General features: G+C 37.8%; 3 protein-coding genes across 4 annotated transcripts in view; 1 reads left to right on the top strand and 2 right to left on the bottom strand.

The window, feature by feature from the left end:
* Positions 1 to 4,671: 4,671 nt before the first annotated feature.
* Positions 4,672 to 14,978, bottom strand: LOC128509371 (zinc finger protein 135-like). Its single transcript, XM_053481084.1, has 2 exons — positions 14,753 to 14,978; positions 4,672 to 11,093 (listed from the first exon to the last, which is right to left on the bottom strand). Exon 2 carries the CDS (start codon positions 11,059 to 11,061, stop codon positions 9,760 to 9,762), a length of 1,302 nt encoding a protein of 433 aa, XP_053337059.1. The 5' UTR covers positions 11,062 to 11,093; positions 14,753 to 14,978; the 3' UTR covers positions 4,672 to 9,759.
* Positions 14,979 to 22,240: 7,262 nt separating this feature from the next.
* On the top strand, positions 22,241 to 44,022 carry LOC128509370 (zinc finger protein 709-like). Of its 2 annotated transcripts, XM_053481082.1 has the most exons (4): positions 22,241 to 22,303; positions 22,421 to 22,530; positions 26,873 to 26,912; positions 41,679 to 44,022. In XM_053481082.1, the coding sequence occupies exon 4, from the start codon at positions 41,713 to 41,715 to the stop codon at positions 43,180 to 43,182; it is 1,470 nt and encodes a 489-aa protein (XP_053337057.1). In that variant the 5' UTR covers positions 22,241 to 22,303; positions 22,421 to 22,530; positions 26,873 to 26,912; positions 41,679 to 41,712; the 3' UTR covers positions 43,183 to 44,022. The 2 variants fall into 2 exon arrangements, with proteins under 2 accessions (XP_053337057.1, XP_053337058.1); XM_053481083.1 differs by lacking the exon at positions 22,241 to 22,303 and having other exon boundaries at positions 22,325 to 22,530.
* A 22,013-nt stretch (positions 44,023 to 66,035) lies between these two features.
* LOC128509375 (zinc finger protein 239-like) overlaps positions 66,036 to 72,089 on the bottom strand; it is a 14,734-nt gene continuing 8,680 nt past the window's right edge. Inside the window, exon 2 of the mRNA XM_053481091.1 lies at positions 66,036 to 67,958. Within this exon, the coding sequence (XP_053337066.1) occupies positions 66,788 to 67,924 (1,137 nt within the window). The 5' untranslated portion in view covers positions 67,925 to 67,958 and the 3' untranslated portion in view covers positions 66,036 to 66,787. The remainder of the gene's footprint in view (positions 67,959 to 72,089) is intronic.

Consider the following 72,089-nt stretch of genomic DNA (forward strand, 5'->3'; position numbering starts at 1 on the left):
AATTTTTTTTAAAGAAATATCAAATTGAATTAATGAATTATAATTATTAAAAATTAATCAATAAACCTTTATATGTTGAGATTTAAAATGAATTCTTATATGAAAAAAATAAATTCTAATTACATTTTCAGCAAGTATTCATTTTGTTGTCTAATTTGAAAGTATTATTTTCCTGATCGATCAACACTGAAAAAAATAAATCTGAGATGTTGTAAATGTAGCATTATTAAATTTGTGTAATCAACAATAAATAATCAAGTTTGTACGTTTACATAAATATATCTAAGTTAGAAAATAATTTGCATTTGTTAAGAACACAAGACAATGAGCATTTTTTACTTAACATATTTTGTTTTACGTTATCCCTGACAATCTTTTTAAGTGGACACACACAACAAGCAATAATCTTGTTCATTTTACTCTGTTTAAATAAAACTGCCTCCCCATGGAAAAAGCATGGGAAACCCCATATCAAATTATCAAAAGCCTCACTGTGGTAGGAAACAACTCTTTGGAGCATTCTGTTCACCTCGTGTGCAAAAAGACGACCTGGGGATTCAGGACCAAGTGCACTTTGAAAGAACTGTGGATGTTCAGGAGTGTATGCACGGGTTGTTTTTTCTACCCAAGCGCTCGGTTGCCTCTGTTGGGTCATTTTTCTGGGTTATTTACAGAGAGTTGGGTAGGTTTTTGTGTAACCCAGTTGCTGGGTTAAAGTTCGCTTGGCCCCTCCCCCAAAGTTCACCGGTGTATTCAGCGGCTATCAGCTTTGTGTCTCTCTTGAGCCCCCCACACTGCTGATAACGGTTCATCCTCCTCTGGCATTTAAGGGAAAATGGCATTAAATACAAGGTCTGTATACACGTTTACTCACCTAAGTCACATATGACTGAAAAATTATTACTATATGTAACATTTATTACTGTGTTTAGGTTACACACAAACTTTCAGGCTGGTCTAAGGTGGGATAATTTAGCTGACAATAGCTGCTAGTTAGCCAAAGAACCCCACCTGTGTATGAAAGAAATGGCTAAGATGTCTGAGCTTTTTAGCTTTCTTTGTAAAATGCAGGATGACGAAGATGGTGAAATGATGAATGAACGCTAAACTGTTAATTGTAGTGCTAGCATGACACAGGCATTTAGTTAGGTTGCTAGTGTTAGCAACCACATTAACATTAGAACTTTATTAATCTCACTGCTTGAGACAATAAAATACTGATCTCACAAATATACACATCTGCTAACCTCCCGTTTTTCACTAGCTAGTAATTTACTCCGCGGTCAAATTTCTCCCCCTTTCTCCCGAGTTATAAGAATATTTTATACCTTTCCCCCTTTGGCAAGTATGCAAATGTATCAAGTGTCATGGCCGTACCCCTACATCCTGACGTTGGGAGATAATGACCAGTGCTGCTCTCAGGCATTCGTCATTCTGGTGGGACAGGCTCTGGAGCAATGCACACTACTTGGGGCAGTTGATGTGTGCTTCAAGGCGTTTGATATTTTTGACATTAACTATCCAAAGCAGTGTGCTCCTGTATAGGACTTTTTTGTAATGTTGCTGTGAAATAGCGATGCCTACTTGAAAAGTCATAGACAGTGTTTGTACGTTAAAATGAGACCAAGGCTGCATAGTTTTGTTCTGCAGAAAAGATATCTGAGGTCACAGAGATCCTGCTCTGTAGAAGCTGCCTCAGCCTATTTGTGTTATTACTCCATTCTGCCCTTATGAGTAATAGTATAGTAATGATGTTGCTGTTGATTATCTGTTCTTGTGCTTTTGAAAAATAAATATTTTTTCTAAGAACATTTAATAGGATGTTGTTTATTGCATATATGTATGGTTTGCAAAACCCAAGTTTTTTTGTAATAGACCAGTATATCAAAGTAATTTAACTGTTTAATAGACATGTTTTTTTATTTTTTATTTTTATACAGATTCACTATAAATAAATAACCCATTTTGCTGGGTAAAATTAACCCAGCATTATAGTTAAATATGACCTAGCATTTGGGTTCAATAGTCCAATATTTACCCAGCAGCTGGGTTAAAAACAACACAGACTGGGTTGTTTTTAACCCAGTGTTTTTTAGGGTGATTCTTACTTCAAGTTTTGTGCTGGATGAAGTTGCATGTCAAAGTACAAAATTACAGAACTGGTATTTTAACTATAATATATAAGAAATGCCTAACTAGATAATGTGAGTATATGTAACTTCAAGTTCAAGTTCAAGTAGGCTTTATTGTCACTTCAACCAAATACAGTTAGTACACAGTGAAACGAAACAACGTTCCTCCATGACCAAGGTGCTACATGCAACATAAAATTCTAAAATTCTACATCTAACATAAAATTGCAACATAAATTAACAGAAAAACTAAACTAGCTAACTAAGCGGCCTAGTTAGCTGGCTAGCAGAGACAAGACAGATTGATCTAACATAAATTACAACATAAATTAACAAAAACTAACTAACTAAGGGAGACTATCTACAGGGTTTGCAAATGTGCAAACAAAAGCAACAGTGCGACAACATAACATAATAATAAGGTGTTGAGGTGATGAGTTGAGGTAGTGACAAGAATTAAGAAGTTAGTGCAAAAAGTAGTCCAGTAATGAATATTGTGCAAAAGAGCATTTACAGATTGGTGTGTACGATAGTTTGGTGGTGTAGGTCAGTGTGTTTGTGCTTTGTGTTGATTAGTGAGTCCAGTCTCAATGTTTTGAGGTAGTTAAGCTGACTGATAATGTTTGTGTGTGTGCGTGTGTGTTTCTCAGTCCAGTCCCTTTTTGTTAAGGAGACGGATGGATTGTGGAAAAAAGCTGTTGCACAGTCTGGATGTGTGTGCCTGAATGCTTCGATACCTTTTTCCAGATGGCAGGAGTGAAGTGTGTGAGAGGGGTGTGTCCGATCAGCCACAAGGCTGGTGGCTTTGCGGATGCAGCGTATGGTGTAGTTGTCCTTAATAGAGGGGAGAGAGACCCCGATGATCTTCTCTGCTGTTCTCACTATCCGCTGTAGGGTCTTGCGGATATGGCACAATTCCCAAACCAGACAGTGATGCAGCTGCTCAGGATGCTCGCGATAGTTCCTCTATAGAAGGTGGTCAGGATCAGTGGTGGAAGCTGGGCCTTCCTCAGTCTTATAAGAAAGAAGAGACGCTGTTGGGCTTTCTTGTGTAGGGAGCTGGTGTTGAGGGACCAGCTGAGGTCCTCCTCTAGGTGGACACCCAGGAATTTGGTGCTTTCGATGAGCTCCACAGAGGAGCTGTTGATGCTCAGCGGAGAATGGTCGCCTTGTGTCCTCCTAAAATCAACAACCATCTCTTTTGTCTTGTCAACATTCAAAGACAGGTTGTTGTTTTTACACCATTCCGTTAGCCTCTGCACTTTCTCTCTGTACGCTGACTCGTCGTTCATGCTAATGAGACCCACCACGGTCATGTCATCAGCGAACCTAATGATGTGATTCGAACTGTGTGTTGCTACACAGTCGTGAGTCAGCAGTGTGAACAGCAGGGGACTGAGCACACAGCCTTGTGGGGCTCCAGTGCTCAGTGTGGTGGTGCTGGAGGTGCAGTTCCCGATCCGTAGTGACTGAGGCCTTCTGGTCAGAAACTCCAGGATCCAGTTGCAGAGGGAGGTGTTCAGGCCCAACAGGCTCAGCTTCCCGATCAGTTGTTGGGGGATGATAGTGTTGAATGCTGAGCTGAAATCTATGTACAGCATTCAAACGTATGTGTCCTTCTTGTCCAAGTGTGTGAGGGCAAGATGGAGTGTATTGGAGATGGAGTCGTCCGTTGAGCGGTTAGGACGGTACGGAAATTGCAGTGGGTCCAGTGAGGGAGGCAGCAGGGTCTTGATTTGTCTCATGACGAGCCGCTCGAAGCACTTCATGCTGGTGGGTAAAAGTGCAACGGGACGGTTGTCTTTGAGACAGGACACAGAAGACTTCTTGGGCATGGGTACGATGGTGGTGGCCTTGAAGCACATGGGAACAACAGCGCTGCTCAGAGAGATGTTGAAGATGTCGGTAAGAACGGTGGTCCGAGTAGCAAGGAAAACAAAGAGACAGCAGTCTCTAACCTCACGCTGTGTATCCTGCTGGAGTCGGATGTAGTCCAGTTTATTGTCCAGGAAGCAGACGTTGGATAAGATGATGGATGGGAGAGCCAGCCAGCCAGCTAGGGTTTGTTTTTAGCCTAGCACAGACTCCTGCCCGCTTGCCGCGCTTCCGCTTCCTCGCGCACCACTTCCGATGTCCCCTTCTCCGGCCCCCAGCATCAGGCAACGCAGAGGCTTCGAGGCCTGGTTCATGCAGCATACCGAGGTCGTGTAGCTTTTCCCGCAGCTCATCGTGGATGTCGTTAACCGGGTTATTTAGGTACAAAAATGTCTGGTGCTTGTATGTACGGGCACCAGTCACGAAGATATCCATACACAGAGTAAAATAAACGCGCTACACACCGTAAACAACGTAGCACCATTTTGGCTACTGCCGCGTTTTTTACTTTAAAATGAGACTACGACATTTAATAAAACAAAGTAGGCCCCACTCCAAGTAATATGGAAACTTAAAAAAAAAGGTTAAATTTTTATTAAAAATACATATTTGAAACTCTTAAAGTTAAGTAGAGCATGGACACAAAAGAATGACTAGGGAAATTATAAAATTAAGTAGGGTTTAGTTGCGAAATTAAATAGACTTTACTAGCAAAAAATATTTTTTACATAAAGAAATGCAAGTAGTAAATACAAAGAAGAGGTTTTGCTTGAACTACATAATAATCTGATGCAAAAAGTTACCTTAATTTTTTTAAGTAGATCAGGATGGATATTTTTATCAGTGTAGCAACTTAATCTTTTCCCACCACGTAAAAAACAATGACAGTTTTGTTTCAAAACCTTTAATCAAGATCCTCCATCAACAGCAGGTGTCCGCACATTAAAAGGTCAAAGTTGAAATGCCACATAAAATGTAGCAAATTGATGTCACCAAGCTGAAACACTGCATTTTAGTATTTTGAAGTTTTAAAAATATTATAGTTTACACAACTTCCTGAACAGGTTTATGGTAAGTCGCTAGGCAACAATGCAAAGATTATTCTGCAATATATAAAATATAGCCAAACAAAATAGTACATATAGTAGATCCCCATTGTTGTGCCCTCTGTGGCCTTCAGTGTGTTGATATCAGTCAGGCCCTGATAAAATAAAAATGATTAATTTAGGAGCAGGTTATATTTTTTCGCTTTTTATTATGCAGCTGTGTAGGAATGTTTGTATAACTTAGCCCAAATCCTGATTAACTTAGCCAAGTCTAGTTTTTACATAAAAAAACAAAACCAATTTATTATTATCTTTTTTTTCATCTAGCACATCTTACTTTGTATCTACCTCAACAAGGATCTTGATGATCTATTGCAGGAGTATGTGGTGAGTTTGAGTCCTTTAATGACACATTTCATAATAGCATCTATGACATCCCCAAGCAGTACAACAAAGAAAAGAACAAGTGAAATTTTCAGTAGCAGGAGGGAAAAAAGTAAGCAAAAGACAAAATAAACCCAAAACTGTTCTATAACAGTTAACTTCTGAGGTTGGCGTCTACAAAAACAATCTGAAACCCATATAAAATGTATCTCCTCTCTGTTCACCAATGGAAAACTGATAGAAAAAAAAAAGAACCATGTTTGCTCTAATCAAAACTTAAAACACAATACTGTTGTTGCCTTATGTGACTGTAAAACCAATTGCCTCATTAATTTACACTTGATTTGTCCATTGCTGAGTAACAATGAACAGAACAGATCATGATCGGATCATTTTGTTCACCTGCTGAGTCCAAATGAAATTAATGGAATTTTCATTTCATTACTTTTTGGATAACGGTGCATCTTAAATAATGCAATAATGGAATTATCCTGTGCTAGAATATAATAGATAGATAGATAGATAAAGGACTCAGAGATGCTTATTTATTATTAAGTAATTTCCATACACAATGCTAATCAAAGTTACTCATGATTAACTTAACCTGTAAGTAAATTACATGTGACTTACAGAAGCATATATAAAACGACCAAAACATTACCTAGCAGGCGTATAAAAAATATCGTTTACCTTTTCAATTAAGGTAAAGTTATGTTAACAGTATTTCCTGAATTCCCCAAGGAATTCTGAAAACCGTTTGAATTCTTACAAACCGAGCTAAAAAAAGAAATCTGCCTGAAATACAAAATTAGTATTTTTAGAGAAACAAGTTTTTTTCTCTTCATGCTCCAGTCAAAAGTTTTTATTTTTATCCAGGTTCGCGAGAATAGTCTAATAGGTTCAGTTAATTTACTTTATATACCTTTAGCAAACCAAACTGCTGGATTAAAAAAAAAAAGTATGCTAACGTATTTTTTTTCAAATTAGAGATAATTTTATGACCCGAACATACTTTACCCAACACCCAGGCATACCTGTTTATTAACAACTAAATTATAAATATGGCAAACTGCAAGTTATTAGTACTTAGTGCTCTTACATTAATTACGGCTCTACAGCCAATCAGGGGGTCTGTGAGCTCACGGAAGCGGAAGGAGCGGATAGCGCTGTTCTCCAAGTGTGTTACACCGCACCTAATGGTGAATGAGCAAGCAGTTTGAAAAAGATGAGGTCGGCTGGCATCACGTGGTTCAGAGAAAACGTGATAGCCATCCGGAGTGAGTGGTAATAGTAGCCATAAAGTGGGAGCTGCCTAGTGACGGGGAGGAATTGGACACGACTAAATTAGGTAGAAAATCGGGGAAAAATTGAAAAAACAAAAAGGAAAACTGAGGTAAAACGGTTTAAGAAAGCATCTTGGTCTGTGAGAAGATGACAGAGATGGGTTTGAGGCACATGTCTGTCAGGACTGAGGTCAGAGATTTTACTGTCATGGACAAAACTGGTAATTCAACACTAAAAAAAAAAGAACACGCAATACAAATCCTAAATGGAAACAATAGGATTTCTGTTTTCGCAGCTGTGACAACTTAAAACAACTAAACATATTTAACATTACTGGAAAAAGGTTAAGAAATTATCAATACTTGGATGAATAGTGCAGAACCATTAACTTTGTTGAGGAAATGTCGGGAAATTCATGAATGGTGTACTGTCTTCCCTTCACGTCCTGTTTTCACCTTTATGAAGTTTGACAGCAAGCTAAACTCCATCCACTACAAAGTTGAAAGATGTTCAAAGTTTCAAGTCCAGCATTTATTAAAACTTGATTGAACTATACAATGAAAGAGTATCGAGATCAGAGTGAAACTAAAGGAAAACAAATACAGTGGAACCTTGGATTATGAGCACAATTTGTTCCAAAAGCAGGCTCGTATTTCAAAACACTAATAAATCAAATTTTCTCATAAGAAATAATGGAAACTCAAATTATTTGTTACACAGCCCAAATAAATAAATACATAAAATAATTAATACAAAATATAAAGTAAAAACAAAAATTAACCTGCACTTTACCTTTTAAAAAAAACAGACAGATAAGTGTTTCCGTTTGTTCGTGCACACACTGTGTATGTAAAGCTAAAGTAAGAGGAGAAGGAGGAATCAGCCCCTCCCCTCTTCTCATCTCACACAGTAACACTTCCTTCTCTATTATTTTACACAAACATTGATTCTGTTAGCAAGAAACACTGCTAACAGAATCACTATTGTAAAGTTAAAATAAAAAACAAATTAACCTGCACTTTAACTTTGAAAAGAATCGCGACAGAGCAGTGTTTCTGTGTAGAGCAGAGTGTGTGTGTGTGTGTGAAGGGGCACACGCGCAGACATAACGGCATACTGACCTAGGGTGAGAAAGTAAAGGAATCTTTAACCTCTCTAATGAGACTTTCTAATGCTTTACATGCGCGCTTTACACACACGCATACAAACACAAAATAAAAGATGATGTACGCGCACACATGTGGGCAGTGTTATAGTAAACAGTACACACGTGCACAGGTGTCGATTATACCAATGAGAGATGCGCACTAAGACCGAGAAGGGGAGAAACCAAGACTTGTTCTTAAATAAAAAAAAAAAAACATTTTTAAATAAACTCGAATTCTGATTAATAATTTAGGTTACAAGACTGCTGCAGAACATGAATCAGTCTGTGGCAGATTATGAATCTGAAATTTTCACTGAAGTCACAGATGAGTAAATGCCACTCTATAGTGCTTTTTGAAGTTTGCAAAGATTGCTAAATTTTGCCAATGGTAATTTACTCTTTGCAACATAGTACGCTGTTCTAAACTGCTTTTTCAGGACTTCGTTGTGCTTGGTTTTCTATTAGTATGTGTTTGTTCTGGGAAGATGCTGCAGACTGAGTACCAATGCATGTCTTGTGATGCAGAGATTTTTCATGGAATCTGATGGGGTCTTTCTTAAAAAAATTTTTTGTAACAAAGGTGCTTGTCGAGTCAGAAATCAAGGGAAACTCACGACACACCCGGCAGAACATTATGTTATTTAGCTTGTCATATTCCAGCCACAGAAACGTTTTTGTCCATGAAACCAAAAAGACGCGCTCTCTTCTTGCCTCATGTCTGATTTGTCATAACTTTTCGGCTTTGTGATGGGCTTTTCTTTTTCTGTCCCTTTTTCACCCTGACCTGTCTTATTTTTTTCAGCAGAACTCAAATACCTATGTAATTTTTTTACACACACACACACACACACACACACTTAATGGTCAGCGATTTTTTTAAAGTTCTCTGCGCAATCAACCTCTATCACATGTTTAAGCTTGCAGCGGGAGATTGCACATTTAAAAAGTAAGCTAACGAATGTCAGAGGAATTGGTGCGCTATTAATCAGTGACTGACCAATCAGTACTGCCGCTCTCTATACAGTATACACAGTTTGCGCGATCGCAAAGTGAAAGTAACAAACAAGCGCGAATTCAAACGCGATTTTAATATTTCACATATTGACAAGGGCTCATCGATGCCCGAAAATGACAATTACCCAGCTACATTTGCGAAAGAATGCAAAAGCATTGACATACATGTTTCCTTCCCATGATAGCTCGATGGGCAGGCCTGAGATATATTTTGGTAGCCCGACTGGAAGACACAATAGCCCCGGGACGCCGGGCTAGCAATTTTGTGAGGCCTGCACACACACGTCCATAAATTTTCTTTACATTTTTGTGAAACTGCTTTGAGACAATGACTATTGTTAAAACGCTATATAAATAAAATTTTATTAAATTTACATGATTCCTCACTTATAGGCTCAATCTGGAATTATCAGGCCACATGACCTTTTTCCATTGCTTCAATGTCAAATCTTAATGATCCCCAGCAAATTCAAGACTTTCTGATGGTTCTCAATATAAAGTGGTTTTCTTATAGACACACAGCTGTTTAGTCCCAATCCTGTGGGTTGTCATCACATTGTGTGTGTGTGTGTGTAAGGAAATGCTTTCTTTCCTTCCACTACTAAACATGCCTTTTTTTTGTTGTTGTTGAATTTTTTCCATGTAACTTTATAAAAGTGTTTGTAGTCTCAATTCATGATATTTTCTGATATTTCTTCCAAAAAGTTGATGGTTCAGCACTATCCTTCCAAGTATTTATATTTCTTAATCCTTTCCCAGTAATTTCAGATCTCTTTCTTAGCTTGATGCAGCCCAATAAATTGACCCTTCTAATAAAATGTTGACAGGCAGTATATTTAAAAGTGATGGCAGTGCATACAACACGTCCCATATTGTGTTATGGATTCTCTCCTGTGTGAAAGCACTGGTGTCTTCTAAATTGACCTGCATGTCTAAAACTCCTCCCACACTGTGAGCAGTGATACGGCTTCTCTCCTGTGTGAATGCGCTGGTGTTTTTGAAAATTAGTAGCTGCAGTAAAACTCTTCCCACACTGTAAGCAGTGATACGGCTTCTCTCCTGTGTGAATGCGCTGGTGTATTTGGAGAGAACTAGCTGCAGTAAAACTCTTTCCACACTGTGAGCAGTAATACGGCTTCTCTCCTGTGTGACTGCGCTGGTGTGTTCGGAGAGAACTAGCTGCAGTAAAACTCTTCCCACACTGTGTGCAGTGATACGGCTTCTCTCCTGTGTGACTGCGCTGGTGTGTTTGGAGAGAACTAGCTGCAGTAAAACTCTTCCCACACTGTGTGCAGTGATACGGCTTCTCTCCAGTGTGAATGCGCTGGTGTGTTTGCAGAGAACCAGAAGTAGAAAAACTCTTCCCACACTGTGTGCAGTGATATGGCTTCTCTCCTGTGTGAATGCGCTCGTGTCTTTGTAGGTCATCAGCCCTTGTAAAACTCGTTCCACACTGTGAGCAGTGATACGGCTTCTCTCCTGTGTGAATACGCTGGTGTTTTCGTAGGTCACCAGCCCATGTAAAACTCTTCCCACACTGTGAGCAGTAATACGGCTTCTCTCCTGTGTGAATGCGCTGGTGTGCTTGTAAACTAGTAGCTGCGGTAAAACCCTTTCCACACCGTAAGCACTGATACGGCTTCTCTCCAGTGTGAATGTGCTGGTGTGTTTGCAGGTGAGATGCCTGCGTAAAACCCTTCCCACACTGTGTGCAGTGATACGGCTTAACTCCGGTGTGAATGCGCTGGTGTGTTTGTAGGTGACATGCCTGTGTAAAACCCTTCCCACACTGTGTGCAGTGATACGGCTTCTCTCCAGTGTGAATGCGCTGGTGTTTTCGTAGGTCATCAGCCCTTGTAAAACTCGTTCCACACTGTGTGCAGTGATACGGCTTCTCTCCTGTGTGAATGTGCTGGTGTTTTCGTAGGTCATCAGCCCTTGTAAAACTCATTCCACACTGTGTGCAGTGATACGGCTTCTCTCCTGTGTGAATGCGCTGATGTCTTTTCAGACAACTTGGGTAACTAAATCTTTTCCCACAACCTGAGCACTGGTAATTTTGGTTCTTCATTTCTTCATGATATTCTTCACGATGACCAGATAATGTTTTCTTAGTACTTCCTTTAAAGGCCATATCTTGAAGTGTTTTTGGAGGAAAATCTAAGTGCAGTGAACCCATCAGGGGCAAGAGAAGACTTGGGAAAATGTGTTCTGTGGAGAAAAAAGAAATGATTATTTTCACAAGGGCAGTACCTAAGAATATTAATTTTTTTATTTTGAGTAAAACCTTTTTTTTATTATTAATTATTCATTAACAAGGTCAGGAATGTTGTGTTACAAATCTGTTTCTTAGGCTGACTGTCTATGATGTTATGTGAAAGTGGCTCTGTTCAGACTAATGTTGGAAACTTTTTTTTTTCCTTTGTCGAAGCAGAGACCAGGAGACATTGGGATATCTTTGAAGCAGAAGTTACTCTTTATTAAGAACTCGCCGTACGTCGCTGTAGTCATCCAAGTCTGACTAAAAACTCAGCTCTGGACAGTATATACTTTTCAAAAAGAAGGGATACAAAGAGGTGGAGACAATCTAAACAAAGCATAGTGTAGTAGAGGAATCAGCCTGGTAAAGGAAGTTCCCCAGCCCTGATCTCATCAGCATTGCCTTTCAAATGCGAATGTGCTAATCTAATCAGTAAGGCTGGGCGATTCTTTAGATTTATTCGATTAATTAAATGTACATTTTTAGACTATTTTTTTTCTTAAAATCAACGTATCGTGATTCTTTAGAAAAATATTAGATACATTGTAATTGCATCAATGGTAGAATAATTAGGAGGCAATATTGTCCGACCACATGATAGTGCGCCTAATTAACCGCTCACTTGTGAGAGTAAAGCACTCTATGAAGGAACGTAATAGGCTACAGAAATATAGAGATGGACAGCGGCTCTTCACGTCAGGATGACCTTGTGCTAAAGAAAAGTAGTAACATTTCATCTGTGGTTTGGAAATGGTTCAGATTTGAGAAGTCAGACGTTAAACAAACTTTTGTCAAATGCTAAATACAGTGAATCCTCGGACTGTGAGTAACGCGGTTTGCGAGTGTTCTGACAAGCAAAGATTTTTAATAAATTGACAACTGAGCCAACGTTTTTTTTTCTATTGCGCTGTGGAATTGCAGGTAAACGCCTGCTCGGTCAGTGCCTGTCTCTTACTGGTATAATCAACATCTGTGCACGCGTGTACTGTTTACATAACACTGTGACCACGTGTGTGTGCGTAAAACCTTTAATTTTGTGTTTGAAAGAGAATGTGTACAGCACGCGTGTACTGTTTCTTATAACACGTGTGTGTGCATGTGTTAAGCAAAAGAAAGTGTTAGACGTTAAAAATCCATTGCAACCGTCAGTGGCAGCACCACTAATTTATTCCAACATTTGCGACAAAGGCACCAAGCTGAATGGGAAGAATGCTCAAAGTTAAGAGATGAAGACAAGCTAAGTCCAAGTGAAAAAGGTCCCCCTAAAGTTGCAAAACGCCAGATGTTATTCGTGGTATAGTTTTCCAGTTTCCATACGACAAAAAGGCGTTTCATATCGCTAAGGACATGGTTCCCATATACAATCGAAAAGCCAGGGTTCATAAAAATGCTACATGCTGCTGATCCAAGATACAAGTTGACGAGCCTCAAATATTTCAGAGACTACATTTCATAGCTATTCCCCGAATGTACACTGAAACACGGGAAAAAGTAGCAGAGCAGCTTGAAAAGGCATCTTTTTTTCTACAACGACTGACCTGTGGAGTAGTCATACTCTTCAGCCTTACATGAGCCTTACAGCCCATTATGTTGATGCAGAATGGAAACTACAAAGTTTCCTTGTGGAGGATCGATAGGTGTGCATGACCACTGACAGTGGAACATAATCAAAGCAATGAAGACGAACGACTGGACTCATCTTTAGTGTTCATAACACCATTGGTAAGTATGGGTAATAATTCAAGCAATAAAATCGCAGTTATTCAGATGTTATTTAATTAATAGCTGAAATTATTATGATGTTTTGCTTTTGTAATAAGAGTACCAGTCACCTAATATGAGGTTATAGATTCATATTCAAGTTATGAAGGAGTAAGCTCTTCACAATACTTTTCAAACTTCAATGAACTGCTATTTCAAATCTATTTTCTGATATTTACTTTTAGATTTCTTTCAAATCTTCTGCAAAGATATTTAACTCGAGAATTTGTTTTACATTTATTTATACCTCGTTGACCGATTTATGCATGGAATGGCCATTAAAAATACAATGTTCCTTAACCAGATGGTTTTTCAAGTTACTTAAAAAGAGAATGTTACTTCAGTCATGTTATAATGTTTTAAGTTGACTAGTTACACACACACAAAAAAATCTGAAATTGTGAATTGGCCAAACTTTATGAAATAAACGTACATAGATGTTTTTTTTTTTTTGCCATATCACCCAGCCCTACTAATCACCCTTACGATATCACCTAGACCTTCATATTATCATAGAGACAAAGGCACAGCCTGGCCTTGAGCTTAGCATTCACATTTACTTTGGGACACTACCCAGTGGTCAGGAAGTCCATAAAGACAAAAGGTTAATGTCTCAGACACCTGGGCTACCAGACTTGATCATCTTAGAATGTCACCATCTTTACCTCCAAATGTAAAACCCAATGTACATAGTTTACATATTATTATGTTGGAAGCTAGATTAAGCATTTTATAAATTTGTAATCCTACACTAGCAGCCCAAATCTGACACAATGTTGACCTATCTGCATTGGTTGCAGGGGTAATGATACCATAGGCTCGCATGCAGCACAATGTTTCTGTAAATTTCCTTCGCGCTTTACTTGTGCTGATGGATCTCACAAAAAGTGTTAAACATTTCAGTGTTCTCTGTACACAAAGTACTGTGCTCCAATTTCATACTGTTAAGACTCTGGAAAGGCAGTAGCGCTGCACGTGGTAGGAAATTTTAATAGACTATGTGTGTCTTACAAAAACTTTGCATAATCAGTTAGTTTATGAAACTGTAAACAGTAATAAATAAAACAAAGTCAGGATTTGGTATATTTTCCCTTTTTACCCCTCAGGTAAAATTTAAACAGTTTTAAAATGAAATTAGCATTTACTGAGTGTCCTGCAGTTCTTCTAAGGACTGACTTTCACAATCTTATTTTTAATTCAAAGAATTTAGCTTGCCAAAAATTGTCACAGGTTTGCCAGTGTTTTCTACTAGCAACACATTTTCAACAACCTTCTGGCAATAATAAAAAGTCAGCTACTCCTAGTAAACATGTTCACCACTGGTTTGCACAAGTTTGCCAGTAGGAGCAAAATCCCAGCCATCTGGTAAGTTTGCTGTTAAAGGGAAACACTGGCCTAAAGTTTGCATTCAGCGACCAAAACCTCACACCAACAAGGCAAAACTAAAGCATAATTTCAATATTATTACATACAAGTTGTGTTCTTATACTCATTGTTGTGCCCGGATTTGTGAATCAAGGTTTAATGTTTAGGAAAAACGCTTAAATGAAAGAGCAAGTTAGAGAATTAGCTTGTAGTTTTGCAAACATGTTAAAATAATTTTGGGAGATGTTAATTTGCATTTGTAAATAGGACCTTGCCTCAAATTTCCCACAGCTGTTTGTCAAAAGCTTAATTTGTTTGTAAAGATGTTGCATGAAAAAACCCTTTCATTTGGTTTATTATCTGCAAAGTGGCATCTTACATAATAAACTGCTGTTTGGAAAATGTTTGGAATGTTTAAATGATTGTGTACTGAACCATTAACTAAACAACAATTAGGTAACCCCCCGTTTTCAGCTGAACTTACCTCAGACACAACAAGCTTGGAGTTTTAATTCATCTCATCAAACAGTCTCTGTAAAAATCCGTCAGTAACATCTCAGTGTGGAGGCGATTATCGACATCACACAGCAAAACCTGAGGGGTATATATATATAACGCTGACGTTAATTATTAATGCTGAGGTAAAATATCAAAGTAAAATGTTGAAGCGAATGAACAGCGTGAGTCAGGAAACATATAAACTGTCCGCTTATTTTTCTTCTTTGATTTAACTGGCGGGTCGCAAACCGATGTGTTCAGGTGCATACCGCCACCTACTGTCCGGGAGTGTATAACAGTAGGGGTTAGGTATTTGTACGTTCCCATAACTTTTCCTTAACGATTTCTTAACCTCTCCTCCAGTGGCGGCCGGTCAATAGGAGCGCTGAGGCGCAGGTGTTCCGGGAAATTTAGTTTCCCTATGTTTCCCCGGTCGCGCGCAGTGCGCGCGCAGATTCAAATCATGACGTCACTCGCTACCAAACGCTGAGAAGGCGAACGAGGATTTTAACAAGGTTTCTCTCGTTTTAAAGTGTTTTTACGAACTTTGTGAATTAAACAGATAACCTATGCAAAATAATCGATTGTCTTTTGTATATTTGAAGATAATTTAGACGTTTTAAGCCGCTGCAAAAGGCTGGTTTGCTGGGCAAGTACTGACATCACGACTACTTTTATTACACGTACATTAGCTGTGTAATGATAGATGTGATACTGATTGATTCTAAATATATTTAAGGTTATACTTTGTAATTTATTATAGCATGTAACACAATATGCACAAAATGTTTAAAAAACACTGTCTTTTCAATTAAAGTATGGGAAACATATTTTCCTGGGCATCCGGAAAATCGGTTTCCCTCTTCCTACTGGCCGTAGAAGTATCAGGGATGTCTGAAATTGCCTCAGAGACATGTGTACATGGGGCACAGGTAAGACAATGCACACAATATAAAAAAAACACTGTCTTTTAATTGAAGTATGGAAAACATATTTTCCTGATCATCAGGAAAATCGGTTTCCCCCTCCCTACTAGCTGTGGAAGTATCAGGGATGTCTGAAATTGCCTCAAAGACATGTATACATGGGGCACAGGTAACACAATATGCACAAAATGTTTAAAAAACACTGTCTTTCAATTTAGGCATGGGAAACGTATTTTCCTGGGCATCAGAAAAATCGGTTTCCCTCCTCCTACTGGCCGTAGAAGTATCAGGGATGTCTGAAATTGCCTCAGAGACATGTGTGCTTAGGTAATACAGTGAGATGATGTTTTTTTTTTAAAAACACTATTTTTAACAAGAGACTCCTGGAAATCAATTCACCCAGTTAACATTTGTAATGAACTTCAAGTTTTCATATTTTGTGAAATTAAAGAAAAATAACCAATTCAGATACATTATTTAATGTAAAAATGCTATTATAATAAGTGCTGTGCCAATTATGTAAGTCTGTTTTATCATGAATATCCATACAGTATATCATGGATTTCAGGATATCATGTTTCCCCATCATATGTGGGTGCTGAGATTGTTTGAGAGTGTAAAAAAAGAGTATGGTGGTTATCACGAGTAGACACTCTACCCTTGAGTTACATGCTATAATAAATTACAAAGTATAACCTTAAATATATTTAGAATCAATCAGTATCACATCTATCATCACACAGCTAATGTACGTGTAATAAAAGTAGTCGTGATGTCAGTACTTGCCCAGCAAACTAGCCTTTTGCAGCGGCTTAAAACGTCTGAATTATCTTCAAATATACAAAAAAAGCGAAAAGACACTTGATTATTTTGCATAGGTTATCTGTTTAATTCACAACGTTCGTAAAAACACTTTAAAACGAGAGAAACCCTGTTAAAATCCTCGTTCGCCTTCTCAGCGTTTGGTAGCGAGTGACGTCATGATTTGAATCGCGACCGGGGAAACATAGAGAAACTGGGGGGGACGGCCAAGATGGCGTCGTAGCAAGATGGGTTTGCTGGAGCTCTTACAAACTTTGCTCAGATCCGGGTTCTCTAAAACAGTTTCTGTTCAGAACTAACTGGAAGATGCCATTTTTTAGTTAAGTAGCATTTTTTTATTTTTTGTTCTCTTTTTCATATTTTCTTAATTGAAATCTACTGCTTAAGATTTTGCTAGCTAGTTGCTAATAATATTTCACGTGCTTTTGCTACGAGTTGCTGTGTTGATTTGTTAATATGGACGAAAAAAAAGAAACTGTCCTTGCTATGCACAGCTATGCAAGAAGAACTCTAAATGCTGAATTGGATGCAGTTGTTGGACGTTCTGAGTTCGCACCTTTACCTGATACACCTGAACCAAACCCTGCAAAAAAAAGCAAACCGAGTTATGACAGTCCTTCAGTGAGTGATGCTATGCTAATGAGATTCATGCAGAGAATGGAGGCCATGCACGAAGAAACTTTGCGTCGAATTTAAGGAGTTGAAAAACGGTACTTGAAAACTCAAACTCTATTAAACAGATAATCAACTCGCTTGAATTCCACGGTGAAGAGGTGAAGCATTTGAATGAAAAAACTGAGGAACTGGAAAAGAAAATGGTAAGATTGGAGAAAGAAAACGTCGATCTTCGTGTTAAGTACAGTGATCTGGAGGCTTATAAGAGAAGATGGAACCTTCGCGTCGCTGGTATTCCGGAGAAAGCAGGAGAGGATGTAAAGCAGATGATCATCGACCTCTTCAGCCAGGTTTCCCCGAGCATCGCTGCAGATCTGCCTGTGGAGTTAATATCACTCATAGGCTGGGACCTCGTTCTGCTGCAGAAAAATCCTCTCGTCGAATAATTGTCCTATTTTCTTCCCGGTCCCTGCGGGATAGAGTTTGGAAAAATGCCAAAACAGCCGTCCTTCTCAGGGAAAAGAAGATCAAGATCTTCAAGGATCTTTCGCAGAGAGAAAAGGATGCAAGGTCTCTCCTGTGGCTGACGGTAGAGAAGGCGAGATGGGAAGGAAAGCGAGCTGGCTTTCACGGTCAATTTGCTGTGATTGAGGGTAAAAGAGTGACCGCTAAAGATGTAGCAAACACTTGAAATGTTGCCTATGCCTATTCAACTAGCAGCTGTTTCTTCTAAGTGATTAGTTTGATATAAAGTGCATTTTGTATTTTTTTTTTTATATATATATATATTTTATTTATTTTTTTATTATTTAATTATTATTATTTTATTATTATTATTATTAAGGAAAAAGTGGGAATTAATAAATATGCATAATTCAGTTATTATTTATATATATATTTTTTATTTTATTATTTATTTTTATTAGTATTGTTTTATTTTTACCAGTTTATGTTCTTTTGGTTTTAAATCTATATTCGAAAGATAATTTAAGTGTAGTCTTTGTTATTATCTGAACTGAAATTTGAACAGCATATTCCCGGTTGAGCTGTTGTTGTGGTTTGCTCTTTTTGGTGGATAGTGATTGAATAGTGTACTTCTCTGGTGCACTTATTTACTTAAACTTAGTTCTGTTCTTGTTTATTTTGTTCGTGGTTCATGTCATTGTCATTAATATCCTTTAATGCCAGGGGCCTCAGAAATAGTGTGAAACGAAAAGCTCTTTTTTTTGTTTGGCAAAAAGCAGAAATCAGATTTATGTTTTCTTCAGGAATGTCATTCAACTATTGATGATTACAAATGTTGGAAATCTTAGTGGGGTAATGATATTTGGAGTTCACCTGGCACTGAACACTCAGCTGGTGTAAGCATATTGAGAAACAAATTTGGTGGGGAGATATTAGGGTCAGATTCAGATAGTTTGGGTCATTTTCATTTATTAGTAATCTCACTTAATCAACAACTATTGTAACTATTGTAAATATATATGGGTACAATAATTCTTTGGATAATGTTTCTTTTTTTAACAAATTAGATGAAAAGCTTACATATTGGTCTAATAAATTTCCTAATGCATTTTTTATTCTAGGAGGAGACTTTAATGTGTCATTTAATAATTCTTTGGACAGATATCCTCCAAAAAATACAGGTTGTTCTAGCCCTGCACTTTTAGACCTAATAGACAAGTTTGAGTTGGTGGACATTTGGAGAGAGAGATTCCCTAACAACTTTGAATTTACCTGGGCCAATAAAAGTGGATCAAGAAAATCTTGTATTGACTATTGGCTTATATCAAAAAGTATGTCAAATTTTGATCTGAATGACTATTTTCATTAATACCCCTTTAATGGCAGATTATGTAACAGCTCAATGTAGAGCTTTCTTGTGGAAACTTAACAGTTCACTGCTAGAATTACCAGATGTAAAAAATAAAATTAAAGAATTAATTGCTAGCCATTGGAAAGCAGCCACGATTCAAAATTCTTTTGGTATAAATTGGGAGCTTTTTAAGTTTGAGACAGGGGTTTATTTAAGAAAAGTTGGAACACGTTTAGCCAAAAAAAGAAGGGTTCTTGAAGACAACCTAATCATGAAATTATCTCAGTTTAATAATTTTGATTGTTTATCTCTGCAGGAAAAATCTGAAATTGCAGATTTGCAAATGAAATTGGATGAATTATACGTATCAAAAGCTAGGGGCGCTTATATAAGATCCAGGAAAAAATGGCTCGAAGAGGGAGAACTCAGCATATTTTTTTAAGCTGGAAAAATGTAGTTTTGCCCTCTCAACAATTGAACAACTATGCGTCGATGACAAAATTGTTAAAGATCCAAAGGGAATAGCAAATTACAGTGCCAGTTTTTATAAGAATCTTTATACCTCAAAGTGTTCAGAGCAAGCGACGTCCTCATTTCTAGACTCAGTTAATTATGTTAAAATTATATCTGAAAGTGATAGATTTTTTTGTGATGGCATAGTTACTCCTGAAGAAGTACAAAAAGCAATCAAAAATTTGAAAAACAATAAATCTCCAGGGTGTGATGGACTTACAGCCGAGCTTTACAAAGTATTGGTTGATGAAATTACTCCTTTTTTAACTCAGGTTTTTAAAGAAAGTATTGAAAAAGAAGCTTTACCTCCTACATTGACGCAAGGTATCATAACTTTAATTCCTAAACCTAAGAAAGATCTTGCCAATTTAGACAATTGGCGACCCATCATACTCCTTAATAATGACTATAAAATTTTTGCTATAATTTTTGCTAAAAGAATTAAGGATTGTCTGGACACTGTTATAGATGAGACTCAGTCTGGTTTTATGCAGGACCGTCACATAATAAATAATATTAGATTAGTTTTAGACGTATTAGATTATAATGATTTGCTTGAACATAATAGTTTCATTCTTTTCCTGGACTTTTATAAAGCTTTTGATTCTGTTGAACATAAATTTATATTTAAATCAGTGGAAAAATTTGGTTTTGGAGAATATTTTTGTAAGGCAGTGAGAACTCTGTATTACAACTGTAGTAGCACAATTAAATTAAAATATGGTACATCAACTAGATTTTGCTTGTCACGTGGTATTAGACCAGTTTCCCAGATATTCGCTTCTTATATTTCTAATAGTGGTCTTCATGGTATCTCTATTGCTGACAAACAAATACTTATCAGTCAACTGGCTGATGATACCACACTTTTTTTGCAAGATGCTAAACAGGTTCCTTTAGCACTGAAGTATATTCAGCAATTCTCCAAAGCATCAGGGATGTTCTTGAACCTCTCAAAGTGTGAATTGATGTCCACCAAAGAATGTAATTTGGCAGAAATTTGTAATATTCAAATCAAAGATCAGATTTCTTATTTAGGTGTTCTTATAACTAAAAATTAATTAGAAAGATGCTCCTTAAATTTTAATCCTTTAATTGAAAGCACTAAGAAAAAATTTAATATGTGGCTCCAACGTGATCTCTCATTGAAGGGAAGAATCTTACTAGCCAAAGCTGAAGGTTTGTCAAGATTAACTTAACAAGATTAATTAACAAGATTGTCAAGATTAATTAACAAGATTAACTGCTGCTCTCTCTCTCTGAATGTTGACACTGCCATTCTTAAAAAAATCGATACAATGCTTCTCAACTTTGTTTGGAAGAATAAAACTCATTTTATTAGAAAATCTGTACTGATGAACACCATTGAGAAAGGGGGATTGAACTTTCTTGATTTTTCCACTTTGAACAACAACTTTAAAATAAATTGGACAAAAAACTTTATCAATAAGCGCTCATCTATATGGAATCTGATCCCTAATGCTATTTTTTCTAAACCAGGTGGTTTAAATTTTTTATTAATCTGTAACTATAATATCATGAAAATCCCTGTAAAATTATCTCTTTTTCATAGACAAATGTTATTAGCTTGGTCCCTCATTTTTAAACATAATTTTACACCTCACTCGTATCTAATCTGGAACAATAAGAATCTACTGTATAAACATAAATCTTTTTTTTTTTAATTGGTTTAAAAATGGTATTATGTTTGTGTCTCAACTTTTCAATCAGAATGGTTTGCTTTGTAATTATTCAGAATTTTTAGTTAAGCATGGAATTCCTGTTAGTCCGAAAGAGTTTGCCATTGTTGCTGATGCAGTGCCACATGGAGTTGTCATGCTTTTTAGAGGTCTTTCTTTTTCAATTTTATGTCACTCAGTGGATCTTTGTAATACTTATGTTGGAAAACAGTGCCTTTTATCGTCCAAATAAAAAACAATAAGAAAATTAGAGTGTTATTTCAGATGGAGTCTATTTCTGTGCCTTATGTACTCTCTTATTGGAATGGTTTAGTTAGTGATATTCCCTGGAAGAAAGTTTGGTCATTACCTCACAAATATTTAATTACTAACAAAATGAGAGAAATAGCGTTTAAGTTGATTCATAGAGTTTATCCGGATAAGTGCTTTCTTAAAAGACTGAAGAAGGATATTGACACCAACTGTTGTTTCTGTTTAGATAACTTTGAAACTTCTCTACATTTCTTCTGGAATTGCTCTTATACAACATCATTTTGGTGTGACATTCTTGAATTTGTCAAATGTTATGTGAATCCTAATTTTGAGTTTACTTACAGAAATGTACTTTTTGGTTTTCACGAATGTGAAAAAAATGGTGATACTTATCTCATGAACCTTATTTTCTTGTTTGCTAAATATCATATTCATAAATGTAAATTTTCTAAATGCAAACCTCTTTTTTTAAGATTTAAACTTGAGTTGAAAATGTATTTTGAATCAATTGAGTTATCAAAGAACTTAAAAGCAATAAGAACGATGGCTTTGCTAAAGGACTTTGGACTTCCCTTGGACTGAGACCCTGGACAGTTGTTGTATTGATACGGTTAATGATGGCATTTGTTATTGTTTGCTTTTCACAAACTAAATAAAAAAATAAAAAAACATAGGGAAACTGAATTTCCCGGAACACCGGCCGCCACTGGAGGAGAGGTTAAGAGATCGTTAAGGAAACGTTATGGGAACGTACAAATACCTAACTCCTACTGTTATACACTCCCGGACAGTAGGTGGCGGTATGTACCTGAACACATCTGTTTGCGACCCGCCGGTTAAATCAAAGAAGAAAAATATGAAGTTGTTTAAAGAAGAAGCAGACTTTGTAGACGGTTTGTATTTTCATTGCGTTATCTGCTGACTCACGCTGTTCATTCGCATCAACATTTTGCTTTGATATTTTACCTCAGCATTAATAATTAACGTCAGCGTTATATATTTTTCCTCAGGTTTTGCTGCGTGATGTCGATAATCGCCTCCACACTGAGATGTTACTGACGGATTTTTACAGAGACTGTTTGATGAGATGAATTAAAACTCCAAGCTTGTTGTGTCTGAGGTAAGTTCAGCTGAAAACGGGGGGTTACCTACTTGTTTTTTTTAATTAATGGTTCAGCTCACAATTATTTAAAATTTCCAAACATTAGTTTTTCCAGCACAGTGTAAAATGTTAGATATAATGTGTGTATGTGAGTAAGGACAGCAGTTTATTACAGTGGTGTGAAAAACTATTTGCCCCCTTCCTGATTTCTTATTCTTTTGCATGTTTACATTTAACTATTAGTCAAAGATAACACAAGTAAACACAAAATGCAGTTTTTAAGTGATGGTTTTTATTATTTAGGGAGAAAAAAAATCCAAACCTACATGGCCCTGTGTGAAAAAGTAATTGCCCCCTGAACCTAATAACTGGTTGGGCCACCCTTAGCAGCAGTAACTGCAATCAAGCGTTTGCGATAACTTGCAACGAGTCTTCTACAGCGCTCTGGAGGAATTTTGGCCCACTCATCTTTGCAGAATTGTTGTATTTCAGCTTTATTTGAGGGTTTTCTAGCATGAACCGCCTTTTTAAGGTCATGCCACAACATCTCAATAGAATTCAGGTCAGGACTTCGACTAGGCCGCTCCAAAGTCTTCATTTTGTTTTTCTTCAGCCATTCAGAGGTGGATTTGCTGGTGTGTTTTGGGTCATTGTCCTGCTGCAGCACACAAGATCGCTTTAGCTTGAGTTGACGGACAGATGGCCGGACATTCTCCTTCAGGATTTTTTGGTAGCCAGTAGAATTAATGGTTCCATCTATCACAGCAAGCCTTCCAGGTCCTGAAGCAGCAAAACAACCCCAGACCATCACACTACCACCACCATATTTTACTGTTGGTATGATGTTCTTTTTCTGAAATGCTGTGTTACTTTTACGCCAGATGTAACGGGACACGCACCTTCCAAAAAGTTCAACTTTTGTCTCGTCGGTCCACAAGGTATTTTCCCAAAAGTCTTGGCAATCATTGAGATGTTTTTTAGCAAAATTGAGATGAGCCTTAATGTTCTTTTTGCCTAAAAGTGGTTTGCGCCTTGGAAATCTGCCATGCAGGCCGTTTTTGCCCAGTCTCTTTCTTATGCTGGAGTCGTGAACACTGACCTTAATTGAGGCAAGTGAGGCCTGCAGTTCTTTAGATGTTGTCCTGGGGTCTTTTGTGGCCTCTCGGATGAGTTGTCTCTGCGCTCTTGGGGTAATTTTGGTCGGCCGGCCACTCCTGGGAAGGTTCACCACTGTTCCATGTTTTTGCCATTTGTGGATAATGGCTCTCACTGTGGTTCGCTGGAGTCCCAAAGCTTTAGAAATGGCTTTATAACTTTTACCAGACTGATAGATCTCAATTACTTTTGTTCTCATTGTTCCTGAATTTCTTTGGATCTTGGCATGATGTCTAGCTTTTGAGGTGCTTTTGGTCTACTTCTCTGTGTCAGGTAGCTCCTATTTAAGTGATTTCTTGATTGAAACAGGTGTGGCAGTAATCAGGCCTGGGGGTGACTACAGAAATTGAACTCAGAGGTGATAAACCACAGTTAAGTTTTTTTTTTTTTTAACAAGGGGGACCATCACTTTTTCACCCAGGGCCATGTAGATTTGGAGTTTTTTTTTCTCCCTTAATAACATAAACCTTCATTTAAAAACTGCATTTTGTATTCAATTATGTTATCTTTGACTAATAGTTAACGGTTTTTGATGAGCAGAAACTTTTAAGTGTGACAAACATGCAAAAGAATAAGAAATCAGGAAGGGCGCAAATAGTTTTTCACACCACTGTATGTAAGATACCACTTTGCAGACAATAAACAAAATGAAAGGAAACATCTTTACAAACAAATTAAGCTTTTGATAAACAGCTGTGGGAAATTTGAGGCAAGGTCCTATTTACAAATGCAAATTAACATCTCCCAAAATTATTCCAACATATCTGTGAAACTACAAGCTAATTCTTTAACTTGTACGTTTGTTTAAAAGTTTTTCCAAAACATTAAATCTTGATTCACAAACTCGGGCACAACAATCAGAATAAGAACACAACTTGTATGTAATAATATTGAAATTATGCTTTAGTTTTGCCTTGTTGGTGTGAGGTTTTGGTCGTTGAATGCAAACTTTAGGCCAGTGTTTCCCTTTAACATCAAACTTACCAGATGGCTGGGATTTTGCTGCTACTGGCAAACTTGTGCAAACCAGTGGTGAACATGTTTACTAGGAGTAGCTGACTTTTCATTATTGCCAGAAGGTTTTTGGAAATGTGTTGCTAGTAGAAAACACTGGCAAACCTGTAACTGAATTATTTGCCAAAAATCAGCTGAAAGCTTGTTGCAAACCTTTCATGTTTGTAATGGAGAAAACAAAAAGAAGATTGTGAAAGTGCGAGTCCTTAGAAGAACTGCAGGACACTCAGTAAATGCTAATTTCATTTTAAAACTGTGCAAATTTTACCTGAGGAGTAAAAAGGTACAATATACCACATCCTGACTTTGTTTCATTTATTACTGTTTACAGTAATATAATAAAAAAAAATTAAATATTTTGTTTGTGAGGTTTAGGCTGCATTTTTAAAATCTTTGATAAAATACAAATTCTACAAAATAATTAAATGGTTTGAGATTTGTCATTGTACTTGAACTTGAGTTTTTGAAGAGCAATTAGGATGATCTATTAAAGCGACTATATTTGTAGATTTTGTTTGAGTGTAGAGTGTAACTTAAACTACAAATGAAAACCCAACCATGACCCAGTTTACAGTGAATATGAATATGAAAATGAAGATGATGCAATCACCAAGTTCCTTGAGTGCGAGGTCAATAATGGAGTTGGTAGGAGATAATTTAACTTTCTGATCAGTATGAACCTGAATGGTTCAGTTACAGGATACTGTTTGACAGTGATACATGTATCTTACATGTACCACCATAAAATGACACATTTACTGGTAGATAAGGCCTATTGTGTAGATCCATGTACATTCTCTGTATATAAAATGTGTATCAAATCGTAAAACATTTGCAAAACCTGGACAATAAATTTTTGATGATTTCGATAAAACAGGGCATAACACACCCCTGGTTTTTATTTATTTTCAAAATAAGGTGATGTGAAGTAACCCCTATTTTTTTGATTAACATATATACATGCAGACCTTGGGTTCTGGGGGGTCGAAAAGGGGTACCCCAAAAAAATGGTTTTTCAGAAATATCTCCATAACCACAGCAGATAGCCAAATTCCAATTGCAGAATCTGAATCTACATAAAAACTTAAATAAATATATATATCCATATGACATATAGCAAGTGAGTTATCAAGGAAAAGAGGATTTCAAAAAGGGGCGTGGCATGTCTTGAAGCACTTTGAGGCCAAATATTGAGATGGCTGCCATTTTTAACGAGTGGGAGTTGGGACAAAAAAATTGGGTTTTTTTATTTTCATGGCAATATCAACAATTGGTGAAAAAATCAGCAAAATCTGTGATCATGTGGTGGAACCCTCTGGTTGATTTGAGATGGAATCACCCTGTTTTATCATTGCCATAACACTATGAACACTATTAACTCTAATATTTTGGCAAAGGGTAAATGATTTTGTTTCCACCAAAACCATATAAATGATTTTGGGACAGAAGATGGTATTTCTCCGGTGGTGGTGAACAGTATTTGGATGTTCTACATTTTTGTGGTGTTCTGGATATTTTTTAGTAACCTAGATAATGTTTTTTATTAGATTTAAGATTTTGTGGGTTTTTGAGACCTCCTGCTGACTGACAAATGAACCATTTTCTGGTCTGTGATGCCCACGATGTCCTATGAGTTAAATGTAGGACAGGAGCTTACAGTTTAGTGAAAGGGCTAGATGCTCTGTTTACTGTGCTGTAGTGATCAAATGTCTGGAATTGATTGTCTAATGTTCCTGATCTTTTGTTTGTTGTAATGGAGACACAAGTCCATGCAGAACTGATTGTTCATACAGACACCCAGTTACACTACAGTTCATGGAAAACATGTTCCAAAATTATAAACCTGTTAGCAGACCAGTGGCTAGTTAATGTTTGTTAGCTTCACGTGTCCACAGGGGAGAAGTGAGCTGTTTCAATGTTCAGTGCTGGATTGTTTGTACACATTGCTTCTCTTCTCATATCTGTGAAAACAGTTATCAGGTGGTCAGTCTTAATGAAACAGTTACAGATATTCCCTGTGACTTGTGTATGGTGAGATACACTCACTGCTTTAAGGTCTCAGCTCCATGCTGTTGGGATTAAATTCTCCCTCTGTCCAGATGCTGCTACCTCTTCACTACTTTTTTTTTTATTCCAAGACCTAGTCTCTTAGGTTTTGCAGTTTACAAATAATCTATTTATCTGTTTGCAGGTTTCGAAAGTTACCTTAGACGTGGGCTGCTCCTGATCAGGTAAACATAAGTGTGAATGTGAAAACTTATTCCATTTGAAAAACATTACTAAAACATGTCCTCAGTGTGAAAAAGGTATTTGTTTTACTGGATGCATTACCCTACGTAGCTGTGCTGGCATCTGTGCTCTGTCTGTATCAGACTTGCTCATTAGTCTTGGCACCATTGACAGTACTATGTTTACTCTCAGTAAACGAAGACTTTTACGTTTTTTCAAAGTCAAAATGTATTAAAAATCTTTGCTTGTCTTGTGAAACACTCGCAAACCGCGTTAATCGCAATCCGAGGTTTCACTGTACTGGTAATGTTATCTACACTGAACTTCAAATGAAAAACTAGAATCTATAATCATATCAACATCTTTTACTGATGCATTTGATGAAACAGAATGGCGATACAAAGTTAATGTGTTCAAAAAGCTTGCTTCAAGCTGCATGTGGACCTATGACTATAACTTCGGGAATAAGTAGAAGGAAGTTAACATCCTTCACACATTGCTCAAATTTATTAAGGTACTTTTTCTCATTTGCTGAGACATAACTGTGTGTCTCTGAACCCGGTTGGAAAACCAAACTTGAGAACAGGCAGAATTATCACGATTTAAATCTACAAAATGATGAGTCAAATAGGATCTGAGCCAGGAGAGGGACGTTTCCTTAATATTCTTCTTCAGAGGTTGGAAAATGTAGTAGAAATGATGATTAGTGGTGTCAAAAGCTGCACTGAGGTCAAGCAACACAAGCAATGAGATGCAACCCTGATCAGAGGCCAGTAGGAGGTCATTTATTACTAAGTTCTGTGATGAGGCCTAAATCCTAACTGATACAGTTTGTGCATGCTATTCCCATAAACATAACTGCTTGTAGTGGAAATTAGATTAATAACTCTGGACACTTTGAACTGTATCACAACAAGAGTAGGTTTTATTTAAACAGCTCTGGACATCTGTTACACACACTGCAAAACGTCTGCAAGAGAGAGGTAATACCCCATCTTCACAGTGCCTTGTATCTAGGGCTGCAACAACTAATCGATAAAATCGATAATTATCGATAATGAAATTCGTTGTCAACGAATGCCGTTATCGATTAGTTGGGCTACTCACGTCACTGAGGAGCGCAACCCCAAGATGCACAAATACACAGCCACTCGCGCAATGGAGGTTACAAAAGCGCTGGCAGGAAAAAGCGCGCGCACCGAGTCCTCCAAGGTATGGGAGTGATTTACATTAAACGCCTCTAAGAAGACGGTAACCTGCACGCTATGCAAGACCGAGCTTTCATGGCGTGTCATGCACTTAAAAAGAAAACATGTTGGTGTTAAGGATGGCGAAACGTCAGCAGGGTCGGTAAAAACTGTATCTCTTCATCCTGTAAAAGCTGTATAGTTTAAGTGCTTTTGTTTAAACTTCAGGACAGTCACGCTAGATCTGTTCACGTGCTACTCGCTAGCATCACATTGCGCAATCACCTCATGAGCAATAGTGATTAGTTAAATGGCTCTACTTTAGATTAGCTTAATTTACACGGTGCGAATAACAGTAGAATCTTACATTTAGTGATGGTTGTGGTTTTCAGCGAAAGCAAATAACAGTATTTTTGACTATTGGCTTTTTGCATTTCTACAGTTTTTTTTATAGTCCACTACAAAGTTAACTTGCAATTTACTGTGGTTTTACTTATGCATACATAGTTTTATTATACAAAATTACATTATTTTAGCTGTTTATATCTTATCAACTGAATAGATCAGTGTATTTTTAAAACTAATATATATATATATACTGTATATACAGTAATATGTACTACATTTCATTTAAGGTTTAAAATGTCAAAATTAAAGATTATTAAACTCTATATGTGGCTTTTGCATTTTTAAAAGTTTATTTTTATACATAAATAATACCCTGATTTATATATATTTTTTTTAATAGTTATAAGCAAAATATCAAATTAAAGAAGCGGTTAGGTTTTATCCGATTAATCGATTAATCGAAAACATAATCGCCTAACTAATTGATTATCAAAATAATCGTTAGTTGCAGCCCTACTTGTATCCCATATTCATCATTACAACTCATAAACACAATGTGACAAGCAATGGCAGAGCTGGCCTGTGGTGTGCTGGTGTGTGAGCGAGTTACATCTTCTGGGACCGAATCATGGGATAGATCAAGGCTATTAATCTCTGCGCATCATCTTCTATTTTGAACGTACACACATTCCTACAGTGGTTAATCAATCGGAATGTAGGTCCTACCGTCGCCGCGCTCGGCGGTACCGTTTGGCTTTGTGCGTTTGCTGGCTTTTACCGCTGAGTGGCGCTATATAACTACAGGCTGACGCCTCATGCCTTAGTTCATTCTCTGCTGGATTAATGAGACACGGAGTTTTAGAACTGCACGTAGTAGCGGATAAAATCAAGTAAAACCTTGTAGTTAAACAAATTTATAATCACAGAACTAAAATGACGATACAAATGTAGGATTTTAATTAAATTAAATCTTATTAGGATCAAATTTAAACAAAATAAATGTTAACACAGTGAGCCTTTAAATTTTATCACGTGTAATTAGAAAAGACGCGTGTAGGGTTTTGTGTTGTCTTATATCTTGTGTCCTTTAAATTTATAGTAGATTTATTAATTAAAATAAATGACCATAAAAATTATAACATTGTCAGGACGTTCTACTGCGTCAGCTGATGTTGGTCATTCAGCCCCGCTTGTGTTTGTGCGTTATTATAAGAATGAAATGCAGTAGACTGTTATGATCTGTAACGGATTCGACCCATGTTGCACGGGCGGCACCATAAAGCACGGACACGAGGAGAGGTCTTACAGGAAAAGGGTAATTTATTTACGTAGCATGGGGAAGGAAAGTGTTGAAGGAGGGAGAATGGAAAAAATGGGATAAAGGTTGTGCATGTGCAGTTCCGGGGGCTGTGCCACACTGGCATGCGGGCACACAGCTGACGATAAGTGTTGGTGCGAGTGGCAGAACTAAGCACGCGGAGGCAGCGCTCCTGCACGCTCGCTCGTGACGGCGCTTCTCCCGCTGTCGATGGCCGGCGCGAGTTCTCGCTGACGCAAAAACCTAACCACACTTTTCCTCTTCGGCAGCGGGGCTGCGAGGGCGGGCATGGTGCGGGAGTGTAGATGCCGCGGGAGCTCGCGCAGCTCTTTCTAGCGCTGTCCTCAGCGCGGAGATCAAAGGGCGGAATTCTAGTGTCCTTGTTTAAAGTCCCTGGGGCGCGTCACATCTCCCCACTGACATGCTTTTTTTTATATTCTCCATTACATCACGTACTTCCCAGACCTCAGACAAAACTCCGCGCCTTGCTTTTTTTTTTTTTTATAATGCGGAGCAAGCCCGAGATCATATTAACATTAATTATTGCCAGCCGGCACAAATAGGCGGCCCGTCCCTTTGCCGCCTATTCAGGGAGCCTACGGAGTGAGGGAGTAGTTATAGTAGATTTGGGCGTACACCCATCACACGCGCACGCCGTGGCAGATCATCATAATTGTCCTAAACTTGTATTTCATAAGGTTTTCCGAGCGGTGGTACAGCGCAACGGGGGTCATTATTAGTGATGGGCCGATCCACGATTTTCCAGTTCCGATCCGATTCCGATACACGACTGTCGATACCGATTCCGATATAATACATCTTTTTACTTTAATAATAGCATTATTTTTGTTGAAATTGTGCTGTTTGTAAGGTTACATCACAGAATAAATAAACTATTAAGCACTTGTTAGAAGAGCAAAACATATACACAACTACATTGAATTTAAAGGCATTCCAAAGGAATTTATTTCACACTTCACAAAAAGGTAGCAGCAACAGCTGTAAAATTTTGTAAATATCAAAAACACAACAATCTTGGTTGAAATAAGTTCAAGTATTATGTCCATTTTAGGAGCAACAACTGTGTAAAAAATAAAAGTGCAAAACTAATACATTTTAAATAAATATCTTAACTATCAAAAAAGTAAGTTAAAAACAATAAGCCCAAACGCATCTATTTGACAGGTCAAGCAACAGACCAACAACAGCACCAACTGAATAAGGCTTTAAAATAAAGCTGCAAAGAAATAAACATCTTCAGAGTAAAAAAAAAAAAAGTCAGTTAAAAAAACCCGAAACAATGTGGCTACCTCCAAAATCTGGGAAAAAAAAAAACAAGAAGTCAAATGTGGAAGTCAATTTGTGCACTAAATCTAGGGCATTAAACACTTTTATCAAGAAACCTTGGCAGGTTTTTCTTGAGGAAAATAATCATTTCTGCTCTCTCTGCAGTTAATCGATTTCTTTTTTCATCCACTATGTTAGAAGCAGTGCTAAACAGTCTTTCACTTTCCACACTGGTTGATGGGGCACTAAGGAACTTTTCTGCAATGGCAGCAAGGATTGAAAAGCGGGCATGATTGTTCTCCCAGTACTGAAAAGGACTATCAGTACGAAGAATTGTTAGTTCCTTTAAATATGTCTGAAATTGGATAATGGCACTCTTGGTACTCCCTGATCCAGGTTCATCATGCTCCTCAAGAATGTTGTCATAGAGACTTGTCAAGCTGCTCTGGCCTCTTCTTGGACCGGATGCTTCCATGCAAGGCACCTTTTCTGCTGGCCCTGTTGCCAGTGATGCAGATTCTTTATCTGAAGCCCTTTGCAGTGTTTCCTCTATATTTTCCATTTCTTGTATCAGGGCAGCTTTGGCATGCTTGGCAGTGTCTTCACCTGTGAAGTATCTGACAGAAAAAAAGGTTGAGAATAAGATGTTCCAGCACCAATCAATTTGTGTTAAAATTAACATTACTTAATGTTACAAATAGATAAAATAATAGATACATGTCTCAAAAAATTATTGATAATTATTTGATACAAGTGTGGTTATCCATATCCTGTATACTAAATAACATTTCCACCATAACTGTAATAACACAATTAAAAGTATTAAGTAAAATATAAAAAATAAACAAGGGCAACCCCTAGATTAGAGGCAAAGACACACACACAAATGATTGCAAATTTACACATCTCCACTTTTAGATTAGATAACACATGAAGCTTTGGTTTTATACGATGTACACGTTGCCAACATTACATATAGTGTATATGTAATGTTGGCAACATGTACATTGAATAAAACCAAAAAATATTGCCAAAAGTATTCTCTCACCTGCCTTTACACGCATATGAACTTAAGTGACATCCCATTCTTAATCCATAAGAATAGCCATGGAAGTGATTGGAACACCTGAATTTAATTATTTCGATGGGTGAGTGAATACTTTCGGCAATATAGTGTACATATACAGGTCGATACATATGTATTATTTATATTGTTTTTATTAAAAAAACTGTCTCACCTGTCTTTGTATCGGGGATCCAGTAAAGTGGCAACTGAATAGAGGGGATCACTTTCTATGCTGCTGAAACGTCTGTCGACAGCTTGCAGGAGTGTACTCTTCATTGTTTTGATACCACTGTCCGTACTACTCTCTTTGGAAAGCAGACGTTTTAAGACTGTGATGGCTGGAATCACATCTGCTGTAGTGGAGGTTGCTGAGCTTCCGGGTTAACTCCTCAAAAGGCTCCAGCACTGTCACGTTTTTTTCCAATAATGCCCACTCGTTGGCTGACAGAGTTACAGGCAAGTTGTGATCGGCAGCATAGGCGCAAAGGGCTCGCTTCTGTTCAAGAAGGCTTTGAATCATGTAAAACAAACTGTTCCACCTTGTCTGAACGTCTTGACGTAGACGATTTGTGGGCAATTTTAATTCAGTCTGAATGTCTTCCAAACGAGACTGTGCAATTTGCGAGAGTTTAAAATGTCCCACGATTTTTCTCGCATTTGCTATGGCATCGCTAACACTGCGTTGTGAAATAAGCCCCTCGTGCACAACGAGCTGCAGCGTGTGAGCAAAACAACCTATGCTCGGAACTGCAATTTCTTCCATAGCCTTCTTCATATTACTCGCATTGTCTCGCACAATCAAATGCACTTTAGCGAGTTGGATCTTCCAGTCTTTAAGCATTTCTGTAATGGAGGCTGCAATTGTACTGCTGGTATGTGACCCTCTGCACTTTTTTACCTGAAGCACCGCACTCTGTAGCGCATATGACTCCGAGTTTACCCAGTGTACAGTGAGACTTATGAGGGACATTGGGCTCACATCTGAGGTCCAAATATCAGTTGTGAAGCTCATTGATTTAACATATTCCAATTGCGCCGCTAACCGTGATGACACTCGGTTGTATAGTTCGGGTATAGCAGTTTCTGAAATGTATTTTCTAGACGGCAGATTGTACCTGGGCTCTAAGTGCTCCAACAGGCTACTAAATCCGACATTTTCCACCACAGATAGCGGTTGGTCATCAAGTATAATGAAGTTGAGCAACTTCTCTGTTATTGCTTTCGCTTTTGGGTTGTCTGCTGTAAATTTGTTGCGTTTTTGGAAAACGTCAACGAGCGTCTGCTGCCTGGTCTTTTTTTCCCTGTTTGCTAGCATAAACTCCTGGTACTCTTTCCCGTGAAATCTTTGCAGGTGCTTGATTAAATTAGTTGTATTGTACGATGCAACCGTACTTCCACCCCTCGGCACACTGGCTTTACACACATTGCAAGTAGCCATCTTGCTTTTCGGCGTTTCCAAACTAAAGTATCTCCAAACGAGCGACATTTTGTTCACAACAACGGCTAATGTTATTCGCTTGCTCAGATCGAAGTTGCCGCAGGTTTATGATATGGAATAAGGAGCAGTGCATTGCGTCGAGTTTAAGGTCCAGTGCAAGCTGCGAACTGGAATATATAGATCGGGCCTGTCCGACCGATATCCGATGACGGACTTACGGCTATATCGGACCCGATACCGATATCATATCGGATCGGGCCCATCTCTAGTCATTATTTACTATTAAACATTAAACGAATTTACAAAACTTAATGCGTGCGATTAAGCGCTGATTCTACGTAGGAAAGTAAAGAAGAGGATCCTGATGCTCAACATTCCGGAGACCAAACCCCATTTAAATTAAATTAACAAATATTGCATGTAAATAACAATAGCCCACGTTTAAAAAAGCATTTTTATTTAGATTTTAAAAAAATAATCCTGCATCTGTTTTAGGTGTTCCAGCTGCCACTGTTCTAAAATTTAAATTAAATCAAATCTTATTAGGATCAAATTTAAGCACAATAAATGTTAACACAGTGAGCCTTTTGATTTTATCACTTGTAATTAGAAAAAAAGCGTGTATGGATTTGTGTCATCTTATTTCTTGTGTTCTTTAAATTTATAGTAGATTTATTAACTGAAATAAATTACCATAAAATTAAAACAGTGTTAGGACGTTCTACTGCGTCAGCAGATGTCAGTCTTTCAGCCCCGCTTGTGTTTTTGCGTTATTATAAGAATGAAATGCAGTAGACTGTTATGATTAGTAACGGGTTCGACCCATGTTACTCAAACAACTCAGTTCAGGTGTAAGTAAATGGATAGAAAGTAAATGTCTGTGCTGTTTTGGGGAGGGACGTGCTAATGATTTGGTCGGCTGTGTGTGTGTGTGTGTGTGTGTGTGTGTGTGTGTGTGTGTGTGTGTGTGTGTGTGTGTGTGAGAGAGAGAGAGAGGGGTGTCGCGGTCGTTTTCAGTGAAACAAAGGCTCAGCTGAAAAATGTTAGGCACATCAGTCACTTAACCCCCAATAAAAGGTATTTGAGTGTTATGATAGTTGTAATATAACAGATGCGCACTGAATACTAAACCTAAACCAGGCACGGAGATTATTGAACCAAGATAGCCCCCATACCCGTTTAAAAAAAAAAAAAAATACCAAAGAATATTATTGTGTATAGACTGATTAAAAACAATGCAATTTATGCTATCATAAGGAAAATAAGTTCTTCCATTCCAATGATTAAAAAAGGTAACAATGTCAACTTTAGAATCTAGAATCCAGGAGATTAAAATTACACAAATTGAAATCAATGAAAGTCTCCAGAAGAGCCTCAGATTCAAGAGGTTTTTAAAGTGGGGAGAAGTGCATTTCAGTTCCTCTGAATGTATAGGTGAGAACAGCCGATTCACACCTGGGGAGGGTGCATAATTTGTATTTGAATGTTGTCTGGCATTGTAAAGCACTATAGTGACACTAAAAGAACAACCCAGGATTAATAGGAATTCTTATACTGCATAAACATTATTTAGCACAAAAAAATTCCTCACGCTTGGGAAAACTATGCGTGCGGTTGAGCGCTGGTTAGACTATAGGAAATTAAATCGAAGGGGTTTTTATTTAGACTATTAAAAAAATAACCTGCGTCTATTTTTAGGCGTGCCAGCTGCCACTTTTTAGTTAGAAGTTTTCAATACAAAGCTTATAATGCCGACATGACATGACGGAATAAGGCACGGCTGGTGATGATTGGGGTTTGTTGGGTTACAGTGGATTTTACTACGCGGTGTGAGTGCAATGGCCATCCGTCTGCTCGCGCTGACTCTGCTCTCCGCGGATGGCCGTACCGCCCCCCTCCCACCTCTCGCTCCTTTGAAGTCCCCGGGGCGCGTTCCATTTGCCCTGCTTGCATGCCGCACTTCCGCGTTGTTGCACGCGCGTAGTAAAATCCACTGTAGCCCAACAAACCCCGAGTATTTTATAGCGCGGGGTGCAAGCCCGGGCAACGATAGCTCACCAGTCATGTGTAATTCTGCGGTCCCGCTGCTTCGCATGTCTGAAGGGGAGGCGGCCTAACTAGTGAGCGAGGAGCGATATTGATTTGGGTGCACGCCGTGACAGGCTGAAAAAACTGTCAGATTAATGTGCAAAAACTATATAATAAAACTATATAAGACTACATGCCTTTATAAGACTCAACTTTTATTTAAGCGCACTCACAATAACGAAAAAACGTTGTGATTTTGTAAGTGTTGTGATTTTGTAAGTGTTGTAAGCTGCGCTGTTCTGTATTGTTTTTGGTGAACTTGAGCGCGTCAGAAAATGAACGCAAACGTTTTTTTAAATGGTCAGAGTCAGTCTGCTTGCTGTTTTCCCGGCGCGTTCATAATCATTAGTCTACTTCTGCCGGTGCGCTCTGGAAAACATCATGCATGCGGCTGAGCGCTGATTAAAACTAGTAAATTAAAGAGGAGAATCACGATGCCGAGTCGAAGTCCTGAGCCCAAACCTCATTTAAATTAAATTAACAAATATTATAATAAAAAAACAATAGCCCATGTTTAGAAACCGTTTATAAATTCTTTCCGACATGAGTTGGCCCGGTGTTATGCGCAGAGCGCCGGGAGATTTCCTGAAGCTCAAAAATCACTGGGCATGTTTTCTAAATAGCCGCTAACTTTAATAACTGATGGAGGTTTTGAGCTGTATACACACGCATTCCTGCCTAAACAACTCTAAAAACTACACCTTTAACACAATAAACAGTAATATTTCAAACATTCTGCAGGCTGATATTTGGAGAAAGGAAAGAATAATGAATAAACCAGTTGTTGGGTCAAAATAACCCAACCAGGTGTTCATTTGTAAACTACATCTCATATGAGCCAACATGAGCAACCCAACAATGTGTTTAAAGTACCTGAAATAATCCAGAACTTAAATAACAATAAACCGATACAGAGATACGCTGTATAACGGTCACTGTTGTATTTACGGCAACGAGCAAAAATGTCACTTTGCGCCACCTGGCGGCCATTTTACGAATGACTTTGAAATGCAACTGATTTATTTTGGCCGCTGACGTTTTTTACGCGGCGGTGAGCGCGACGGTAATAACCATTCCAATTGATCAACTACTGTAGTTCCGCGATTCTAACTGATTGTTTTATTAAGACACACATAGTCGATTAAAATTTTCTACCATGTGCAGCGCTACTGCCTTTCCAGAGTCTTAACAGTATAAAATTGGAGCACAGTACTCCATGGACAGAGGACGGTCAAATGTCTAATAACACTTTGGGTGAAATCCATCAGCACAAGTAAAGAGTCTCTGGTATCATTACCACCGCAACCAATGCAGATAGGTCAACATTGTCAGATTTGGGCTGCTAGTGAACAATATGACTGAAGTAACATTCTCTTTTTAAGTAACTTGAAAAAACATCTGGTTAAGGAACATTGTATTTTTAATGGCCATTCCATACATAAATTGGTCAACAAGGTATAAATAAATGTAAAACAAATTCTCGAGTTAAATATCTTTGCAGAAGATTTGAATAAAATCTAAAAGTAAATATTAAATTGATTTGAAATAGCAGTTCATTGTATTTTAACAGAAATATTGTAAAGAGCTTACTCCTTCATAACTTAAATATGAACAGAATATGAATCTAGAACCTCATATTAAGTGACTGGCACTGTTATCACAAAAGCAAAACATAATCATCACAATTTCAGCTATTAATGAAATAACATCTGAATAACTGATTTTATAACTTGAATTATTAATCATACTTACCAATGGCATTGTAAGGACGATGTCCAAAGCACTAAAGATGGGTCCAGTCGTTCATCTTCATTCCTCTTATGCAGCATGGCTAAAAAGATACACCAAAGTGCTGCAGGTTTGGTGTCTGTGAGCTTTTCCTATAATCAGAGTTACACTGGGGAGTTCATTTCTGTTCTCTTCATCCTAGCTTAATTTCATCTGAAGAAATAATAGTAAGTTTTGGAAAGTCTGAGTTCATCTTCCCAGCCAGTGTTGTATATGGGCAGGGTAGCATCATGGCAGGATTGGTGTAATTTGTATTATCTTTTTAGCCGTGCTGCATGAGAGAAGAGTAGTGACAAATTCGTTACTTTCGTTACTAGACATGTTCTATTTTGGCCGCAAGTGAAATACATCAATTTGTTAATAATTTACACCACGATAACATTAGTGCAGAAGGATCTAAAGAGACGTGACTTTGAAACGTTCACAGTATATTCGAACCGTAGACAGTGTTTATTTTGCTGAACATTACAAAACAGCCATGTCCAATAAAACAGTGCATCTTTAATAAGCCACATTGGTTTCAAGTTAGAAGTAAAATTATCGAAAGACTGAGAAGCACTGTAAACTTAAACCTGACAATAATAGTCAATTGTTTTTATATTTGTTATATATATATGTTTAAAGTAGTAGTAAGCCAGGCTTTATAACCTTGGACAAATAACACACATACACACACACACACGCACAATTACACATGAAATCGCATAAAACCAAATAAAACTATGGCAAAAATATATAAGCAGTGAATCCAGTAGTATCCTGTAGGTGACCCCTGTCCTGATAACAATATAAGCCCTCTAGAACTGTTTAGTTCTGTTAGTATTGTTTTCAAGTGTGAATGTTTATGGGGATTTAATCTGTCTCTGCTGCCGAATCTATTCACAGTTGTGATAAGTGATTAATGTCCTATCAGATCTTTGATAGGGGAACGTTATGCTGGTTAAATGACTAAAGAAATACTGATCCGTATGGACAGATATTTGTTCCAGATATTATGCGCCATTAATTGATTTATGCCAATTTTTTACTATCAGCAAAAAAAACATCAAAAATATAACAATAAAATACTGTACATACTGTAGCCCGCACTTGTATTCCGTACCTACAACAATCGGTATAGATAAATTACAGATGTTACCGTGTCTTTAAGGATGTCGTGAAAAATATTGCAATAAATAATTTTATTGATTAATTAATAAAAAATAGCAAATGCATCATGGGTTGTGTATTGAGTGATTTAAATCTGTTTTATTAATCGTTTCCTCCACTTTTTTACCACATCATCTATTTATGAAACTATGTTGACGTAAGTTATGTTATATATATATTGAATATAGCATACGGCTGCTTAGACACTGCAGTTAACTGCTGCAGTCAATGCTCCACCTGGCGGGATTATACAGCATTGCAATCATCTTTTTAGAAAGCGCATGGGGAGGTTTATGGGGCGGGGCATCGTTACCTGCGTCATCGCGGGGGATCACATTCCGTGCACGATCGAGCATGGTCCTGTCATGCTACAGGCGGCTGTGGCTGTTTGACGTGGCTCCAACTGTACGTTCCTTCATAAAGTGCTCTACTCTCACAAGTGCGCGGTTAATTAGGCGCGCCATCATGTGGTCGGACAATATTGCAGATGTGGCCATTAAAAATGTGCGTGTTTTCCCGCGAGATGCCATAATTTGGCGCGCGGCGTGCCGCGACTTGCCGCAAGCAGCATTCGGGATTTAAAAAAATGTTTTGTGCTTCACTGAATATCCACCAGATGGTGCAATTAAGAACTTTATCTAAAAGCCAGACCAAGTACAATGAAGAATTGTGTATAATTAGTTAGCTTAAAACAATATTGTTTCCAATGCTGAAGCAAACATGAATTTTATTTAGTTTTACAACAGATATTTCATAATGAACGTGTGTATGTGCTTCATATTATTTTCATAATGATGAAATGAGATGCCCAAATTTGTGCTTTAAAAGTTTCTTATATAGTTTTTGTAATGTCTTAACAGGGACAAAACAAAGAAAGACATGGCAGTGCCTCGGTTTAAATGGTATTGAAATTAATTTAATTTCCTGATAGTAGGCTATCTGATGAACTATGCGAATGTCCTGATTCGTAAATATGCCAACATATCTTAATTAAAACATAAAAATGTGTTGCCATCATCAGAAGACATGAATGAACACATGTATATAATTTTATCATGTTAAGTAAATATTCTTTTAAGAACACAAAGTGCTTCTGGCTTTTTAGAATAATAATAATCATGTTTTTAGATGTTTGTGCCCAGCATTGAATAATTATTTCATCCATCATTTGACCACGGCTGGAAACAATAGCTGGAATGTGACTGTGAGTTTATGACTAAAATAAAGCTCTTCGAAAACTCAGAAGTCTATGTGTCATAGCCGATAACTGCTCCTTCGGGGCGCCGACTGCTGATCGGTGTAAAGTGGCCTGTACAAGCCACGCTCTTCCCCAAAAATAGTGTGAACGTCTGCAACAATCACTAACCATTAAAATGTTAAGAATTTAATTAAACACAAATATATAAATTAGATTTTCTTTATACATAATATTTTCATTATATATAAACTTATGCTAGGGTACTTTTACTACGCTGAAGTACCATTTAAAGCTATTTATTCATTTCTCTTTTATTTGCTTGCTTACTTACTAAACTTACTTAACTAGAGAATGCTTTAGTAAAGGGCTATAAAACCACAGCAGTATAAATGACAATGGAATATTACAGAACATGCGAGCTGACGCCGATGCACCAATCACTAACCATTAAAATGTTGAATTTAAATTAAATTAGCCACTTATATATATTCGTGTTTAATTAAATTCTTAAATCATCTTGTTCACCCATGAGTTTACTGCATAAACACCGGAACAAAAGGAAGGAAACGAAGAAGTTTCTTTTTTTTTTTTTTTTTTTTTGCATTGAGTTTAATCATGGAACACTTTTAGTATTCATAGCAAAAGCAACCCAACAGTGTGATTAAAGTACCCGAAATAACACAGAATTTTGACTTAGCATAAACAACCAAATGACGTGTTTACAAAAACAGTCCCGGGGATTCCGCGTGCTGTCGCGTTGTATTCGGCAAGTAGCACCTATTTTTGTGGTTGTTTAATTTCATGTCTGTAGTTTTATCGATAAATCTGCTCATATCTGCACACGCGTTTATCAGCCTTTTGATTAAAAAGCCACACGCGCAACTCACTTTCACTTTGCAAAAGGCAGTGTTTATTTAAAGCACATAAACACAATAAAACAATATTATTTCAGGCTAACATATCATACATTTTTGTATTATTAGTTGTACTCCGTCTTTTTGCAAACACGCGCAGGTGCGTTACAATAATAATAAATTCGGAACACTACTACGACTAATAATAATAATAGTGAATGGAAAAAGCACAGTTAAAGAAGTAACATTGAAGGAGAGAAGAAAATAAAGAATAAATACATATCAGTATTTACAGTTTGAGCTCGACACGTTTATGAGCTCTGTCGCTTGCTGTCAATGGGCACCTAAGAGAGAGAACACATTTTCGGTTTCAGTAGACACACAATACTTCAGACTAAAACACGGTTGCCCCCTACAGGTAATGAAGGGTGTCGCGGGATCCCTTTTCTCGTTTTTAATGGGCAGATCTGTATCTAATATTTTTCTAAAGAATCGCCCAGAAAAAAATTTTGTCTTAAAACATACATTCTAATTAATAAAATAAATCTAAAGAATCGCCCAGCCCTACTGATTAGATTAGCACATTTGTATTTGAAAGGCAATGCTGATGAGATCAGGGCTGGGGAACTTTCATTACCAGGCTGATTCCTCTACTACATATGCTTTGTTTAGATTGTCCGCACCTCTTTGTTTCCCTCCCCCTTAAAAAGTATAAACTGTCCAGAGCCGAGTTTTTGTCAGACTTGGATTACTACAGCGACGTACGGCGAGTTCCTAATAAAGAGTAACTTCTGCTTCAAAGATATCCCAATGTCTCCTGGTCTCTGCTTCGACAAAGGAAAAAAAAAAGTTTCCAACATTAGTCTGAACAGAGCCACTTTCACATAACATCATAGACAGTCAGCCTAAGAAACAGATTTGTAACACAACATTCCTGACCTTGTTAATGAATAATTAATAAAAAAAAAAAAAGTTTTACTCAAAATAAAAAACTTAATATTCTTAGGTACTGCCCTTGTGAAAATATTTTTTTTTTTTTCTCCCCAGATAACACATTTTCCCAAGTCTTCTCTTGCCCCTGATGTGTTCACTGCACTTAGATTTACCTCCAAAAATACCTCAAGATATGGCCTTTAAAGGAAGTACTAAGAAAACATTATCTAGTCATCGTGAAGAATATCATGAAGAAATGAAGAACCAAAATTACCAGTGCTCAGGTTGTGGGAAGAGATTTAGTTACCCAAGTTGTCTGAAAAGACATGAGCGCATTCACACAGGAGAGAAGCCGTATCACTGCGCACAGTGTGGAACGAGTTTTACTGCAGCTAGTTCTCTACAAACACACCAGCGCATCCACACTGGAGAGAAACCGTATCACTGCACACAGTGTGGGAAGAGTTTTACTGCAGCTAGTTCTTTACAAACACACCAGCGCATCCACACTGGAGAGAAGCCGTATTACTGCACACAGTGTGGAACGAGTTTTACAAGGGCTGATAACTTACGAAAACACCAGCGCGTTCACACAGGAGAGAAGCCGTATCACTGCGCACAGTGTGGAACAAGTTTTTCTACTTCTAGTTATCTCCAAACACACCAGCGCATTCACACTGGAGAAAAGCCGTATCAGTGCTCACAGTGTGGGAAGAGTTTTTCTACTTCTAGTTATCTCCAAACACACCAGCGCATTCACACTGGAGATAAGCCGTATCACTGCACACAGTGTGGGAAGAGTTTTACTGCAGCTAGTTCTTTCCAAAAACACCAGCGTATTCACACAGGAGAGAAGCCGTATTACTGCACACAGTGTGGAACGAGTTTTACAAGGGCTGATAACTTACGAAAACACCAGCGCGTTCACACAGGAGAGAAGCCGTATCACTGCGCACAGTGTGGAACGAGTTTTACTACTTCTAGTTATCTCCAAACACACCAGCGCATTCACACTGGAGAAAAGCCGTATCAGTGCTCACAGTGTGGGAAGAGTTTTTCTACTTCTAGTTATCTCCAAAAACACCAGCGCATTCACACTGGAGAAAAGCCATATCACTGCTTACGATGTGGGAAGAGTTTTACTGCAGCTACTAGTTTTCAAGCACACCAGCGCATTCACACAGGAGAGAAGCCGTATCACTGCTCACAGTGTGGGAAGAGTTTTTCTACTTCTAGTTATCTCCAAAAACACCAGCGCATTCACACTGGAGAAAAGCCATATCACTGCTTACGATGTGGGAAGAGTTTTACTGCAGCTACTAGTTTTCAAGCACACCAGCGCATTCACACAGGAGAGAAGCCGTATCACTGCTCACAGTGTGGAACGTGTTTTACAAGGGCTGGTGACCTACAAAAACACCAGCGCATTCACACAGGAGAGAAGCCGTATCACTGCACACAGTGTGGAAAGAGTTTTTCTACTTCTAGTTCTCTGCAAACACACCAGCGCATTCACACAGGAGAGAAGCCGTATCACTGCTTACGATGTTGGAAGAGTTTTACACAGGCAGGTCATCTGCGAACACACCAGCGTATTCACATGGGAGAGAATCCATAACACAATCCTAATATGGAATGTGTTGTATGCACTGCAGTCACTCCTAAATACACTGCTTGTCAACATTTCATCAAAAGGGTCATTTTATTGGGCTGCATCAAGCTAAGAAAACAACTGGAGAGATTTGTAATTACTGGAAAAGAAAACCATAAATATAAATACTTAGGAAATATTGGGGAAAAAATCATGAATTGAGACCACATAAACACTTATGAAGTTACATGGCAAAAAAAAATCAACAACAAAAAAATGGCATGTTTAATAGTGGAAGGAAAGAAAGCATTTCCATACACATAATGTGATGACAACTCACAGGATTCCAGATTGATAATTCCAGAGTGATTGGGTGCATCAGGGTAAGTGAGGAATCATGTAAATTCAATTAAATTTTATTTATATAGCAATTTTAACAATGGTCATTGTCTCAAAGCAGCTTCACAAAAATGAAAAGAAAATTTATGGAAGTGTGTATGTGTGAGAAAAATGTGTCCCCTGTATAAGCTCTGGAGGCAGTGTTGTACTCTAAAAACTGAACCGCTGGGTCACTATTGAATACTAAACATTCCTGTGGTTTTTATTGACTTTTTGCCACATAACTTCACAAAGTTTTTATGATCTCGATTTGTTTTGTTTGACAAAGTTTGGGTTAATCTTTTGCCTAACTGCCATCTAGTGGTCTCTTTAAGGAACTGCTGATAATTTATAAAACCAGGAAGTGAGTAGCTAAGCACATGGCTGATCTATATGGTTAAAATTGAATGCTTTTTTTGGGGGGGGTTATCCTCACCAACCCTTGTTTTTTAAGAATTTGAAGGGCAATGGCTGTAAGTTTACCTTTGAGTGATGTGTGTGTGTGTGTATATATATATATATATATATAGTGATAGATATATTCATTGTGTATTTTTGTTGTACAGTTATTTTATTTTTAACTTTTATTTGTATATTTTATTCTATTCTTTCCTAGTTTAATTTACCCTTTATTTTAATTTTCATATTTATTTCCTATTCCTATTCTTTTATTTTTAGGTCACAAGCAGTTGTCTTAGCATTTCACTGCATATCGTACTGTGTATGACTGTGTATGTGACAAATAAAATTTTAATTTGAATTAATGTTGGTATTAATGTGTGAGGTTAATAGAATGTTGTCATTTATAAACATGTTATCTTAAGCCTTATCATGGCAAATGTTTAATGGAAAAAGTCTGTAAAATTAACAGCAGTCTTGTAACCTGAATTATTAATCATAATTGAAGTTTATTTAAACATGTTTCAGTCATATTATTAATAATAGATTATACTGGGAAACTTTGGATTGCGAGTAACGAGGTCTGCGAGTGTTGCGCAAGACGTGCAAAGATTTTTAAGACAATTTAAGAAAAAGTCTTGGTTTTTCCCTCTTCTCGTTTTTAGTGTGCATCTCTCACTGGTATAATCAAAATCTGTGCACATGTGTACCGTTTACTATAACACTGACCACATGTGTAAGCGTACAACATCTTTTATTTTGTGTTTGTGTGTATGTAAAGCGCGCATATAAAGAAAAAGAAAGTCTCATTAGAGAGGTTGAAGATACCTTTTCTTCCTCTCCGTGGGTCAGCATGCCGTTACGTGTGCGCGTGCGCCCCTTCACACACACACACACACACACACCTCCTCTCACCTTTACGCACACTCTCTGTTCTACACAAAAACACTGCTTTATCGCGATTCTTTTTAAAGGTGAAGTGCAGGTTAATTTGTTTTTTATTTTACAATAGTGATTTCGTTAGCAGTGTTTCTTGCAAATTTTTCCAAGAAAACAGTCTTTCCGTTTGTGTGAAACAAGAGAGAAGGAAGTGTTAGTGTGTAAGGGAGGGGCCGATTCCTCCTCTCCTCTTACTTTAGCTTCACGCACACAGCGCCTGCCCGCACAAAAGGAAACACTTATCTGTCAAGTTTTTTTTTAAAGGTAAAGTGCAGGTTAGTTTGTTTTGTTTTTACTTTTTGTATTAATATTTTTTATGTATTTATTTTTTTAGGCTGTGACACAAATAATTAGAGTTTCCATTATTTCTTATGGGAAAATTTGATTTACGAGTGTTTTGTAATACGGGCCAGATTCTGGAACAAATTGTGCTCAAAATCCAAGGTTCCACTGTGTTTGCTTTCCTTTAGTTTCACTCTGATCTTTATACTCTTTCATTGTATAGTTGATTCAAGTTTTAATAAATGCTGGACTTGAAACTTTGAACATCTTTCAACTTTGTAGTGGATGGAGTTTAACTTGCTGTCAAAACAGGATGTGAAGGGAGGACAGTACACCATTCATGATTTTCTTGACGTTTCCTAAACAAAGTTAATGGTTCTGTACTATCCATCCAAGTATTAATAATTTCTTGACCTTTTTCCAGTAATGTTAAATATCTTTAGTTGTTTCCTGAGTTTCACAGCTGTGAAAACAGAAAAAAAATTATATTGGTCATTTCCATTCAGGATTTGTATAACGTGTTCTTTTTTTTTTTTACTCTTAAATTACCAGTTTTGTCTATAACACTAAAATCTCTGACCTCGGTCCTGACAGACATGTGCCTCAAACCCATCGTTGTCATCTTCTCACAGACCAAGATGCTTCCTTTACAAACCATTTTACCTCAGTTTACCTTTTTTTTTTTTTCTTCTTTCGATCACCCCCCCGATTTTTTTCCCTAATTTTGTCGTGTCCAGTTCCTCCCCGTCAATAGGGGGCTTCCACTTTAAGACTACTATTACCACTCAGTCCGGAGGGCCGAAGACTACCACGCGTTTCCTCTGAACCACGTGACGCCTGCCGTCCGCATCTTTTCGAACTGCTCGCTCCTTCACCGTTGGGTGCAGCGTAACACACTCACTCTAAAAATTTAAATAATTTTTAAAACATTTATTTTAATTTAATTAAATTTAATTTAAAAACATTTTTACACTTTAATATTTTAAGTAAATATAAAAATTGCTAAATCATGTAAAATATACTTCATGAATTAAGTACAAGTCAGTAAAAAAATTAAGTAGACCTGAAAAACTTTATTTAGTACAATGATGTACAAAATTGAGTAAATGTAATGAAAATCAGAAGTTAATGCAATGGTTACCCCAAGTGAAAATGAGTAAAATAATTGAGTAGTAGATATAAAAAGTAGATATAATTAAAATGCAGGGGAGAAGAAACCAAAAATTAGATTATTATTTAACAAAATTGTGCTACATTTACTAAATATTTTAACTGAATTTATTTCATACTGCTCTATCACATAATTAATATGTTACACTTGTAAAATATATATATATATATCTTTTACATCTTTTACTCAAGGGATATTTTAATTTAGGTAAATGTATCTAATGACACCAAATTATAAACAAAGAAACAATACACACATTACCATTTTAATTAAACATTTATTTGCCAAATTTGACAAGACATGAAGTCTAAACTCAACCTGGTTTACTTTGCAAATGACGTAACAAGATCATAAACAATGAGCTGAATTGATGATCTTAGTAAACAGTCTTTTGCCACAAACATTATACAGTTAATATGTGGAAAGTAGACTTTTGTTTTAGAACATAATCACAGTCACATTTTACATCTGAAAGATTGCACACCTTCCCACTTCAATTTCCTGCAAACTGTGGGATCCATACAAATGTGTGTGCAGACCTTCTCAGGTCTTAAAGAAGCAATGACAGTCTAAATGAAAACAGGACACTAAATATCATTGACCAACAGTACCATGCTTCACTTGATGATAATCGAAATTCCTTTTGATGATGCGACAAATGTGCAGAGCCTTACACCGCCATCCCATAAGCTGGCACCTAAAAAGGAATTATAGTATACAAGTAAGTACAAGTGTGATTTTTACTGTATACATCATCATACTGATCTACGAGTGGTATTCAAGTCAAAGCGGGACTTGTGATTAAAATTCTTTGAAACGAAGAAGTAAAACTGATTTGATTTAACAGGGCCCATTGCTGGTAAAATTGCGGTGGACATTCCAGTGGAATGCTTTTACACAAAACAGACTGCTTTGATCACCAAAGGCGTTTTTTCTCTTGCAGAACAATGCACAACCTCATATTCAGAGAAATAAAGGGAGCTTTTAATCAAATAAGTGTGTTCTGTTATTCTGCACAATCAAAGGTCCCACTTTTACTTGAACGTCCCTTGTACGACAGATCTGGTTGACATTCCTGCTGTCAGCATACCAATTGCACGCTCCCTCAATGCTTGTGGCATCTGTGGCATTTTGATGTGAGACAAAACTGCACATTCCAGAGTGGCCTTTTATTGTGGGCAGTATAAGGTACACCTGTGCACTACTCATGATGTCAGATCAGCATCTTGATGTGGCACACCTGTGAGGTGGGATGGATTATCTCAGCAAAGCAGAAGTGCTCACTATCACACATTTAGACTGATTTGTGAACAATGTTTGAGAGAAATGGTAATATTGTGTATCTGGAATGAATTTTAGATCTTTAAGTCCATCTCATGAAAAATCGGAGCAGAAACAAATGTGTTGCGTTTATATTTTTGTTGAGTGTACATAACATTTCAATTCAATATTTTAATTTCATATTACTTTCTCCCAATTATAATTCTGAGAGAAATGTTGTACTTCTACTAAATGTTTTATTTCATAGCTAGTACATTACTTCAACATTTGAACTTAAGTTAAAGTCATAAGTGCATGACGTTCTAAAGTAAAAAGTTTGAAGTTCTATTGTTTTAAACAAAGCTATTCAGCATTATACTGTATTATGCTGTAAATTATGACTGGAGTTATACTGGACTCAGAGCTGTTGCTCTCTGCAGTGTTACTGCTGCCGAACGAACAGCTGCATTTACGTTCTTTAAACAGTTTCCTACTTCTGCGTTCTCAGTGTAACGGATAAAACACTGCCAGAGCCCGGTGTCTAAACAGTGCCAGAGCTCGGACACTGCACCTCATTTCTGCTGCTTAAACCTGCTTTGGTCTGCGTTTCCTCCTTAAAGTGTTGGAGTGAAACGAGCAGACTCGCGGTTCAGTGTGTGAGGTGGACTTTTACACCAGATTTTAAGTGTTTGTATTAACCGCGCTTTAGCTGAGCAGTTGAACACCAGGACTGGCCTGTTGCTAGCTATCGTTAGCTCTGGAGCTCGGCTGTGACAGGATTCAGAACAGTAACTTACATGCTATAAAGTTGTGTGTGCAGGCAAACAGTCATTATTTCAGTAACTTGTGTTAGCTGCTTACTCACCAGGATTTGTGTTCCAGGTGCTTCATGTCCATTCTCACATTATCGCCTTCTTGTCTCTGATGTCACATTAGACTTCCCATGAGCATTTGCACAGGGCAATTTAACTCAATTATTAAGTTTTTGTAGTTAAACAAAGGATATTGAGTTGAAATAAGTGATAATTGTAGTTCTTGAAACTAATCAGCATTAATTACTCCATTACCAGCGGTGTCAAAAGTATTCACATTCATTAATTGAGTAGAAGTATAGATACTAGGATAAAAAGACTTAAAGTATCAACTCAAGCTTTTTACTCAAGTAAAAGTACTAGTTTAGTAAACGGAAAAAAAAGCATTAAGGATAAAAGCTCAGGCTGTGCCATGGGCCTATATACTGTACTGGACTAACACCTCATTTTTAAAAAAAAAAGAAAAATGTGTTGTTTTTTAGTTGTTTATTTTTTGTTTTCTTTTTTGAATGACAAGTTGAAATAAAATAGGAGTAACAAGGCTATTTTTAAAATGTAAGGAGCAGTAAGTACAGATAATTGCGTAAAAATGTAAGGAGTAGAAGTAAAAAGTCGGCTAAAAATTATTACTCCAGTAAAGTATAGATACCCAAAATTTTTACTTAAGTAAGGTAACGAAGTATCTGTACTTCGTTACTTGACACCTCTGTCCATTACCAAATATGTTAATTGAAATGTATCAAAAATATTAATTGCATGTTAAAAATATAATTCAGTTAGTCAAATGCTAATTTCTATTTGTGAAATGAACTTAAAATATAGTGTAAATTTAAGACAAAATTTATAGTTGTTTTTTTACACGTTGATTTTGATTTGTCTAACTAAAACAATCATGTATGTTATTTTTTTGAGATTTTATTAAGGTAACATAACCTTTTTATTACTGTGAAATTTACAAGGCCACAGAATAATTTTTTAGAGTGCAGTTCTATCCGCTCCTTCCACTTCTGTGAGCTCTGACATCTGACATCAACATCTTAGCGGGCTTCACTGTGTTCAAAAGACCAAGATGACTGCCATGTAACAGGAAGAGGAATTTTCGTGCAAAATTTGTAGGTTAATTAATAATCTTTTAAGATATTAAACAAATAAAAATGGCTTTAGCAGACTTCTAATGAAATTCTGGAAACTTAAGCTAACAGCTAACACTCAGTTAGGTATGTCTACCTGTTGCCAGCTAGTAACATTAAGGTAACTTGGAGCCTAATTAATTAAACTGCGCACGACGTGTAGGTATCATTAACTTGCAGTTTGCCATATTTATAATTTAGTATGTCTGGTTTTGGGTAAAGTATGTGCGAGTCATAAAGTAATCTCTAATTAAAAAAAAAATACATGCTAGCATACTTTTTTTGAAATCTATCAGGTCGGTTTGCAGAAGGTATATAAAGTAAATTAACTGAACCTATTAGACACTTCATGTGAACCTGGATAAAAAATAAAAAAAAAACTTTTGTCTGGAGCATGAAGAGAAAAAAACCTAGTTTTTTCTATTTTAGGCAGATTTCTTTTTTTAGCTCTGTTTGTAAGAATCACCTTGGGGAATTCAGGAAATACTGTTATCATTACCTTTTCAATCAAGGTAAAGTCAACGTTATTTTTTTATTAGGTAATGTTTTGGTCATACAGGAGTACAGGGAGATGCAGCGTAAGGTGAAGGTAGAGGTGGCAAAGGCCAAACAAAGAGCATATGAGGACTTGTATGCTAGGCTGGACAGTAAGGAGGCAGAGGTGAATCTGTACAGGTTGACAAGGCAGAAAGATAGAGATGGGAAGGATGTGCAGCAGGTTAGAGTGATTAAAGATAAGAGATTGAAATGTACTGACAGATGCTAGGAGGGTGATGGCAAGATGGATAGAGTACTTTGAAGAGTTCATGAATGAGGAAGACGAAAGAGAACAAAGTAGAAAAGGTGGCTGTTGTGGAACAGGAAGTAGCAAATAGTAAAAGTGAGGTGAGAAGGGCATTAAAGAGGATGAAGAGTGGAAAGGCTATTGGTCCTGATGACATACCTGTGGACGTATGGAAGTGCTTAGGACAGGTGGCATTAGAGTTTCTGAATAGTTTGTTTAACAACATCTTGGAGAGTGAGAGAATTCCAGAGGAATGGAAGAGAAGTGTATTGGTGCTGATTTTTAAAAACAAGGGAGATGTGCAAAGTTGTGGCAGTTACAGAGGTATAAAGCTAATGAGCCATACAATGAAACTGTGGCAAAGAGTAAGTTAAGGGCAGAGGTGAGCATTTGTGAGCAGCAATATGGATTATGCCTAGAAAAAGTACATCAGATGCAGTATTTGCTTTGAGGATGCTGGTGGAGAAGTACAGAGAAGGTAATAAAGAGTTGCATTGTGTCTTTGTAAATTTAGAGAAAGCATAGGACAGCGTCTAGAGAGAAGAGCTGTGAAGTCTGGAGTGGCAGAGATGATGTTAGAGTGGTGCAGGACATGTATGAAAGCTGTAAGACAGTGGTGAAATGTGCTGTAGGTGTGACAGAAGAGTTCAAGGTAGAGGTGGGTCTGCATCAAGGATCGGCTCTAAGCCCCTTTTTGTTTGCTCTGGTGATGGACAGGATGACAGATGAGGTAAGACGGGAGTCTCTATGGACTATGATGTTTGCAGATGACATTGTGCTTTGTAGCGAGAGCAGAGAACAGGTGGAGGAAAATTTGGAGAGGTGGAGGTATGCTCTGGAAAGCAGAGGAATGAAGGTTAGCCGCAGCAAAACGGAATATATGTGTGTGAATGAGAGGGACCCAAGAGGAATGGTGAGGCTACAGGGAGCAGAGGTAAAGGTGCAGGATTTTAAGTACTTAGGGTCAATGGTCCAGAGCAACAGAGAGTGTTCAAAGGAGGTGAAGAGGCAGGTTGGAAAGGGTGGAGAAAAGTGTCAGGTGTGTTGTGCGATAAAAGATTATCAGCGAGAATAAAAGGAAAGGTGTACAGGACAGTGGTGAGACCAGCAATGCTCTACGGCTTAGAGACAGTGACACTGAAGAAAAGACAGGAGGCAAAGCTTGAGGTAACAGAGCTGAAGATGTTGAGGTTCTCTTTGGGAGTGACAAGGATGGATAGGATCAAGAATAAGTTAATCAGAGGCACAACCCATGTTAGATGTTTTGGAGATAAGGTCAGAGACGCCGACCATGGCCGAAGTCAGATTGAGGTGGTTTGGACATGTTCAGAGGAGAGATTGTGAATATATCAGTATAAGGATGCTGAGCTTGGAACTGCCAGGCAGGTTGTCTAAAGGAAGACCAAAGAGGAGATATATGGATGCAGTGAGAGAGGACATGAAGTTAGTTGGTGTGAGAGAAGAGGATGCAGAGGATAGGGTTAGATGGAGGCAGATGATTCGCTGTGGCGTCCCCTGAAAGGAAACAGCCGAAAGACAATGAAGAAGAAGAAGTAATGTTTAATTACATGTAATTAACTTACAGGGTAAGTTACTCATGAATCACTTTGATTAGCATTGTGTATGGAAATTACTTAATAAATAAGCATATCAGAGTCCTTAATGTGTCACTTGATCATTTAAAATGAGAATTGTTTAAATTGTTGTTCTTGTAGGTTTAAGTGGGCAAGAAGCTTAAAAATATATCTGCCATGATGATAATAAGAATTTTGTAAATACTTAAACATTTGCCCTTTTAAGTCAGTAAAAGATTTAAAGATTTAATATATAGTTAAGTATCCAGTTAAGATCTAATGGGAGATCTTCCTTAGGCAGGTTGTGGTTGGTCAGGGTATATTACAGTGTGTGTGTGTGTGTGTGTGTGTATATACACACACACACTGTAATATACCCTGACCAACCACAACCTGCCTAATGAAGATGCCTGTTATTCTCAATATATATATGTATATGTTTAAATATATACACACAGAAATCAATTTCACTGGAATTCCATGTGAAAGACCAATACAAAGTGGTGTACACTTGAGAAGTGGAACGAAAATCATACATGATTCCAAACATTTTTTACAAATAAATAACTGCAAAGTTGGGTGTGCATAATTATTTAGCCCCCCTTGGTCTGGGTGCAGTCAGTTGCCCAATGACATTGCCTGATGAGTGATCTACAGCTCAGGTGGGGGAATCTGTCCATAGGACAACTATTAGTCGTGCACTGCACGAAGTTGGCCTTTATGGAAGAGTGGAAAGAAGAAAGCCATTGTTAACAGAAAACCATAAGAAGTCCCGTTTGCAGTTTGCCACAAGCCATGGGGGGGGGGACCAAGCAAACATGTGGAAGAAGATTTTCTGGTCAGATAAGACCAAAATGGAACTTTTTGGCCAAAATGCAAAACGCTATGTGTGGCGTCACCATCCCCCACTGTCAAATATGGTGGTGGCAGCATCATGCTCTGGGGGTGCTTCTCTTCAGCAGGGACAGGGAAGCTGGTCAGAGTTAATGGGAAGATGGATGGAGCCAAATACAGGGCAATCTTGGAAGAAAACCTCTTGGAGTCTGCAAAAGAGGTGGAGGTTCACCTTCCAGCAGGACAATGACTCTAAACATAAAGCCAGGGCAACAATGGAATGGTTTAAAACAAAACATATCCAGGTGTTAAAATGGCCCAGTCAAAGTCCAGATCCAAATTCAATCGAGAGTCTGTGCCTGATGTGAAAACTGCTGTTTACAAATGCTGTCCATTTAATCTGACTGAGCTAGAGCTGTTTTGCACAGAAGAATGGGCAATGATTTCAGTCTCTAGATGTGCAAAGCTGGTAGAGACATACCCTAAAAGACTGGCAGCTGTAATTGCAGCAAAAGCTGGTTCTACAAAGTATTGACTCAGGGGGCTGAATAATTACGCACACCCCACTTTTCAGTTATTTATTTGTAAAAAATGTTTGGAATCATGTATGATTTTCGTTCCACTGCTCACGTGTACACCACTTTGTATTGGTCTTTCACGTGGAATTCCAATAAAATTAATTCATGTTTGTGGCTGTAATGTGACAAAATGTGGAAAAGTTCAAGGGGGGCGAATACTTTTGCAAGCCACTGTGTGTGTGTGTGTGTGTGTGTGTGTATATTATATATATATATATATATATATATATATATATATATATATATATAAAAACATGGCAAGCCGTTTAGGAAAATATTCATGAGAGAATCAAATTAAAACTCTATATATATTGAATGGATTCTGAAAATATTGAATGAAACGTGAGAATATATTGAATGAAAAGTCTGAATATATTGAAGGGATTCCTGAATGTATTAATTGAAACATGATGTCATCGAAACACAGAAAGAGTGAGTGAGTCAGCGAAACATATATATATTTTATTATATTCTAGCACAAGATAATTCCATCATTGCATTATTTAAAATGCACTGTTATGGAGGCAGGTGGGACGGAACACCGCATATCATTATATGCAGATGACGTCCTTCTATACTTAAGGCAGCCACAATCATCAATTCCTTGGGTATTGGAGATAATTAATCAGTATAGCCAGTATAGTGGGTACAAAATAAACCTGGGGAAATCCCAAGCCATGTTTTTAAATGCCCCACAGAATGTTAATTTACAGTGTCCCTTTCGGATCACTGACTCTGAGTTTCTTTATTTGGGCATACACATAACCCCTGACTTAAAGGATTTATTCTCCAAGAATTATTCACCCTTAATGACAAAACTCAAACAGGATATGAATAGGTGGACTTCTTTGCCAATTTCTTTTTTTGGAAGAATTAGCACAATTAAAATGAATGTGCTTCCACGTTTACTTTATTTATTTCAGTGCATACCCTGCTATTTGAATTCTAACTTTTTTAAGGGTCTGAATACAGCCATCAGTAAGTTTATATGGAATAATAAAAAACCCAGGATTAAATTCACTTCTCTCCTCAAGCCAAGGGAGTGTGGAGGCGGATCTTTGCCTAACATACAGCTTTACTACTGGGCTGCTCAAATCAAACAAATGCTTAGATGGTTTTCAAATGATACAGGCTCTTTATGGGTCACTATGGAATCTTTTGCATGTGCCCCGAGAACATTAACATCTCTTCCATTTATTAATAATTTTAAGGAGATCCGACCAGTTGTTGAAAACTTTTTGTTATTAAATACTCTTTTGGCTTGGGAAGATGTCAAAAAATATCTCCGCCTCCCCGGGAATTTGACCATGCAATCCCCAATTATTTTGAACCCCGACTTTCCTGCTTCCTTGGCTAATATTGGCCTTCGGTCCTGGGTGGAGAAAGGTGTTTTTAATTTAGCCAATTTATTTACAGATAATGTTGTCAAATCTTTCGAGACACTTAGATTGGATTATAAACTTCCTAGAACAGATTTTTTTAAATTTCTCCAGTTACGTCACTTTATTCAATCTGAAATGAGACAGGGCAAAATCCGCTTTGAATTGTCCGATATTGAGAATCATCTCCTTCTTCCAGGGGCTTTGAAGGGTCAGATTTCCTATCTGTATGGCTCCCTTTTATCAGAAACCTCTTCACCTTTGAATCCTTTAAGAAAGATTTGGGAAAAGGATATGGGCCGATCATTCACTGATGATGAATGGCTCTCTATATGTGAGGAGGTTTTTCACAAATCAACTTCAATTTCTGTGCATGAGCAAAACTTAAAATTTATATATAGAACATATCTCACTCCTGTACGCCTCCACAAAATGTATCCAAATGTATCTCAGCTGTGTTTTAAATGTAATTCAGAAACGGGAACATTGATGCATCTATTCTGGGAGTGTAAGAAAATTAATACTTTTTGGCATGAAGTGCATGATCTGGTTGAGAAAATACTGGCTAGAAAATTCACTATGTCTCCAATTATATACCTGTTAAATTGTAAAATATCGCTAGGTCTTTCTTCTGATTTAAATTGTTTATTAAATTTCATTACTTATCTGGCAAAGAAATGTATACTTATCTTATGGTCATCATCTCGTGTACCAACTTTAAAGATGTGTTTGGCACAAGTGAGTAATCTTCTACCATTGGAAAAACTTACATATGACTTACAGAACAAATCTGATCTATTCTGGCGGATATGGGCCCCTTTGTGGGATCTACTTGAACAATCATGACTCTCTCTTTCTTTTATGTTCTCTTTTACTGAACTGTTTTCCCCTTGGGTGTTTCCATGTTCACTCTTATATTAACAAATTATTGTTTGTGTTTAAATGTTTGCTGTGGGTGTTGATTGTATATTGATCTGGCTCTGTTTTTTTTTTTTTTTTTTGTTAAATATAAATAAAAATATAATAAAAAAAAAAAAAATGCACTGTTATCCAAAACATTTAAACATCTTTAGTTATCTTAAGTGAAATGAAAATTCCATTAATTTCATTTGGACTTAAACTGAGGTTTCAAACTGTCTTAAACAATGATGCCCCTGCACCCTACAACTTGCTGCTTAGTGCAGCAGGTGAACAAAATGATCAGATCATGATCTGTTAACTGTTACTTAGCAATGGCCAAATTAACATATAAATTAATAAGGCAATTGGTTGTACAGTCACATAAGGCAACAACAGCATTGTGTTTTAAGTTTTGATTGGAGCAAAAATCGTTCTTTTTTTGTCAGTTTTCCATTGCTGAACAGAGAGGAGACGCATTTTATATGGGTTTTATGTTTTTATATGGGTTTCAGATTGTTTATATAGACTCACAAGTTAAATGGTTTAGAACAGTTTTGGGTTTATTTTGTCTTTTGCTTACTTTTTTCCCTCCTGTTCTTTTCTTTGTTGTACTGCTTGAGGATGTCATATACCTCATTTCCACTACACTGGTGCTCGGCCGGTGCTGGACTGGGAACCGGCCCGCATTTACACTAGACAGGAGCTCAGCGGGAGCTGCATGATATGTCACAGGCCACGCCCACTAAACAGAAACGACCATGGCCGAAGTTAGTTTACTGGTTATTCTCAAAACTATGAAAATGTATTTCAGTATCCAAAGGCAGCTTATTCAGCATGTTATAACTGCTGAAAGAGATCGAGATAGACAACTAGCCTATTCACTATTTGGTCGGTTGTTCGTGTGAAGCCTATATTAGTTCTTTTCTTATTTTCTTATACACTTTTTTTCTTAAAGCACTTTCCAATTTTTGCTGAATCTCGGCAGATGTCCAAATTGCTAAAAGCGCTTTTGTTTCGTCCGCACTCCAGATTAACGGACTTTGAGTCTCCGCCATTTTTTTTTTTTACGCTCCGGTTCGGTGCTTATTTTAGGGCACTGGCACCATTTTTTTCTGTAGAAAAGTGCGGCACTGGTTCAAAAATTGGGAACCGGCACGGGAACCAGAGCAGTGGAAAAGGGGTAATAGATGCTATTATGAAGTGTGTCATAAAAGGACTCTGGCACAAACATACTACATTCTCCTGCAATAGATCGTCAAGATCCGTGTTGAGTTAGATACAAAGTAAGATGTGCTAGATTAAAAAAAGATAATAAATCTTTTTTTATGTAAAAACTAGACTAGCTAAGTTAATCACGATTTGGGCTAAGTTATACAATCATTCCTACACAGCTGCATAATAAAAAGCGAAAAAATATAACCCTCTCCTAAATGAAATATTTTCATTTTATCAGGACATGACTGATATCAACACACTGGAGGCCACAACAATGGGGATCTACTATATGTTGCCAGGCGGACTTCCAGCAGTGACTGTTCTGATGTAGGAGTAATACTCGAGGGTGATTCTTGATTCGCTGTTCGCTCAACGGACGATGCCATCTCCACTACACTCCATCTTGCCCTCACACACTTGGACAAGAAGGACGCATACGTTCGAATGCTGTACATAGACTTCAGCTCAGCATTCAACACTATCATCCCCCAACAACTGATCGGGAAGCTGAGCCTGTTGGGCCTGAACACCTCCCTCTGCAACTGGATCCTAGACTTTCTGACCGGAAGGCCTCAGTCAGTACGGATCGGGAACTGCACCTCCAGCACCACCACACTGAGCACTGGGGCCCCACAAGGCTGTGTGCTCAGTCCCCTGCTGTTCACACTGCTGACTCACGACTGTGTAGCAACACACAGTTCAAATCACATCATTAAGTTCGCTGATGACACGACCGTGGTGGGTCTCATTAGCAAGAACGACGAGTCAGCGTACAGAGAGGAAGTGCAGAGGCTAACGGACTGGTGCAACAACAACAACCTGTCTCTGAATGTTGACAAGACAAAAAAAATGGTTGTTGACTTCAGGAGGACACGAGGCGACCATTCTCCGCTGAGCATCAACGGCTCCTCTGTGGAGATTGTCGAAAACACTAAATTCCTGGGTGTCCACCTGGAGAAGGACCTCAACTGGTCCCTCAACACCAGCTCCCTACACAAGAAAGCCCAACAGCGCCTCTTCTTTCTGAGAAGACTGAGAAAGGCCCAGCTTCCACCACCGATCCTGATCACCTTCTATAGAGGGACTATCGAGAGCATCCTGAGCGGCTGCATCACTGTCTGGTTTGGGAATTGTGCCATATCGGACCGCAAAACCCTACAGCGGATAGTAAGGACAGCGGAGAAGATCATTGGGGTCTCTCTTCCCTCCATTGAAGACATCTACACCACACGCTGCATCCGCAAAGCCAACAGCATTGTGGCTGATCGGACACACCCCTCTCACACACACTTCACACTCCTGCCATCTGGAAAAAGGTACCGAAGCATTCGGGCACACACATCCAGACTGTGCAACAGCTTTTTTCCACAAGCCATCCGTCTCCTCAACAAAAAGGGACTGAACTGATAAGCACACACACACACACACACACACACACACAAACATTATCACTCAGCTTAACTCAACTACATCAATACATCAAAACACTGAGACTGGACTGACTAATCAACACAAGCGCAGACACACTGACCCACACAAACTATCGTACACACATCTGTAAATGCCTCACTGTTTATCTCTTCTGCACAATATTCATTACTTTTTGCACAAATATCAATTCTTGCTGCTATGTTTTACTACCTCAACACCATATTTTATGTTCTGATATGTCGTTGTTGTCGCACTGTCACTTTGTTGTTGCTCGTTTTGCACATTTGCACGTGCACTTTATGTTGTTGTCTGTTGTCTGGAAAAAACCTGTAGATAGTTTTTTAGTTAGTTAGTCTTTAGTTAGTTTTTTTGTTAATTTATGTTGTAATTTATGTTAGGAATATCTGTCTTGTCTCTGCTAGCCAGCGAACTAGGCCTCCTAGCTAGCTAGTTTAGCTTCTCTGTTAATTTATGTTGTAAGTTTATGTTGCATGTAGCACCTTGGTCCTGGAGGAACGTTGTTTCGTTTCACTGTGTACTAACTGTATATGGTTGAAGTGACAATAAAGCCTACTTGAACTTGAACTTAAGATGTCATTAGTAAAAAAAATTCCTGGACTGAGTGGTTTGACTGGTTCTCTCGCCGAAGTTAAGGTTTCTGATGTTGTGCAGTTGTAATTACTTTTAAAATTTGCATATGTAATTAACAGAGGTGGAAAGTAATAAATTACATTTACTCGCATTACTGTAATTGAGTAGATTTTTTGTGTACTTCTACTTTTAAAGTAGTTTTTAAAATCTGTAATTTTACTTTTACTTAAGTATGTTTTGTTTAAAGTATTGTACTTCACTACATTTTAAATTATATTCACTACTGAGTAAAAAATAAATGAATGAAAATAAAAAATATTACAAAAAATACAAAAGGGAAGGGAAAAAATTGCACCCCGGAAACCACTGCCCTGATTGATTGATGGGCGTGGAGAACAAACGCACTAAATTCACAAGAACGATGGAGACGGACAAAACAGATGTCAGTGATGCAGACACAGCTGAAAGTAAATTGCCAACAAATTCTTATGAAGCAAACCCCTGGTCATATTTAAGCGACCACTTTGATTTCAAGCACAGCAAAGAAAACAGATTTATTATGCAAGGGTGTTCCATCCCCCATCCAACCCCCGCTATTTAAAAAAAGTAACTCTGAGTAAAATTTTAATGAGCTACTTTTTACTTTTAGTTGAGTAGATTTTTAAAAGGGTGACTTTACTTGTACTTTAGTGAAAGTTCAGTACTTTTACTTAAGTACAAAATTTTATTACTCTTTCCACCTCTGGTGATTAATATTCCATATGCTGTTTTACCATTGTAATTCCTAGTTATCTGCATGTTTGTTGTTTTTATTTTGTTTGGCTATATTTTATATATTGCAGAATAATCTTTGCATTGTTGCATAGCGCCTTACCGTAAATTTGTTCAGTGCATTTCTTGTTCAGGGAGTTGTGTAAACTATAATATTTTCAAAACTTAAAAATACTAAAATGCAGTTTTTCAGCTTGGTGACATCAATTTGCTACATTTTTGTGTCATTTTAACTTTGCCCTTTTAATGTACGGACACCTGCTGTTAATGGAGGATCTTGATTAAAGGTTTTGAAACAAAACTGTCATTGTTTTTTTACGTGGTGGGAAAAGGTTAAGTTGCTATATTATGATTGATCAGGAAAATAATACTTTCAAATTAGACAACAAAATGAATACTTGCTAAAAATGTAATTAGAATTTATTTTGTTCATATAAGAATTTATTTTAAATATGAACATATAAAGGTTTATAGATTCATTTTTGATAGTTATAATTCATTAATTCAATTTGATATTTCTTTAAAAATTTTGAAAACATTGGACTAACAAATGAGCTCAAATAACAAGTGATTAAATTATGTTGGAATAAAAAAAAGAACAGATTGGGTTAGAATAAAGTGATAACATGGTGTTGGGGAAAATAATCAACTAGTTTAACTTACTTTATTCCCAGCCCTAGTCTAATGTCACACAAACTAATCACACAGACTGAGCTCTTATGGCATTTTATTAACCTATCTGGACTCGAACGACATGTGCAGTGTTTCCCACACACATAGTATAAATGAAATGAGCTGCTGAGAAAGGGCTGCCATTATTTTATTTATTTTTTTAACGCTAACTCGAACTGATCTTTGCACTGAACCATATACACCCACACACAAAAGTGAGACACCTCTAATTAAAAAAAAAAAAAACATTTTAGTATATCTTCTCAAATGACAATACTATAGAAATGAAACATGGATATATTTTAGAGTAGTCAATTCACCGCTTGTATAACAGTATATATTTACTGTCCTCTGAAAATAACTCAACATACAGCCATTATTGTCAAAATAGCTGGTAACAAAATTGATTGCGCACTAAGTGATAACAGCTGTACCTTTTGAACATGATGAATATGACATGTGATTTAACATGGTTAATGTGTTTGTCAGTGGCCAAGTATGTCTACAGACCTGAACCATATTGAGCACTTGTGGGGCGTCCTTAAGCGGAAAGTGTCAGAGCGCCATGTGTCTAACATCCAGCAGCTCCGTGATATCATTATAGATAGATAACGATTGTCCTCACACAAAATAGACACTTTGGGTAAAGTTTTGACGTTCACATAGGGGGGTACTTATTTTTGTTGCCAGTTACTTAGACAATAAAATCTGCTTGTTGAGTTATTGTTAGAGGACAGTAAATCTGTACTGTCCTACAAGCAGCACATTGACTGCTCTGACGTATATCCAATTTCCATTTTCATAGTATTGTACCTTGAGAACATATAATAAAATGTTTTGTGAGATACTGTTTGTAAATGTAGAAGACATTTTAATACTTTACAGCACCTGGCTGAATAATATAAGATCACTTCATCTAAAGACCGTTATATAAAAAAAGCCAATTTGAAAGTTTATGTTTATGTTATTTTAATAAATAACTTGAATGTGTTACAAATGCCTACTTCATAAGTCATAAACAACTGCAAAATTAAATACATCAATAAATAAAAATATGCATGCTTTTCAGTATTTGATCACCCTGTGATTTTGCAAGTTCTCTTACTTAGAAATCGTGGAGGGGTCTACAATTTTCAGCATAGGTGCATTTCCACTGTGAGAGACAGAATCTAAAAATAAAAATCCGGAAATCACATTGTATGATTTTTTAAAACTATTTATTTGTGAATTACTGTGTCAAATAAGTATTTGATCACTTGCTTATCAGCCAGATTTCTGACCCCCAAAGACCTGTTATTTTGCTTTTAAATAGTCCAGCTACACTCTGCTCATGATTCTAAATTAGTAGCACCTGTTTGAGGTCATGAGCTGTAATAAAGACACCTGTGCACCCCACAATCAGCCAAAGTCTAAGTAGCCACAAAACCAAAGAACTGTCAAAAGACACATGATACAAAATTGTAGACCTTCACAAAGCTGGAAAGGGCTATGGGGCAATTGCCAAGCAGCTGGGTGAAAAAAGAACAACTGTTGGAGCAACTGTCAGAAAATGGAAGAAGCTAATGATGACTGTCAATGTCCCTCGGACTGGGGCCCCACTGAAGATCTCTCCTCGTGGGGTATCAATATGGCTAAGAATGGTGAAGAATTAGCCCAGAACTACACAGGAGGAGCTGGTCAATGGCGTGAAGAGAGTTGGGACCATTGTTTCCAAGACTACTATCAGTAATACACTAAGACATCATGGTTTCAAATCTTGCAACGCACAGAAGGTTCCCATGCTCAAGTCAGCCCATGTCCAGGCCCATCTGAAGTGTGTCAGGGACCATCTGGATGATCCAGAGAAGTCATGGGAGTAAGTCCTGTGGTCAGATGAGACCAAAGTAAAATTTTTTGGTCTTAACTCCATTCACCATGTTTGGAGGAAGAAGAATGATGAGTATTGTTCCAATAATACCATACCTACAGTGAAGCATAGGGCTGGAAGCATCATGCTCTGGGGGTGTTTTTCTGCACAGGACAGGAAGACTGCAATGTATTAAGGAGAGGATGAACGGGGTCATGCATTGTGATATATTGGGCAAAACCTCCTTTCCTCAGTCTGAGCATTAAAGATGGGTCGTGGCTGGGTCTTCCAACATGACAATGACACAAAGCACACAGCAGGAAAACCAAGGAGTGGCTCCATAAGAAGCATATCAAGGTTCTGGAGTGGCCTAGCCAGTCTCCAGACCTAAGTCCATTAGAAAATCTTTGAAGGGAGCTGAAACTCCGTGTTGCTCAGCGAAAACCCCGTTGCCCCGAAACCTGACAGATCTAGAGAAGATCTGTATGGAGGAGTGGGGCAAAATCCCTCCTGCAGAGTGTGCAAACCTGGTGAAGAACTACGGTACATAGAACACTATATACTTATATATATATATATAAAATTATGTTCAAAATCGTGTTAGTGATTGGTTGGTTTGTCACAACGATTATCCTTTCATTCTTGCTAATACTCTTTTATCGCGCAACACACCTGACACTTTTTTCCACCCATTCCAACCTGCTTGTCACCTGACCCACCTCCTTTGAACACTCTCCGTTGATCTGGACAGTTTACCCTAATTACTAAAAATCCTGCACCTTCTTTACCTATGCTCTCTGTAGCTCACCGTTCCTCTTGGGTCCCTCTCATTCACACACATGTATTCAGTCTTACCACCACAGCATACCTCCACCTCTCCAAATTTTCCTCCACCTTTTCTCTGCTCTCGCTACAAAGCACAATGTCATCTGCAAACATCATTGTCCATGGAGACTCCTGTCTTACCTCATCTGTCATCCTGTCCATCACCAGAGCAAACAAAAAGGGACTTAAAGCCAATCCTTGATGCAAACCCACCTCCCCCTGAACTCTTCTGTCACACCTACAGCACATTTCACCACTGTCTTACAGCTTTCATACATGTCCTGCACCACTCTAACATCATCTCTGCCACTCCAAACTCCCGCATATAACATCACAGCTCTTCTCTCGGCACGCTGTCGTACGCTTTCTCTAAATCTACAAAGACACAATGCAACTCTTTATTACCTTCTCTGTACTTCTCCACCAGTGAAATTAATTTTAATAAGTAAAAAAGCAGAATAAATTTTGCCGAGAAATGACGTTTTTAATGACACAATCAAATAGTAACCCGCATAGAGTGAGAGGCGCACACTTTATGCAGCAAACATGTCAGCAGTGTGGAAGCACTTTAAAGTGTCAGAGAAAAAGGCAAAAATGGCCGTTACAAAAACTTACAGCACTAAGTTTAATTTATTACTTAAAATCAAGACACCCTAAACATCATGCAGAGTACGAGAAAGACACAGCGGCGGCTACGGCAACAGCGAAAAGGAAAGTAGCTCCTCCCAGTCCTAGGACACCCACTCCATCTGTGGCTGACTTCTTAGAAAAGGCAAAAAAGTTTGCCAATGACAGTGCCAAAGCTAAAGGTATTACTAAAAGGAAAATGGAATTCATCGCATTGGATGATCAACCATTCTCTGTTGTAGAGGATGTTGGATTTCGCAGGCTTATAGACCATATTGAGCCCGTTACACCATGCCTAGTAGACGGCATTTCTCAGACGTGTGCTTACCTGAGATGTATCACGTCCATGAGCTCTTAGCTACAGATATTGCAGCCCTCAGCTTTACGACTGATATTTGGAGCTTGGATGTGAGCCCCACCAGTATGCCGAGTTTAACTGCGCAGTGGATCGAAACAGATTTTAAGCTACAAAAGATTGCTAAACAAGAGTTTAGAGGGTCCCATACAGCTATAGCCATATCCGAGGCGTTCGCCTGTGATGGCGATAGGCAGGAAAATTGTTGGCCATTTTAAACATTGACCGCTTGCCTATGCGCACCTATAATCTATCCAAGAACAGGTTAGAACGCCACAAAAACGTTTCCAACCAGATTTGAGCACAAGGTGGAACAGTACATATTATATGCTGGAAATCCTTTTTGTGCAAAAGCGAGTCTTGGCGACATACATAGCAGATCATGACCTTCCCGCGACATTCACTGCATACCAGTGGGTGTTTATTAGAGAACGTTCTCTCTCTTCTTGCCCCCTTTAAGAGATAAGCTCATCTGATGCATCTGTGGCAGACGTCATACCTTTACTTGCAGCACTAAAGCGTCTATTAAACAAAGAGGCTGAAACAGACCACGGAGTGAAAACAACTAAAAGTGCACCTCACTCAGAACCCCTGTACTGCATCGCGACTGTGCTTGATCCAAGATATAAAGATCATTACTTGGATGTGGGGAAAAAGCTGCGCACACGAGAAATGATCCAGGCCGAGTTGGATTTGGAAAAGCCGCTAGGTGATGGAGACGGTCAGGTGATGCACAGCGCAGTAAATGAAAAACAGTGCAAAGAGTAAACAGGCTCGTACTACAGATGAGCCACGCACAGTCTCGCTGTCTGACATGTTTGATGAGATCCTCCAAGAGAATAACCCATTTGCAAGACAGAGGACAAGCTCAACCGCTCAACAGTTAGGTGGTTATCCCTCAGAAGTCCCCATCCCCAGGAGCAATAACCCACTCGAATTTTGGAGGACCAATCAAGGCCGCTTTCCCAACCTGGCGCAGATGGCACGCAGGTAGGCTACTTCTATGGAAAATTAATGTAAGATTTTATTTATATTTTGGATAATGGTAACACTTTATAAGTAGTTTCTATTTTTTAACATTACCTAACAATGAAAAACCCTTATTAAAAGCATTTAATAATCTTAATGTTAACATTTACTAATACAGTATTAAAACTAAGCATCACATTTTTAATTTTTGAATTAAAAAGTATCAAAAGTGGTAGGCCTATTAAAATAGCTAATGCACTTATACTAACATGAACTAAATATTTTTTATTATTTTACATTAACGAAGATTAATAAATACCACAACAAATGTATTGCTCATTGTTAGTTAATGCAATAATGTTAACAAAAGGAAACATTGTAAAGTGTTACTACCTATATTTTCTATTATGTATTTTGTGAAAATTTAACTATTTTTAGTGTAATAAAATAGTAGGCCTACACTGGGTTTCAACCACTTCATTATCTTGAAGACATTGTTCGTTTTGAAATGAGCAACTGTCAGAAAACTGCAATAAAAATTTTAACTATTCTGGAGGTACTTGTCTGCTCCATGCACAAGCACCGACAGCGAGAGACTGTTTAGTGCTGCATCTCATGTCATTGATGAGAAGAGGAACCGACTTTCATGTGAGAAAGCAGAGAAGCTACTTTTCATAAAGAAGAACCTGCCACTTTTCCAGAAGAAGTAGGCTAAGTAGGCTTATGTTTAGGACAGTTATTCATTTGTTGTGGGTTCATCCACATTTTTCGCACTATTCGATGCACATTTGTTGTTGTAGACATACAGAGTTACATTCTTTTAGCAGTCAGTTATAGGCCAAACATAGGCTATTTGTATTTTTGTTATTTGATTTATTTCTCTGAAAGGCAACACAAAAGAGTAAAAAGCAAATTTTTACTATTTAATAAATAATTAATATAAATTGGCAAAATAAATGAAAAAAAATACTAAACACCGCGGTTCGGTATTCGGCCAAGCATTTCATTATTATTTGGCTTCGGCCAAGAATTTCATTTTGGTGCATCCCTAGCAGTTATGTGGCAAAAAGTCAATAAAAACCACAGTAGTATTTAGTATTCAATAGTGTTTAATAGTGACCCAGCAGTTCAGTCTTTAGAGTACAACACTGCCTCCAGGGCTCATATAGGAGACAATCATATAGACACATTTTTCTCATATATACAGACTCCCACAAATTTTCCTTTTAATTTTTTTTTTTTCATTTTTGTAATGCTGCTTTGAGACAATGACCATTGTTAAAAGCGCTATATAAATAAAATTGAATTGAATTTATATGATTCCTCACTTTACCCTGATTCACCCATCACTCTGGAATTAACAATCTGGAATTATCAGGCCACATGACCTTTTTCCATTGCTCCAATGTCAAATCGTAATGATCCCCAGCAAATTCAAGTCTTTCTGATGGTTCTTACTATCAAGTGTTTTTTTTTTTTATGGGGACACAGCTGTTTAGTCCCAATTCTGTGAGTTGTCATCACATTGTGTGTATGGAAAGGCTTTCTTTCCTTCCACTATTAAACATACCATTTTTTGTTGTTGTTGATTTTATAAAAGTGTTTATATGGTCTCAATTCATGATTTTTTTTCCCAATATTTCTTCCAAAAAGTTGATGGTTCATCACTATCCTTCCAAGTATTTATATTTCTTTATGGTTTCTTAATCCTTTTTAAAAATTTCATATCTCTTCAGTTGTTTTTTTAGCTTGATGCAGCGCAATAAATTGACCCTTCTGATAAACTGTTGACAGGCAGTATATTTAGGAGTGACTGCAGTGCATACAACACGTCCCATATTGAGATTTATATGGAAAGCACTGGTGTCTTCTGAATCTGCATGTTTAAAACTCTTCCCACACTGTGAGCACTAATTTGGCTTTTCTCCAGTGTGAATACGCTGGTGTGTTTGCAGGTAACATGCCTGTGTAAAACTTTTTCCACACTGTGAGCAGTAATACGGCTTATCTCCTGTGTGAATGCGCTCGTGTTTTTGGAGAGAACTAGCTGCAGTAAAACTCTTCCCACACCGTAAGCAGCGATACGGCTTCTCTCCTGTGTGAATGCGCTGGTGTGTTTGAAAATTAGCAGCTGCAGTAAAACTCTTCCCACACCGTAAGCAGCAATACGGCTTCTCTCCTGTGTGTATGCGCTGGTGTGTTTGTAGGTGACCTGCCTGTGCAAAACTCGTTCCACACTGTGTGCAGTGATATGGCTTCTCTCCAGTGTGAATGCGCTCGTGTGTTTGGAGAGAACTAGCTGCAGTAAAACTCTTCCCGCACTGTGAGCAGGAATACCGCTTTTCTCCGGTATGAATGCGCTGGTGTGTTTGAAAACTAGTAGCTGAAGTAAAACTCTTCCCACACTGTGTGCAGTGGTACGGCTTCTCTCCAGTGTGAACGCGCTGGTGTGTTTGTAGATGACCTGCCTGTGTAAAACTCTTCCCACACTGTGAGCAGTGATACGGCTTCTCTCCTGTGTGAATGCGCTGGTGTGTTTGGAGGGAACTAGCTGAGGTAAAACTCTTCCCACACTGTGAGCAGTAATACGGCTTCTCTCCTGTGTGAATGCGCTGGTGTGTCTGCAGGTGACCTATCTGTGTAAAACTCATCCCACACTGTGTGCAGTGATACGGCTTATCTCCAGTATGAATGCGCTGGTGTGTTTGCAGAGAACTAGAAGTAGAAAAACTCTTCCCACACTGTGTGCAGTAATAAGGCTTCTCTCCTGTGTGAATACGCTGGTGTTTTCGTAGGTCACCAGCCCTTGTAAAACTCTTCCCACACTGTGCGCAGTGATACGGCTTCTCTCCTGTGTGAATGCGCTGATGTCTTTTCAGACGACTTGGGTTACTAAATCTCTTCCCACAACCTGAACACTGGTAATTTTGGTTCTTCATTTCTTCATGATATGTCTTACGATGTGCAGATAATGTTTTCTTAGTACTTCCTTTAAATGCCATATCTTGAAGTGTTTTTGGAGGTAAATTCAAGTGCAGAGAACACATCAGGGGCAAGAGAAGACTTGGAAAAATGTGTTATCTGGGGAAAAAAAAAATGATTATTTTCACATGGGCAGTACCCAAGAATATTAAGTTTTTTATTTTAAGTAAAGCATTTTTTTATTAATTATTTATTAACAAGATCAAGAATGCTTTTTTTTACAAATCTGTTTCTTAGGCTGACTGTCTATGATATGTGAAAGTGGTCAGATTGAATTTGGCTCTGTTCAGACTAGTGTTGGAAACAAGTCTGACTAAAAACTTGGCTCTGGACAGTTTATAATTTTTCAACAGGGAGGGATACAAAGAGATGCAGACAATCTAAAACATTTTATTTTGTGTTTAAAAGCACGTGTATACAGTGCGCATGTACTGTTTCTTATAACACGTGTGCACGCCTGTAAAGCATTAGTGTTAGAGGTTAAAAATCCATTTTCTCCATCTCTGTCGTTAAGTGTATGCGTTATGTGTGCGCGCGGGCGTAATTTGAAACCGTGCCAGTTCACACATTCTCTCACGCCTTACAGTATCACCTAGACCTTCACATTTAGAGACAAAGGCACAGCCTGGCCTTGAGATTAGCATTAACATTTACTTTAGGACCCTACCCACTGGTCAGGAAGTCCTTAACACTAGAAGTGACGAGCAGTGGTCATTTGACCGCAAGGGGGTAAAAAAAAAATAAAAAATACTTCACACTATCAAATTCCAGGACCCTCCTTTTATGACTTTTTTCTAGTTCTGTGAGCTTAATCACCCTGTATGCTTACATTTTCAAAATCGCACCAGTAAAAGCCAGTATAAAGCTATTTTGCTCTTATTTACGTGAAATTGCTGACAGCTGTGCGCCGGATATGCCGTTTCCTGCCTTTTACAACCTGCGATTCTCATTTCTCTCAGCAGATAGCGCAAGGGATCGCGCATACTATCTATGCGTCATTCAGTGCGTGTATGTAACTATCTTAGGTTTCATTATATATATATATATATATATATATAGGCTACGCTTCCGCGACATAGACAATTCGCCATTCATTTTGGCGTTGATAATCAACGATATTTTACAAGGACATTTAGGGGATTTCGCTTTACTTAATTTTATAACGTTTTAAGAAAATTCATTAGTTTGTTCATTTTGTTAGAAGCTTCCGTGAAATTATCTCTAAAACAATATTGTTTTACATATTACATATGTAATGACCCCTTTCAAGGATATAACGCCTCATTATTGAATTTAAATAAATCAGATCTACCACAGCAGATAATAAACTATGCTATGTTATAACCGAAGCAAACACCACGATTATGCCTCGTTTCCTAACCGGCGGGAACGTGGTTTACTTGGCCGCGGTGTATTACAGTGGTTACTTAATCGGAATGTAGATTCTACCGTCGCGGCGCTCAGCGGTAGCATTTGGCTTTGTGTGTTTGCTGGCTTTTACCGCTGAGTGGCGCTATATAACTACAGACTTGACGCCTCATGCCTTAGTTCATTCTCTGATGGATTAATGAGACACTGAGTTTTAGAACTGCACGTAGTAGCGGATAAAATCAAGTAAAACCTTGTAGTTAAACAAATTTATAATCACAGAACTACAATTACAGTAAAAATGTAGAATTCAAATTAAATTAAATCTTATTAGGATCAAATTTAAACAAAAATGTTAACAGTGAGCCTTTAGATTTTATCACGTGTAATTAGAAAAGACGCATGTAGGGTTTTGTGTCGTCTTATATCTTGTGTTCTTTAAATTTGTATTAGATTTATTAACTGAAATAAATGACCATAAAATTAAAACATTGTCAGGATGTTGTACTGCGTCAGCTGATGTTGGTTATTCAGCCCCGCTTGTGTTTTTGCGTTATTATAAGAATGAAATGCAGTAGACTGTTATGATTTGTAACGGGTTCGACCCATATTACCCAAACGACTCAGTTCAGATGTAAGTAAATGAATAGAAAGTAAATGGCTGTGCTGTTTGGGGGAGGGACGTGCTAATGATTTGGTTCAGCTGAAAATTGTTAGGCACATCAGTCACTTAACCCCCAATAAAAGGTATTTGATTGTTATGATAGTTGTAATATAACAGATGCACACTGAATACCAAACCTAAACCAGGCACCAGGATTAATAAAACAAGATGGCCCCATACCCGTTTTTTTCTATAAAAATACCAAAGAATATTGTGTATAGACTGATTAAAAACAATGCAATTTACGCTATTATAAGAAAAATCTCAAGTTCTTCCATTCCAAGAATTGAAAAAGGTAACTGTCAACTTTAGAATCTAGAATCCAGAAGATTAAAATTACACATCACTGAAAGTCAGCCTCAGATTCAAGAGGTTTTTAAAGTGGGGAGAAGTGCATTTCAGTTTCTCTGAATGTATAGGTGACAACAGCTGATTCACACCTGCACTATAGTATAATTCCTCGCGCTCGGGAAAACTATGCGTGCGGTTGAGCGCTGATTAGACTATAGAAAAATTAAAGCGGGGTTTTTTTTATTTAGACTATTAAAAAATTAACCTGCGTCTATTTTTAGGCGTGCCAGCTGCCAGGTTTTAGTTAGAAGTTTTTAATACAAATCTTATAATGCCCACATGACATGACGGAATAAGGCATGGCTGGTGATGATCTCGGGCTTGCACCCCGCGCAAGTATAAAATACTTGGGGTTTGTTGGGTTACAGTGGATTTTACTACGCGGTGTGAGTGCGACAGCCATCCGTCCACTCGCGCTGACTCTGCTCTCCGCAGATGGCCGGACCGCCCCCCCCCCACCTCTCACTCCTTTGAAGTCCCTTGGGCGCGTTCCATTTGCCCCACTTGCATGCCGCCCTTCCGCGTTGTTGCACGCGTGTTGCATACACAGCGCGTATTAAAATCCACTGTAGCCCAACAAACCCCCGAGTATTTTATAGCGCGGGGTGCAAGCCCGGGATCATTAGCAAGGATAGCTCACCAGTCGTGTGTAATTCCGCGGTCCCGCTGCTTCGCATGTCTGAAGGGAAGGCCGCTTAACTAGTGAGCAAAGTGCGATATTGATTTGGGCGCACGCCGTGAAAGGCTGAAAAAAATCGAAGTCCTGAGCCCAAGCCTCATTTCAATTAACAAATATTATAAGTAAAAAACAATAGCCCACGTTTAAAAACCGTTTATAAATTCTTTCCGACATGGGTTGGCCCGGTGTTATGCACAGAGCGCCGGGAGATTTCCTGAAGCTCCAAAATCGCGGGGCATTTTTTCTAAATAGACGCCATCTTTAATAACTAAATTAAAGACACGCATTCCTGCCTAAACAACTCTTAAAACTACACCTGTGACACAATAGCAGTAATATTTCGAACATTCTGCAGGATGATATTTGGAGAAAAGAAAGAATAATGAATAAACCAGTTGTTGGGTCAAAATAACCCAACCAGGTGTTCATTTGTAAACTACATCTCGTATGAGCCAACATGAGCAACCCAACAATGTGTTTAAAGTAGCCTACCTGAAATAATCTAGAACTTAAATAACAATAAACAGATACAAAGATACGCTTTATGACAGTCACTATTGTATTTACTGCAACAAGCGAAAATGTCACTTTGCACCACCTGGCGGCCATTTTACGAATGACTTTGAAATGCAACTGATTTATTTTGGCCGCTAACGTTTTTACACGGCGGTGAGCGCGACAGTAATCACCGTCGATATGCAAATGAGTCAAGCCGTCACAGAGTGGAAAGACTTTGAATCAGTTGCAGCGTTTTTTCAGTTACAACAAGCACAGCGATGAGTCCACGTTGTTTCACTGTTTATGACATAGTGACACTAAACAGCTGAACCACTTCACTTTTCCGTTTACCTCTGAGAAAAAAAGCTGTATTTAGTTTGTTTATATTTAGAGTAACACCTTCCAACCACCTCTCATAGTCTATTTTTAGTTTTAGTGATTTGGCAGAAACTAATTATCACTACATAAGTTTCATTCAGCTGAAACTAATTCTATACATGCAACAGAGAATGTAGATGCAGATTCCAAATGTATAAAGATGCATGCTCTCTCTCTCTCTATATATATATATATATATAAAATATTTGGTCTGTATCCAAACTCAGCGGTCACGGAGTGAAAAGACTTTGAAGCAGTTTATATATTAATCTAAGCTTGAACTTATCAACAT

Source organism: Clarias gariepinus, chromosome 21 (genome assembly GCF_024256425.1).
Source record: "Clarias gariepinus isolate MV-2021 ecotype Netherlands chromosome 21, CGAR_prim_01v2, whole genome shotgun sequence".
NCBI lineage: Eukaryota > Metazoa > Chordata > Actinopteri > Siluriformes > Clariidae > Clarias > Clarias gariepinus.

What these genes read in the sequence shown, in the direction of transcription:
- LOC128509371 (XM_053481084.1), bottom strand. Translation starts at nt 11,061, where the DNA reads ATGGGTTCACTGCACTTAGATTTTCCTCCAAAAACACTTCAAGATATG.
- LOC128509370 (XM_053481082.1), top strand. Translation starts at nt 41,713, where the DNA reads ATGTGTTCACTGCACTTAGATTTACCTCCAAAAATACCTCAAGATATG.